We start from the raw sequence: 72,089 nt of genomic DNA on the forward strand, positions 1-72,089 counted from the left end.
CTTAAATGTCACCTCTTCTGACTACCTTAATATTCTCCTTGGTATTCCTTCGTTTTTTTCCTTCAAAACCGGGAGGCTGCTTGTAGTCATTTATTTATTCGTGTGTTTCCTTGTTCAGGTCAACTGCCTCCCCACTGGAATTGAAATCTTTGCAAGCAGAGACAATGGGTTTTGCACTCGCGTGGGGCACGTCCCAGCCTCGAGCACAAATCCTGGATCAAACATCTACCACCTGTGCAGCGGGAGATCGCCCGGCGCGGAAGCTCCTCCCCTTCCGGCCGCGGTGGGCGCCGGCTCGGCCCACCCCTTTCCCCGGCGGCCTCGCTGCCCCGCCCCGCCCCGTGCCTCCGCCGCGCCGGGTGCTGTCAGCAACCTCAGCATCCGGCAGAGGCGTGGTGTATGGTGAGCCACTGCCGCCGCCGGCTGCTGCTCGTCCTGGGCCTTAGCTTCCCGCTGCTGACCCGCCGGCCGCTTCTCTTCTCCCCTTCCCGCCTCATGAAGCCGCTGGTGGTGTTTGTCCTCGGCGGTCCTGGAGCCGGCAAGGGGACCCAGTGCGCCCGCATCGTCGAGGTGAGGCCCGGGCAGCTGGCGGGCTCCCTGGCGCTTGACGGGACGCGGGCCGGCCTGTCCCGCAGCGCCTGGCCGTCGTGTCCCCAGGAGCCCCTGAGCTGCGGACTACGAGTCCCAGCGGCCACCGCTCTGCCCGCGTGGCAGTGGCCGAGGGTCCGCCAGCGCGTGGCATGCCGGGACTAGTAGTCGGTGTCCGCCCGCCTTTGGGGGACCGCTTGGGGTCGCTTTGTTCCTGCGCCCCCTCTTTTCTCACATTTTGGGGACCATATTCGTCTGAGTGGTCTGGGAGAGGGATCCCGGGAGGGCCAGCCTCTGGGGGTCCCCAGCGGGCAAAGATCAGTGTGTCGCTGCTTGTCTGGCAGGTGAAGGCAGCAGGAGCGCGTATTTATTTGGGTTGGAGGCCAGGTGCGCCCACAGCTGCCTGAAGGCGCTCTAAACTTCGAACTCTCAACAACGGGTCCTTACCCTAGAAAGGAACCCCTTGAGGCAGGGTGTTATTTTAGGCATTCTGTGAGGTGCAGGCTTCGGGCAGGGCTTCAGCCCCAGGTCTGAAAAGCCCTGGAGAGGTGTACTCAACCTTTGGCCACAACCTTTGGCTCTGCTGCCAACTCACACTTCGTCCTTGGGCAAGTAGTTCTCTCTTCGTGCCTCAGTTGCTCCTTCTAATGCAATAAGAAGAGGCTCTGCACCCAGATTTACTCAGAATATAAAACACCTCCCAGCTATAAAATCGTGTTACTTTTTTCCTCTTTTGCTTCAAGGTGTGAAAAGGTTACCAGTTCAATTCCGTTAACCATTTTCGGGTTAGAGCGACAGGTGGTTAGCTGCAGTGATACTGCGAGGAGGTTGAGTGGACAATCTGGGGAATTCTGGGGAGAGAAGGAAAAACAGAAGATGTGTAGAAGCAGAAGAGGCGACCAGTGGTGGTGTAAAACCTCCAAAGAATCGCTGTGAAATTCGGTAATCAACAAAAGTTGTTAAAATAATTTCCTCCTCTTCCAGGATATGGCCTATATTAGCTTTGGGCTTTTACTTCTCTCCTTCTATATTCATACCATCACCTCCTGTCCTATATTTTATTCTCTAAAGAGCATCCAGAAAAAGTCTACGTGTTCTAGGTCATTATGTGTTGTACAGCTGTATTTATAATTATTGATCATTTTTAGAGATAAAAATGGAACTAGTCCAACCAAAAAATATTTTTCTCCTTATTTTTATTTTTGTTGGTTCTTTTCCCTTTTTTAAAGACAAGTGACAAGTGGTTGATTTCAAGTTATTGTTTTATATACGAAATGACTTAACATGTGAATAGCATGATAGGGGAAGGAACAAAGACTTTAGAGTCAAACAGATATGCATTCAAACTCTGACTCTGCCATTTACCATTTTTTCTAGGACCAGAGAATTTTTTAGTTTTAGCTTGAGTTCCTTTGTGAAAAGGGAGAAAATAGAAATACAAATAATTTTTGAGAAGCAAATAATTTTTTTCTCCACTTTAAACTTCCTGATCTCGTTATATTGGTTATTTTTAAGTAATATTACTTTTTAAACATTGGTTTATGACTGTTATATTTGAATGCATTTAAATATTTTGTTTCTGAATCGTAATGTGCCTTTAAATGTCCACATCCAAACTAATAATAATACTCATATTACTCCACTGGATTCAAAATAATCTACACATTCTGTAACTAGTATTTATTTTTTACTCTGTTCAGTAACTGCTGATAATATTTTAAATCTGTTAATTATCAATTATAAAATTCCATGATGAGATATGTACTATAATATATTATTTAAGATTTCAGCAACCCTATGAGCTTAAACTGTTTTGAACTTCTTTCACGAAAATGTTTGCTGTTGATTCCAGTTAGTTACCATAAATGTTATTGAGCTGATAGTCAACTAATTCCAAATAGTTTATAATTTAGTAATTGCTATCTCCTGACTAAATAAACAGTAGAATGTCTATGGTCAGAGGTGGTTCCCCCTCCCCCACTTTGTAAGTTTCTTGTATTTTGACTCAATATTTTATTATATAAGCTATCATAAGCTGAATCCCAAAAGATTGTAATTTTCAGAACTAAATTTTTTTTTCCTATAGGGAAAAAATTATATACATCAATGTGAAATTCCCCAACTATCATGCCAAAGCTAATTTAGCTCAGAGGGTGCCTGAAATAGAATTGTTTCTTTGGGAAAATTACGTTGATTTCCAACTCTCCCTGGCAGAAGTACATCTTTGAGTCCTGGCCATAGGACCTGAGGATATTTTGCCCTTTAAAGGTTCTGGGGCATCACAGTTAGGGAATGGGGTATGGTTGGAGGGAAACTGGAACTGTACTTATTTTTTCTCTCTGAAGGCTCATTCTTCTCTGCTAATTGCTGTCATGACCATGAGGAAGAAAAGGCAAATCTGAAAGTGTTCTGAACTGGGAAGGAAATTTTGAAGGAGGTTTTTGGATTGATTTTACCCATTTATTTGTACTGATGTTTACCAGTTTTTGTTTATTTTCTGTTTCTAAATCTGTGTTCTCTCATACAAAATTTGTTTTTGAAAATTAGCCATTTTCTAAATCAGTGCAATACTTTATTAAAGTGCTTAGAGTGGAGTTATTGTGGGATAACTTGCTTCTAAAAAATCATGATGGAAAAAAGATCATGATGGAAATACTGTGTCATTTTGAGTTATTAAAATTAAGGTTTATTTATATTTGTTGTTTTGGCCCTAGAGAAATTATGGCACCGTAACCTAAACTTATCTTTGAAAATAACAATTTTGCATGTGTTAGTTGGAAGAAATATTTAAACCTCCTCTCTTGTATAGGTTGTGAACGTTTTGCTTACATAAATTATGACTAAATCTTAAATCTGTACCAAATTGCATTCTGTAGCACCCAGAAAGCATTTCTTATCATCTTGTCATAACTTCCTTCAGGGCTTGTATGGGTAACTCATACTTTGCATGGCTGTCTGTATTAATCAGTTTCTGTTGCTTATAAAAGAATACCTGAAAAATTTTTTTTTTTGGTGTGTGGCTGGGGATCTGAACCCATGACCTTGGTGTTCTAAGTCTGCGCTCTAACCAGTTGAGCTAACTGGCCTGCCCTGGGTGATTTAGAAAGAAAAAAATTTATTCCTTACAGTTTTGGAGGCTGGGAAGTCCAAAGGCAAGGGAAGATATCTGGTGAGGGCCTTGTTGGTGGGTAGTGACTCTTCACAGCAATGCATGGTGTCACATGGTGAATGGCTTGAGCGAGAAAGTGAAAGTTAAGCTTCTCACTTGCTCTCCTTATAAAGCCTTCAGAATCCACGCCCATTACTCCATGAATGGATCAATCCATTCACAAGAGTACAGTCCTCACAATATAGTCACCTCTTCAATTACCTTTCAGTTGCCACCCTCTTAACACTGTCAGAGTGAGGATTGGGTTTCTAATACATGAAACTTTGGGAGACTCATTTAACCCACAGCCCTGTCCTATTTGTTGTGCTTAGAAAAAGTTTTGGATGATATTTAGTTAAAGCATATAGAAATCAGAAACTCTCCATACAGGCCAGCTGCCCCCCCCCCAAAAAAAAATCAGAAACTTCTTTTTATTTATCTTTTTGTCTCCAGTGTTGCACATTGTGCCTGGCTCATAGTAGGTGCTTAATACATATTTGTTGAATTAATATAGAGGACATTAATTTGTCCTGAAGATACAAAACTTTTAAAAAAATTTGGTCCCCAGGGGGCGCCCAAGTAACAGTTAGCTTGTCCATTTCAGGAACATGAGTGTTTGAAGGAGACCAGTTCTGTCTTCCCCGGATTTCTCATGTACCACTTTTCTTTACTCTCAGTGTATAAATGGTATGGTTGTGAAAATCTCAGCAAATTTCCAAGCTCCTGATTACAAATCCCCCCAAACAGACTGGCATTCAGAAGAAACTAGATAGGAAATCCACTGGACATTAATGTCCAGAGTTTAAGAATAGGCCACTTTCCTTTTAGTGAGATAGTGTGGAGTAATAAGTACTTTTTTTTTTTAATGAAAGTTTAAAATATCTGTAAAAGATGGTTCACAGAATCCTTGACTCTTCTAAAGCACCACTGTTTTATTAAGGGTGCTTGTAATATGAGATTTTTCTGTTAAGCACTTGGAGGAGAGGAGTATATCTTTAGATTATTTACTGCCCTTATTTTTGAAAACTCTCATTTTTTCCCTTTCTATTTTAAGTTAAAAAAGTAATACATGCCATGGGAAGAGTTAAATCTCTTCTAAACCTCAGGTTACCAGTATAACTGCTTGGTATTAACTGCTTTCCCATCTTTTTCTCAATATTCTCACAAACAAAAATGCAAATTTTTTTTTTTTTTACCTTCAAATGGAATTCTATTTTTTACTGAATGTATCATGGATGTCCTTTCAGATTTTTACCTATAGATTTATTTCATTTTTTTTAGTAGCTGTGAAATATTCTGTAATATAGTTGTTAGTTATCAAAGTATGGTTGTACTTGATGGACATTCAGAATAGTTTCTGGGGGTTATTTTGCTGTTGCAAACAGTGCTTCAATAAACTTCTTTATAAATATAACATTGCATATGGATGCTTTTATTTTGTGAGCAAGATTCCCAAAAGTGGATTGCTGGGTCAGAGGTTATGTGCATTTCTAATTTGAATTGATAATTGTCCAATTACTTTTCAAAAACATTGTATTAAGGTTCTCCAGAGAAACAGAACCTTTAGGATACACATAGGTAGATAAGAGGGGATTTATATAGGAACTGGTTCACACAGTTATGGAGGCCGAGAGGTCACACATGCAAGTCACACTTCTATATGCAAGCTGGAGAACTAGGAACACTGGTGGTATAATCCAGTCTGAGTCCGAAGGTCTGAGAACCTGGAGTTCTGATGTCTGAGGGCAGGAGAAGATGGATGTCCCAGCTCCAGAAGAGCAAATTTGCCATTCCTCTGCCTTTTTGTTCTAATAGCCCTCAATGAATTGGATGATGCTTGCCCACAGTGGCAAGGGCTGATTTGTACTCTATTAATTCAAATGCTAATCTCTTCTGGAAACACCCTCATAGACCTACCCAGAAATGTTTTACCAGCTATCTGGGTATCTCATAACCCAGTCAATTGACACCTAAAATTAACCATCACAAACATGCTTATTACATTTCCGTCAGCAGTGTATGATTCTTTACTGGCACTGGATGTTAATCATTTTAATTTTGGCAAGTTTGCTAATCTCCTTTTTGAAGCTTTTCTGAGTAAATTCCTTATTTTTTCTAAGAGGTCCATTAAAGTGAAATGGCATACTTAGCTGTGTGTATTTTTTAAAAAATATTTCCCTGTACTTGTCATTTATTCAGAAAACATTTTTGAAAGCCAGGCACTGTGATAGTTGCTGAGATGAATAAGACACAGACCCTATTGCCAAAAGTTTACAGTTTAGTGGGGAGACAAGGAATTTAATCAGTGATTATTACAGGATAGAGTGATATAAATATATTTATATTTATATTTATATATTTCTAAAATATAAATATATTTCTATATTTATAAGAATATACCAGACATACCAATTAGATAAGGGACATCTGAATTTCAGTCCAGTGAGTCAGGGAATGCTTCTCAGAGTAGGTGATGTGATATGTATGAGCTCAATTTTGAAAGACAGAAAGAAAGAATCATCCAGGAGATGTGGTGGGGGAGTGGAGAACACTTAGAGCAGAGTTATCCTTGCATAGAGTAACTGAGGGTTTGAATTCTGAGAAAAGCCTATGAGAGTAAACTGACATACATGAGCATGACACAAAAAACACTTCCTGAATGCAAACTGTGTGCTGTTCCTGTGGGTGGGAAAAACAGGCTTCTAGAGATTCTCAATTTGGAGTGGAGATAGACAAAGACTTAATAGAATTTCATGATAAAAGATATGAAAGAATTTTGCAAATATTAAGCCTTAACCATAAATTATTTTAAAACTTTATCTTTTGGTTTTGCCTCCCTAACTAGAGTGTAACGTCTTTTTGTGTGTGTGCTGGCTGGTACAGAGATCCAGAGTGTAATGTCTTTAAAGGTGGGCTTTTGCTCGCTCTCATTCTACTGCAAGGTATTTGAAATGCCTACTCATCCTTCAGATCTTAACTTAATTTAAAGATTCCCAAACATTCACAGTTCATGGTGCACTTAGTGTCTCAGTAATTTTTTTCACAGCAATCCTAGTCCAAAAGGAATACTAATAATTGTATTTATTAAGTAGGTCTAAATAATACTTAATAAGTATCTGTTTTCTAACAACTTAGTAGCTGTTTGAAGAAATAACACATACAAATTAAAAGGAAAAAGTAGCAATTTTATTTCATTCTTAAGTAACCACGATTGCAGCACTTACTAATGGAATGTATGTGCCTGTTGGGAACTGCACAGTTTCTCATACATTGGAATCAAATGGACACTTTCACCCTTATTTCCTTTTCCACGTTACTTTTCATGTAACTTATTACTTTTCATGATACTTGTTTTTGTCACAGCAACTTCCCAGCAAAAAATCAGCATCACAAAGATATGGTGTCATTGAAAGGAATGTACTGTGATCTGAAGTTGAATCCTGAACTACCTTGAGCTGGTAGTTCACATGGTATCTAACAGATATCAAGTATTGTTGTGTTTCCCTTGAAAATTTAAACCCAGAGTACTGTATGCTACTCAGTGCTCCAGGGCACCTTGGCATACAGTTTGGGAAACATGGGCTTAAATGTTATTTCCTCAGTGAAACTTGACATTTTTAGACTAGGTCAGGTTTCTCTATCTTTCAGAGCACTTCATAATATTTATCAGTTTGTAATTCTTTTGTCCTTTGTAACATTAATCTGTAATTCATCTTTATTTTTATGATTATTTGATTGTCTACCCTCTTAGGTTGTAAACTCCATAAAGGTAGGAACCCTAGATGTAAAATTTTACTATCATATCTTCAGTGCCTAGCAAAATGTCTGGCATAAGTTGATGCTCAATAAATATTTGTTGAGGCCGGCCCGTGGCTCACTCGGGAGAGTGTGGTGCTGATAACACCAAGCCCACGGGTTCGGATCCTATAGAGGGATGGCCAGTTAGCTCACTGGGTGAGCATGGTGCTGACAACACCAAGCCAAGAGGGTTGAGATCCCCTTACCGGTCATCTTTAAAAAATAAATAAATAAATAAATAAAATAAATATTTGTTGAGTAGGTTTCGAAGCTAGTCAGACATAGGCTCCTGCACCTTGGTGAGTTAAATTTTTGGCTCTTTAGTTTCTTCCACTGAAAACTGAAGATATCAAACTACAGGGGATTGTAAGGGTTAACCAAGAGAACCCATGTAATAAAATGTCTGGCACAGTGCCTAATATGTACTCTATTGGGTACTTCATACATGTTAGCACCTCCCCCTCTTGCCTATTCTATATTTATCCATAAGTAGTCAACGAAGGAAATGTCTTGAGCACAGTAAATACCTATTTTTCAGTAGGCATTCTTAGTCACCAGACTGATGAAAAATTGATTGAAGGGACATGAATAAATATCAAAAGTGTCATACCTATGTATGTCTATTTAAAGAGGCAATGTGTAGAGTTCAGATTCCTGAGCAAACTGCCTGGGATTGAATCTCACCCTACTACCCACTGTGTGTGTGACCTCACTCAGTCAAGTTGTTTAACCTCTCTATATCTTAGTTTCCTCATCTATAAAATAGGAATAATAATAAATAGTATCTACCTCATTGGGCCGTTGTGAGGATTAAATGAGCTAATATATGTAAAGGGCTTAGAGCAGTACCTGGCACATGCTATATCCTAAATATATGTACCTATTCCACAAATAATATGTTGAACTTTCAGAACAAGAGAACAGAATTGTGGTTACTAGAAGTGGGGAAGGGGCAGGGGACAGGGGGATAAGAGAGAAATTGGTTAATCGACACGAAGAATGATTACATATTGTAATGATAAATCAGCTAATTATCCTGATTTAACTATCACATATTGTACACAAGTACTGATAGTCAACTCTGTACCCCACAAATATGTATAATCAATGATATTTCAGTTTTAAAAAGTACCTATTTTTATTATCCTCATTTTGCTTTTTCTGTTCTTTTACCTGTTGCTCTTCCCGCCCTCCCTGCCCCCCACCCTTGATTTGATTCAGATTTTTCCCTCTCCTACTTTGGAAGAAATACAGTCTATGCCTTTTCTTTTAGTAGTTACCCTAGACATTTTAAGCACACATGTTTAACTTAAAGTTGAAAATTAATATCTTTATTCTCCTCCCAGATAATACAGACACCTTAGGACATTAAACTGTATTTTCTATCTTGTTTTCCAGGATTCTAATTCCATACTGCGTATTTTTTTTATCCCCCAAAATGACATGTTAATGTTTTATTACAAAGATGTAATATTTGTTTAGAATAACTCCCATGCGTACATACCATTTCGTTTACTTACCATTTATTTTTGTACCTCAGATCTCCCTTCTGAGATCATTTTCCTCCTTCTTAAAGCATATCCTTAGAAGTTTCTTTAATCAGCATGGGCTTGTGGTTAGGAATTTTTGCTGTTTTTTTTTCTGCACGGTAGGTTCTTTTTTCCTAGTTCAACCACTGAGGGTATCATCCTTTAGGGTCCCTACTTTATGTGGAACGCTTTGATCTGATCTCCAACCCTATTTAGGCCTTGGTCTTTGTCTTTCTCCAGTCTGTGGCCCTTAAATCCCAGGCTCTAGTCATCAGTGATTTAGGGGTGAAGTCCCCAGGGCAGCTGCAACTCTAGCACTCAGTTACTCCTCTTGATTTGTGCTTTCTCGGTTTATCAAAATCTGAGTTGTTCTTTTACTTTTCTGCCAGCTCAGTAATGCATTAAAGAAAATAGATAGATAGATACTTCAAAAAGTTCATGGAAAAATGGAATTAAAAGATAATATGAATCTTTCCATGAACTTTTTGAAGACCTCCCTGTGTGTGTGTATAAGTATATATATATTTACCCCAGTCAGAATAAGATGTCTTTACCTAAGTCTGCCCTAGCTCAAAGCCCCTCTTCAGTATCAGTTCTTTTCCTTGTCCTTATTCCCTTTGAGATATACTTGTTTTACATTTGGGTTAAAGTTTCAGTAACAATAATTGGTTAGTCTAGACACCACGTTCCAATTAAGATGATAATGAGAAAGGAGTGTAGTCCCCGAAGACCTCCCAAGGCCACATAGGAGGACAGTATTTTAATGGTTGGCCTTCTAAATTGAAATTCAGAGCATTTCAGAGAAATCACTCTAATAGTGGGACATTTTGACCAAGTAAGAGAGAGAGGGTGGAAACAGAGGGTAACATCTCATTCTTTGTGTCATGTTGGCCTAGTCATACACTTGTTACCTTTAAGCTAATATTTTTAGCCCTAGTTGCTATATGGAAATGTATTTGCTCTAACATTTCAGTTGCTTTAACCTGACAAATGAAGAGCATTTTTATAGACTAAACATGTGATAAGAGCAGTTAGAACTTAATAGAGAACAGGTGTGACTGACATACTGTTTGCTGACAGTTTTATGCTGCCTGGTGAGTAAAGTTAACAAAACATCACTTTGGTAAAGGAAAAAGCACCAGTTATTGCTTATGATTCTCAGAAACTTTCACTTTGAGGGACTGGGTCCCATGAAACATATGTTTCATGTCTGGTTTCCATCAGTCTTTTCCAGAAGATCCCATAAGTTGGTTCCACTCACCATTAGGATATATCCCATATCAACACACAATTAAATACACCTAACTTGGGGGCTACACAAAAGACTACTTCCCTGACTACTTTATGTTTGGAGCTCCAAAATGTATTAATCATTGATGTTTGTTATTGAAAAGTATTATGTGTTTATAATTTAATCCACAGGATTTACTTTTATAATTAGGTATGGTTTTGGTACATAATAACATGAATTTCCATTTTCTTGGTGTCTACTGGGAATACAGAGACAGCGTAGAAGATGTTTTGATTGTGTAATTGGGAATTGACTTAATGGTTAATTAAGGTTTTCAAATGATGGAAAGTTTTCTTTGCTACTTATTCATTTAATGATTATTGGGCAAGCAAAGTAGAAATGGTAATGTTTCAGAAGTGGAGAAAGGCAAGGATGAAACAAACGAAGCAAGGATGGTCAGAATCGGGCTGAATCAAAGTGGGTCAAATATACCTGGCTCTTTGTGTATGGATAAAGTTCCTGCTTTCTTTTCCATGCCAGGATACAACAAAATGATGAAGCCCATCAACTTTGAGTCTTTTTTTTTCCTTCCTAACTTCCACTAGTAGATTCTATTATCAATGCCCATAGTGGTTTAAAGCAAAAGATTCTGTATCTGCATGTGGATCACCTCTGAGGAATTACCTCAGAGGCCCACTGTAGAATAATAGTGAGTCACTGATAGTCAGGAGACCTGGGTCCACATGCCAATTTGTCAACTGTCAAGTCAGCTTATCTCAATTCCCCCTTTTGTAAATGAGGGATGTCAGTCCATTTTCTGTTCTTTAAAAAAGAATACCTGCAACTGGGTAATTTGTAAAGAAAAAAGGTTTATTTCTTACAGTTCTGGAGGCTGGGAATTCCAGGGTCAAGGGGGCACATCTGTGAGGGCTTTCTTCCTGGTGAGAACTCTGCAGAGTCCAATGTGAAGCAGAGCATCACATGGCAAGGGGGTTGATTGTGCTAGTTTAGTTCTCTTCCTCTTATAAGGTCACCAGTCCCACTCCTGTGATTACCCATTAATGCATCAAGCCATTAATCTATAAATAAATTAATCCATTCCCAATCATCTCTTACGTACAATCACCTCTTTCAGAATTGCCGCATTGGAGATTAAGTTTCAACACGAGTTTTGGAGAAGACAAACATTCAAAGCATAGCAAGGAGTATGGAGTAGATCTTTCCAGCTGGAAAAGAGATCTGAATCTCAAGACTTCAGTGTTCAATAGCAATAGCATGTAACCCAATATGGTCACACCCTAAAGGCAAATTATCTAATTAGTATGATTATGTATGCCTTCTTTGCTGTATGAATGGGAGCACCAAGGAATTGTGTTTAATAAATTTCCTTCTGTATTTCATGTTTACATAGAACTTCAGAGCGCTAATAAGAAACTTGCAAAGTTGAGAAAAGGAATCTTTGAAATGTAACAATTGTGTATATGTGTTTTTTAAAAAAATAAAAAACATTGAAGAAAAATGACAAAATCCAGGTTTTGATTCCTGTAGTGGCCAGTTACCAAAAAAAAAAAAAAAAAAAAAAATTAAGATAGCACAGTATTACAAAGAATATAGGGCTGGCCAGTTAGCTCAGTTTGTTAGAGTACAGCCTTTGTAATACCAAGGTCAAGAATTCAGATCCCCGTACTGGATAGCTGCCAAAAAAAAAAAAAAAAAAAAAAAAAAATTGTAGACTTCAAAGTCAGATGTTGGTTTGATCTCAGTCTACCATTTATAGCTATATTGCTTTTCTGATTCTGTGTCATCCTTTGTAAAGTGATAATAATTTCAACTTCAATGGGTTGTTAAAAAGATTAAATGAGGAAATGCTTATACAATGTTTAGCATAGTACATGGCACTCGTTAAGTGTGTAAATGTTAACTTTCTTATTTTAGAAAAGATCTACAAGAAAGAGAGATCAAAGCATAAGTTGGATGAAAGTTGTTATGGGAGAGCATATTTCCATTGTTTGCTATAGCATAAGGAAATGATTACCCACACTAATCAATTAACATATTTAAAAAATTTGTATGGTATTTTAGAGTGTGTTGGATATGAACTTTCTATTTAGAGAAAGTATTTGGGATTAACTTAGATTTATAAATACTAGAAAGGGTAAATGACCTAATGATCAGATAAGTATCATTAGCTAATACTGTATATGTATCTTAACTATCCTGTTCTTAAAGATGTGTATACTTTTTATTTTGGTTACTCTTTTATTTCAAGTAGTGCACATACATGTCGAAAAATTAGAAAATACTGATAAATAAAAATTACCAGTAATCCTATTATGTAGAGAAAATCACCTTTAATCAATATTTTGGGGCATATTCTTCCAAACATTTTTACTTTTTTTTTGGCTGTCTTGTACAGGGATTGAACCCCAAACCTTGGTGTTATCAGCACCACATAACTGAGATAACCCCACACATTTTTTTTTTGTAGGCTCATCCTCTCTGGAAAACCCACCTTTCAATTATATCACAAACATGTTACTAAATGTATCACATAATTTATATAACTATATCATACTCCATAGATTAGGTACATTATTTAATTAGTTCCCTATTTTTGGAAACTGTGTTTCTAATTTTTCAAAAATTGTATTTAATATTTTATTTTTAGGCAGCTTTATTGAGATATGATTTACATATACAATTCATGCGTTTAGAGTGTACAATTCAATGATCTTTGGTATATTACATTTTTTTTTTTTTTGTCGTTTTTTTTTATCGTGACCGGCACTCAGCCAGTGAGTGCACCGGTCATTCCTATATAGGATCCGAACCCGCGGCGGGAGCGTCGCCGCGCACGCTCCCAGCGCAGCACTCTACCGAGTGCGCCACGGGCTTGGCCCGGTATATTACATTTTAATTGTGGTAAAATATAACATGAAATTTTGCCATTTTAACCATTTTAAGTGTACAGTTCAGTGGCATTAATTGCATTCACAATGTGAATATGCAACCATCATCACTATCTATTACTAAAACATACCAAACAAAGTCTGTTACCATTATGCAATAACTCTCCATTCTCTCCTTCCCCAGCCCTTGGTAACTTCTAATCTACTTTCTGTCTCTATGAATTTGCCTATTCTTAGTACCTCATATAAATTGAATCATACAATATTTGTCTTTTTCTGTCTGGCTTATTTCACTTAGTGTTTTCAAGGTTCATCCATATTAGCATGTATCAGAACTTTATTCCTTGTTATGGCTGCATAATGTATGTAGCACATTTGTTTGTATGCAGCACATTTTGTTTGGCTGCATAATGTATGTAGCACATTTGTATGCAGCCATCTGTTGATGGACATTTGGACTGTTTCCACCTTTTGGGTTTTGTGAATAATGCTACAGTGAGCACTGGCAAGCAAGCATCTGTTTGAGTCCATTTTCAGTTATTTGGGGTGTGTACCTAGGAGTAGAATTGCTGAGTCATATGGTAATACCATGTTTAACTTGTTGAGGAATTGCCAAACTGTTTTCCTTAGCAGCTGTACCATTTTCACATTCCCACCAGCAATGTATGGGTTCCAATTCCTCCATATCCTCACCAATATTTTTTGTTTTGTTGTTGTTATCGTTGTTGTTTTCTTTGTGGTTTTTCTGGCAGCTGGCCAGTAGAGGGATCATAACCCTTGACCTTGGTGTTATAACACTGCACTCTAACCAACTGAGCTATCTGGCCAGCCTTGTTTTTAAAATTACAACCATCCTAGTAGGAGTTAAGTGGTTTGTTTTTGTTTTCAGAATAGCGCATTTTAAAAATTGTCTTTGCTTATTTTTTAATTGGGCTATATGTCTTCTTATTGACTTGTAAGAGTTTATATATTTTAGATACAAATCTCTTTTCTAGATACTGTATATGATTTACAAATATCTTCTCCCATCTGTGGGTTATCTTTCATTTTCTTGGTAGTGTTGTTGGAAGCAAAAATTTTTTAATTTTGATGAGGTCTTACATCTTATACATTAGAACATATAGTATATTTTTTATTGCCTATGGTACAGTGATTAAATGAATTATTAAATGATAAAAATTTATTAAAGATTAAATGGTAAAAACGTATTAAGTTAGTCCAAAACCTAAATAGTGGTATGACTGGTAAGTGTCTTTATTGTGCTTGGGCCTGAGAGTTGGGAGTGGAAAAGAGGAGGGGGTAGTGGTAAATGGAAAGGAAGGTAGGGTGGAGGCTGGGGTTAACAGGTTTTCATTACTTCCTTGACCCAGTCAGGGCATAATTGGGTTCAAGTTAACTAAATCAGATTAGTGGGATGGGAGAAGTTGCCCATTTTACAAAAGGTTTCTAGTTTTCTTCCTATTACGTAGGCATGACAGGAAGAAAATTTTATGGAAAAATTTTCCTTAAGCTTCCCACTTTTTAGGCATTTCTCTTGGTGAAATTAGGCTCTAATCAAGAATCAGGAGCCCTTTATATTTCGCTCTACATTATTGAAAGGGGTAGAGTTATCAGTGGTCAACATTAAATTCCATGTTTAGCTAGGATTTGATTGCTATACCATCAAAAATTGTACATTACTAAATTGACTTTAATTTTAGATTGAGCAAAATGTATGTGTGAAGGTATATTTTATACCAAAAAATTTTAAAAACGTACTACTTTTCAAAACCAAATAATGATTTTTCGAACACTTTTTTCTTAATTGTTAGCACAGCTTGTTGGAATAAAAATGAAGGGGATACTTTGTTGTCTAAGGAGTGAGTGATTCGTTTTCTCTAAAAAGTCAATTGAAAGAGGTTGGTTGGCATGATGTCGTTCTGAAAGTGCTCCAACGGGTTATTCTGGAGACCAGACGTAGTATGGGTATATTGTCTATGCCATAGAAGTGGCATTTCCATAAATTTCTTGTTTATAATTTTGAACTCTAGTGTCTAGAGTAGGGCTACATTTGAAATATGTTTTCTTTTAAATCTTTGCTGTTGTGCCTTTTGGATCTGCTTAACTGAGTATGTCTCTAAATTTCCATCTGTTTCTAGGCTCTAAAACTAGACTGTTTTCTGTCTCCTTCTATAACTCTTGACTTTATGCCCATGCAGTGTTTTTAAGTGTTGCTATATTATACTTTTGTTTCTCCTTTGTTAAGGAATGGATCACTTTCCAGAGAAATTTTTATTCAACCATTTGAATTGATTTTTGGTTTTAGAGCAGTTTACTGATATCTGTCCCCAAAGCTGCTGTCCTCTACAATGATTTAGTTTTTATTTTTAAATAAGTTTTTGATTGTGCAGTTACTGTTTCTCTTTTTTCTTGAAATCAGATGGTATTTTTTGTATTGGGATTCTTATCCTTAACATGAGGCTACTTTGAATTTAATTTTGGTGTACTCTTAGGATTAGATATTAATAAAATATTTAAACTATCATTCTTGCTTTGTGGTATTTGCATTTTAATGATGTATGGACAGAATATGCTTTTTAAAATTAAAACAGAAACTTTATATGTATACATGTATATTATAAAAAATTCAAACAATTTGAAGGTACATAAAGTAGAAAGTGAAAGTTCTCCTTAACTAATCTTATCCTACTCTCCTTATGTAATCATTTATCAATTTTTTTGTGTGCCTTTCTGGTCCTGTTTTGATGTATTTATATGGAGATATAATGCATATGTGTATGAATACACACACATAATTATTGTTTTGTGACTTGCATTGTTTTGCTCAACAATATCTTGGAAAACTTTCCGTATCAGAACATATAGACAGCTTTCCTTCATAATATACACAATAATTTCGTATATTCGTTGGCATTTAGATTTTCTGTAGTTTACAGATGATACTGCTGTGAACATACATGTGCATATGGCTTTGTGCACATGTGCAACAGTAGCATAACTCCTAGAAATGGAATTGCTGGGTCAAATGGTAAGCAAACTTAAATTTTGGTAGACTGGCAAATTGCTCTCTAAAAAGACTGAACAGATTTGCATTTCCACAAAGGATGAGGATACTGGTTTCCACATACCCTTGCCGTTGCCATATATAATAGTCTTTTTCATTTTAACCAATCTGATGGGTGGAAAATGGAATCATGTTTTAATTTGCATTTTCATGATTACTAAGTGAGGTCTAGCCTGTGTTCTTTTTTTTTCTGTGACTTGAGTTATTTATTTATTAGTAGGATCTGTTTATATACAATGTATATTACACCATTACCTTTGTGTAGTAAAAATATTTTCTTCCAGGTTGTTGCTTGTCATTTGACTATATTTATGGTGCCTTTCTTTGTTCAGAAGTTTTTATTATCTATGCGCACAAACATAAATCTTCGCTGTTTTGATTCTTGTTTAGTAATGCCTTTCCTTACCTCAAAGTGGATTTTCTTTTAGTAGTTCTTTGTGTTTTAGAACTTTAATCCACCTGGATTTAGTTTTGTGTATGGTGTGATACAGAGATTTAACTTTATTTTTTCCTAGATGGATAGCCAGTGTGCAAGTATCATTTATTAAATAATTCATCTTTCCCCACTGGTTTTTAGCTGCTGCCTCTATCACTTATTGAATTCCCAATTATACTTGTGTCTGTTTCTGAACTCTACTGGGTTTTATTGTTCTGTTTGTCTATTTTTATACCAGTACTAAATTGTTTTAATTACTATAGTTTTATATTTTATACCACGTGGTAGGATGAGTCCTCATTTGTAGTTGTTAACATTATTTTCAATTTTGGACATTCATTCACATTTACTTTTTCTGATAAACTTGAGAATCAACTCACCAAGTTTCATTTAAGAAAAAAAAATCCCAACCAAATTTTGGTTGAGGTTGCCATAAATTTGTAGATTAACTTGTAGAAAATTTAAATATTTGCAGCAAGAATTTTTCTATCCAGGATTACAGAATGCCTTCTTTTTATGGTAATGACTTTATTTATGTCCTACAGTAAAGTGTTTTTAGTTTCTTCATAAAATTCTTAACACGTTTAGTTTTAGGTTTATTCCTAAATTTAAGTTTTCATTGCTGTTTTGAATAGGCTCTTCTAAAATGTATATTTTCTAATTAGTCACTGTTGGTTGGAAAGGTATCTATGTGTTTGTTTATAAGAAGGTAGTAAGCAAGATAAATAAATTCTTGTTCGTTCTCGTAAACTTTTTAATATGCTCAAATACATCTGTGATGCCAATTTTTTAGAGTCTCTGTGTTTGAGGCTGTGTGCATAGTGCATTGGATTTCCCTGTATCATACTTTCTTAAGTCCTTTTGTGCTGCTCAGAATACCTGAGACTGGGTAATTTATAACAAACAGAAATTTATTTATCACAGTTCTGGAGACTGGAAAGTCCAAGATCAAGCCTCTGGCATCTAGTGAGGGCCTTCTTGCTTTCACCTTCACATGGTGAAAGATGTGAGAGAGATGTGGTGGCAAAAGGGGGCTTGAACTCATCCTTTTATAAGGAACCCACTCCTGCAATAACAGCATTAATGATCCAAACATCTCCCATTATACCCCACCTCCGAACACTGCTGCCTTAGGGATTAGATTTCCAACACATGAACTTTGGGTGACACATTCAAACCATAGCAGTAATATACTTGTTCTGTAGTTATTCTTTGATCCTTTCCTGTATACATTTCATTTAAATGTTGAGTCAGTTTGGTAGATCTGTTCCTTCATTGGTGTGCAATTTGTAGTTTAGCCAATGATTATTTTGGACTTTGCTCTAGGAGTAACCTGTATGAGTTTGTATATCTCGACCCTGACCTATCTGAATGCTCTCATACTTGTAGTAGGTGTTGAGTCTAATAGTATAGTCCACATTTTTAGGAGTATATTCTTTAGGAGATGCTTCTGATTGTAACAGCTAATAGTAGTATTTTGCTATGGCTGATAATGTAGAGTAGTATAGATATTATTTCTGATAGTAAAGAAAAATTTACAAAGAAAAATTTTACAAGTAAAGAAATGGACTTAAGAAAGGTTGAATAGATTTACCGGTGTCACTCTGGGTTGCGATAGAGTTTAGTTATAAAACCTTAAAACACACTGGTTCAGTGTTCTGAGTATGTGACTTCATGCAAGGTTCTTCTGTTCTTGGAATCCTTGCTGAGTTCTGTTTCTCTAAATGCATTTCCCTATTAGTTTTATAATTTTGCTAATGTTCAAGTGTTATATTTGCATATTGTCATTCAGAGTTTGTCTCCTTTGGACATTTTTCTCAAGTGTTGATTCTTAAATCTAAATAAATTCTAGTTCTTAAAGAGCACCTGAGCCATTAAAATGTGATTATTTTGTGATGAAGCTCTTTACAAGTTGCTTCTCAAGCAGTTGCATCTCTCAGGCTGACTTGCTTGCTTTTGATATTCCCTGGGTAAATGATATTCTCATTTTAATGTTATTTACCTTTTAAAATAAGAAACAAGTACAATTTTTTTCTGCTTAATGGTTGTTGAGAAACCTCTCTTTCATAAGGAGAAATAGCAGCACAGCGGCCAGGGCTTCATCTGAGTGGTTTAATGTATGTAAAGACTATGTTACCATTGCTGTCTGCCCTTCTCTGAGTGTTCTCACAGGAATGGAATTAACTGAATTCTAGGCTCTTAGACCGCTGGCAACAATATTTGGGTTGTAGTGATATATTTGAGACTTCTTAAGATATTGCTTCTGGCCAGAAATGAATATGTAGCTTGTAGGCTCTGCAGTGACAATAAGAATTGATTATTTAATTTTCAAGAGTAGATGAGTGTCTCCTAAGAGTAAAAAATAAGAGTAGACCTCTGAGCCTGTCCATTAATGCAGGAAGTTTTCAAATTATTGCCACAGAGCTTCTGGAATTCGTGGAGGTTTCTGGGCCTGATCTTCATCTTTGACCATTTACCGTCCCCTTCTCATATAGGGAATGCAGATTGATTCAGAATGGCTGGGATTAATTAAAAGAAAGAAAAATATTGGAATTAATCAACTACAGAATGAAATTGGAGTGTGAAAATTTCAATTCACAGTTGCTACTATAGAGGATATTTGGTATGTAAATCAGATACCATAATCCTCAATTATCTGATAAGCCTTCTGCAAAATGTTAGAGGGATATTCAGGCCTTACACAGACAGGAAACTATTTGGTGGCTTCTAATTCTCTAAGTTTTACGGGGCCGGCCTGTGGCTCACTCGGGAGAGTGCGGTGCTGATAATTCTCTAAGTTTTATTTATTATTATGCCTTCTTGCCATTGCTTCTAAACAATTAACTTCTTCCGCAAGCAGACAGTGCTGATAAAGGCTTTAAGTAATGCAAATATAAAGAATTGCCTTTATTAATTAGTAGTAGTACTGAAGTCACTTCATATATGCAATTCACTATTGCATCCTTTTTGAATCTAATCTGTTTACCTCCCCTGAATCAGTACATTGCTCAGCACTTTGTAGACACTCAATAAATATTTATGGATTTAAAATAAATTCAAAGTATTGTCTGAATTAAGGTTTTCCTACACGAAGAGCAAAACATTCAGGAAAATGAAATGGTGCTGTAATTGTCTGCAGTTGAATGGATTATATCACTCCTCTTTTCTCCTTTGCAGGATGTAAGCTTTTAAAACATCACTTTTTAATTAGAGAAAGAAACATGCTTCGTGTTAATTTGGAGTCTGTCTGCTAAAGCTTCTTGCTTAAGATTTAGCTTCATTTATAACTTCCATACTTTATAGTTAATATGTGGATTTGCAATGAAATAGTCATGGTCAAATGCAATATACACATTTAGAAATACAATGAAGGCAGACTAAAAATGAGATTGGAAACCCACTATCAATTTAAGTCAGCTTTTCTCCCACTAGATACCATCTTTTTCTTAATGATAACCTTTCTTTAGTGGTGATTATAGGAAAAACACTTTTTTCTACCCCTTAGGACTGGAAGGAACTCTAAAAAGTTGGCCAGTAAGTGTCTGGACACTGTGATCTTATAGTCATAGGAAAGTAAGTTTTGGCAGGTAAGTTCCTGGCAGGACTGGCAGGTATTATTCTTGGAAAGTCCTTTTCAGACATCTTATATATTAATCATGAAAAGTTCTGTTGGAAATGTCACTGAAACAAATGATAGCTTACATAAAATGTTGCTGGCATGTTGTAGGTTCTAAAGGCATTGTTTGCAACAGGTACCAGAGTGGTGAGTCTGGAAGACTCCTCATCGTACCTGCATTGATAATCTCTTCTATGACCCTCCTATGTCATGCACGAGAGGATCAGCAACAGTCATATTAACAGGAGAAGATGCCTGGCATCTGGATCTCTTCCTGCCTTCAAGGACTTGCCATTTATGTGTCATTTGTACTCTGAATATGGTTTTTGTTTTTTTTGTTTTTGGTTGTTTTTGTTGTTGTTCACATAGAACCACATTATTTTAATTGAGAAGGAGGGAAAGTGCGGTTGCTAAGAAGTGAGAGAAATCAATTAAGATGGTTTGAAATTTGATGCCATAAAGTTGTCAACATTTGCCTAGCTGTAGTAGAGTGCCATTCTGTACTTACTGAAGAAAATGGTCTTTTTTTCTCCTTCCAAATCCTAATGTATGATTGATAAAGATTATTAAGTTGTTTCTCAACCTCTAACAGAAGAAAATGAAAGTAAAAAATTTAGACAGTTGTTCTAAATGAATTGATTTATACATTTACCACTAGGAAACTACTATTTTTAGTTGAACAGTAGCTTGTAACTGTAGTTATTGTAGTTTATAGTATTTATAAGCTGCTGTGGTTTTAAATGTTGGTCTTTAGACTGTAGTTAGTGTTTCAATTGTTACAAAATTTCAGAGAATGTGAAAAAATTTTTGTTCAGTCTAGAAAATATCCACTCTTTCCTCAAAATTGGCTTCAGTGACTGTTTGATGACAGCAGACTTCTTTGAAAATATGTTCTTTAAAGTCTAGCTATTATTAAAATGCCATAAAAACTATTATATAAGTGATAGTTGCTTTTTTGTTGTTGCTGAAACTCTGTGGTAAGAGAAAAGCTTCAGCCAATATTTTAAGAAAAATACAATATTAAAAAGTTAATGGTAAATAGAGGGGTTTGAAAATTGGAATGTGGATGAGTAATTGAAAGACACATATAGGTTTGACATGATTATATTCATTTAAAGTCCTTGTTTCCGTGGACTTTGCAGGTAAGGTTATTTTCTCTTTTTGACAAACTGTATGATTATTTAAAAAAAATAATTAGTATATATCTACAACTAGTTTCTCTTTTTAAAAAAGTGATACATTGCCAAAACCCATTTTAATGCAATATAAAGCTTGCAAATTTGAGCCCTCCAGTGTCGGGAAACAAACAGTGTGTATGCTAATTTCTAAATTACTGGCTAAGCTTCTAAATTTGTATGTTGTTCGTACAGCAGAGCATTATAGAGCAATCTGTGTTGTTGGTGTTTCACTGAGCATTTGCCATTGTTTAGTACTGTTTGTCTCTGCATTTATTCAATATTACCATATGCTATAATCACAGACTGGAGCATCCGGCTAGCAGAGACTTCCAAGAAGGAGCCAACGTAAACAGTGGGAAATGAAGCTGCTATGAAATTTTGTGGACAGTAGTTGCAAAATGCCTCTTGAAAATTGTACATAGTGAGTGGGAAAGTAGGTCACACCTCACTTTTTTTGTAAAGCCCTTTCTGCACCCAACTTTCAGAAGTTTGTACGTACTCAGTAATCAAAGTAGGTGTTTATAAATGGTGTGGAAACAACTTTAAAATAATTAAACAATTTTGTATTTATTTCTGTCTTTTGTAAATGATGAGTTTTTAAAAAAATCCTATTACAATAATTAAATACACTTTTGATCATTTCTTTCCATGGAAGGGACTATATGACTAAGAGAGAGACATGGGTGATACTAAGTTTTTTGTTCATTCTCATCAAACTTTATGCCCAATTTTAGTCAGCAAATAAGCTATTTAGAGTTTTGTTTTCCATACTAACTACCTTACTGTTAGCTTACTAGTTAGCAATAAGAACAAGTTTAACCAACAATTTTGGGAAATAGAAAAGGGGTAACGAATGTATGGCTTCTGCAATCCCAAAAAAGAAAACTTATTATAACCTGGGTAATTGAAAAAGTTGGTTTTTGTAAAATGTGAATTTGAAACACTCTACTTTAAAAGGGGGGTGGGGGTGTGGGCTGGCTCAAATCTTAACATTAAAATTAAAAATAACATTAATTAATTAATTAATTAATTAATTAAAAGATGACCGGTAAGGGGATCTTAACCCTTGACTTGGTGTTGTCAGCACCACGCTCAGCCAGTGAGCGAACCGGCCATCCCTGTATGGGATCCGAACCCGGGGCCTTGGTGTTATCAGCACCGCACTCTCCAGAGTGAGCCACGGGCCGGCCCTAAAAATAACATTTAAAGTTATCAAATATTTATTGTATAGATAAGATAAAAACCAATTGAGGTAGTCTTAAGAATCACACACACATATTATAATATAAAAATGCTATATATATAATATAAAAATGCTTCTATATTATTTAAGACAAGTATCTTGATAATGGCAAGGAGGTAACTGATAGCTTTTATCCCTACTGTGTGTCAGGCTCTATGGTAGGCAATTTATATATGTTATCTCATTTAATCATAATCACAAAGTTATGAAATAGGTGTCCTGTTTTATAATATGAGACCTCATTCCCATTTTATAGATGAGATCTCTTGTCACAAGTAGAAAGGTAGGAACTGGACTTGGGTGTGGTAAAGAAGATGCTGGTATTTGTGGAGAGGCAGTGATACTCTAAAATACTGATTATGTGACCACTCTTCAGAGTGGTCAGAAAAACTGATTTTGTAGAGGAGGTAGGACTTGTGCTGGGAAAGAGAAGAAAACAGAAGAATGGGGTTTGTGTAAATGGTGAAGAGTTCATTGTACACATATTGAGTTTAAGAAAGCAGAGACTTTATAGAAGGTGGGTACAGCCAACAGTGGAAAGATTTTTTTTTTTTTGCCTTGAATTGTATAGATTTTTGTTAGATAATTCTTTGAACAATATTAATAACATTTAAACTTTCATCATGTTTGCGAAGGAATATAATGAGATATTAAAGCTTTGAATAGTTACATAAATTTTGGGATTATGACATGGTGTGTGAACATTATAGCTATGAAGAATAAGGATATTTATTAAGCAAACTGGATTATGTGAAATCGCTGTTAATTTTTTTTAATATACAAGGAAAATTCATTTATTGTAGAAAAATTAGAATATAGAAATTAACACAAGGGAAAAAAATGTATAGTCCTATCACTTGGTTGAATGAGTTCTGATTTTTTTTCCTACGTGTTGTCTCTTTCAGAAATATGGTTACACACACCTTTCTGCAGGTGAACTTCTTCGTGATGAAAGGAATAACCCAGATTCACAATATGGTGAACTCATTGAAAAGTACATTAAAGATGGAAAGATTGTTCCAGTTGAGATAACCATCAGTTTATTAAAGAGGGTAAGGAGTGTGAATGCCAACCAATTCAAACCAGCAAGGAAACAAGAAATTACATCCACCTTTCATTTGAGTAATGAAAAAATCAGAATATTGAATTTCTTGCATGTGTAAGGTGATCATGGTATTTGAGAATGGCAAAACTGGAAACTCCGATTTCACCTGGGAAGAAATTACACAGTAGCAAGGATTCTCTACCTTAGTATTAGGATCCGCTATAGCTCAACTTAGCACCCTTGTATGCACACTTGACCCTTCCTTCCCAGCATTCAGACAGTTATTCTCTCTTCCACTTCTATTTCTTCTTCTCCTCTCTCCCCGCTCTTCTTCCCCCTGTTCTTCCTTCTTTTTGTTTTTCTGAAAACCTTCCTTGTTTCTTTCTCTCTCTCTTTTTTAACCCATGTCCCTCTCCTTGTTGCTATTCTCTCAGTCTTGATTTCTGCTTTTCTGGTGTATGCATCACCATCTTCAATGTGAAATATTAAGACTTAATAGCTATCAAACTAAAATATGTCCCATCTGAAAAAGAGACACCTTGCATTTACTTGGTAACTCTTCACTGTAGACTCCTAAGACTATAGTCATTAACAGATATTTCCACATATAAGAAACAGTGAAGGAGAAATGCAATATAGGGAACAACAGAAATAGTTAAAGCCTGATGGAAAAGAGATATATGAGCATCGGGATGGAACCAGAGACACTTGAGGATTAAGAGTGGTTCATACAACCTTCCTTACTCCTTGTCTCAGAGTTTAGAATAACTTCTGTTCCAGAGTAAATAAATCCTTTCCCTATTCTCTGGATCTAATGCCTTTTCTCTGCTTTATAGCTAAGCATTATGAAAGTGTTGTCTACATTCTTATTACTTTTTCACTTTCTACTTTTCAACCCTTTGCAGTCAGGTTCTATTTCCATATCCATTGCAACTGCTCTTGCATGTTACTGACGATCTATCAAATCTAGGAGATACTTTTAGTCATTTTTCTTGTAGCATTTACTTAATCTGTCTGTTTAAAACTCATTCCTCCTTTGTTCTCTGTGACACCATTTCTGTTGCTTCTCTTTCTACTTCAGTGACTACTATTTCTGTCTCCTTTAATAGCTTTTCTTTTGCAAGTTTCCTAAATCATGATGTTTCTCAGGGTTTTATCCATGGTTTTCTTCAGCTGTCATTTTCCATATTTCTTGCTGGATGATTTTAGCCATGTTCAAAGCTTTCACTGTGCTAACGATGCTGAAATCTATAGCTCTAGCACAAATCTGAATTCCAGACCTATATTTCTAACGAATTACTAGGCATCTATCTGAATGTCTCACAGGTGTCTCAAAATCAACATGTCAGAGGCTGAATGCATCATTTAAAATGTGATCTTCCTTTATTTCCTGTCTTGGTTTATGGTGCTACCATCTACCCAGCTGCTCAAGGCAGAAATCTGGCTGCCATCCTATATTCTTTACCTCTTCTTCACTTTCCCAAATTCATTCATCAGTCAGATCTTTCCAATTATCTTTCTTTTAATCCTCTTTTGTTAGTCTCTTTATAGAGACTAATTATCACCTTAGTTCAGATCCTCTTTTTTTCCTTTCCTGGAGCATTACTAGAACCTCCTACTTAGTCTCCTTGCCTTTAATCCGTCCTTGTCTCCCTGTAATTCATTCTTGGGGCAGTCAGTGTAATTTTTTTCTAAAAGGCAATATGAGCATATTACTCTACTGCTTAAAATTCTCGAGTGGTCCTGTTTTGCCTCCAGAATAACTCAAATCTTTAGTGTGCCATAAATAGTTCTTCATTAATCTTGCCTCTGCTTACTTTCCAGTCTTATTTTCTACCACTTTCTACACATATCCTGAGATTCAGTTGTACCAGTTTACTTCAGATTCATTACAGCTGTTATCCTTTCTCATTTATGTGCCTTTATACATCCAGAGTTCACTGTCTGGAGGGCATTGATCCTTGTCTGCCTGCCATATCATTATTCAGGATTCAGCTCCACTGCCATCTCTTTGGTAAAGCTTTCTGGCAGTTTCCCTGGAAGTTTGTGCTTACTTGTTTTATCATGGCATTCTTTGCATACTTCATCATAGAACTTTTTAGCACATCTATGTATACATATTTGTCACTCATTGGACTGTGAGCTCCACAGGGACAAGAGTCATGACCTTGTTCTTCATGTTTCCTGATAGTAGGACCTAAAAAATATATGTTGAATGATTATAATATTGATGTGCTTTTATCAGATATCTTTCACTACCATAATTGGGGTAGGAATGCTATAGCAGAGGCCCAAAATCTTTCTGCAGAAGTTTTGTAAATATTAGAAAAGAAGCTAGATGCTAGAATAAAGCCAAACTTCACGTAAAAGAATCAGGGGGCCTGACAGCCATTGTTCTTCTTGAAGAACCAGGAGAGTTTGAACAAAACCATGGATAGGATAGCAGATATATTTTTTGTTCTGTTTTTTGACTATAACAATATGTTTGCTTTGGATTAGAGGCTCTTCCTAAGGTTTGTTGAAGTCATGCATCTGTGCTTATTCTATGGTGATTGAAAGGGGCAAGGATTTGGAGATTAGAGATCTGCATCTCCCATTCACATATTCCCACATTCTACCTAAATTCAGGCTTTGGAAGAGGATGGTGAAATGTGTTGCTCTTGCCATCTTTCCGAATGTATTGTTTCTTTTGCCACCTATGTTTTGGCGTGGCCAGTGGCATTTAGGTTTAATTAGCTTCAGATTTTAAAAAAGTATTGAATCCCATATTAATAATTAATGCTAATATTTTTATGTTTGTCCAAAGCTTTTTGCTGTTGGACTTGAATTACAGTAGAGTTGAGCACCTGTAGAAGTAGCATACTTTCTACCACAGCAAAATGACTTGGGAAGAGAAGACAAGGACTCCAGTTTGGAGCAAAGATATTGGTTACTGGTTATTTTCCTCTTATTGCTTATTTAAAACTTTGTGAATGTATATGTGAAAGTAATATGTGCTTACTATAGAAAATTTGGAAACCACAGAAAAAAAAATTGTATAAAATGAGGAGGTGGGGTAGGGCACATACCTGTCATCCCACTGGCTTGAGGCAACCATGTTAATACATTGGCTCATTTCCTTCTAGTCTTTTTCTTCTATGTATCTTCCATTCTTTACTTATGGTTTAAAGAATAGTAATAAACAAACACCCATGTATCCACTATTCTGCCTAAGAAATTTCATTTTATTAATGTAGTGTTGAACCTAAATCTTCTTTTTCTTTTAGGAAATGGATCAGACAATGGCCGCCAATGCTCAGAAGAATAAATTCTTAATTGACGGGTTTCCAAGAAATCAAGACAACCTTCAAGGTTGGAACAAGACCATGGATGGAAAGGCAGATGTATCTTTCGTTCTGTTTTTTGACTGTAATAATGAGGTAATGAAATCTTCATCTGCCCATGTGGGCTTTAAGCACTGATTGTCAACTATTAGAGAAAAACAAAGTGATTTTTACTTGTATTTACATTTTTTAAAATGTCTTACATTTTTATTATGTTTACATTTTTATATTGGCAGCTGTGTTTTTTTGAATCGGTAGATTGGATGAAGAGAACAACACTGTCATGCTATTAGGGTATTAAAAGCTATTTGGCATCAGCCTCATGGACCTAAAATTTGCTCTATCTTCAAAATAATAAGAATCAGAATCAGTTTTGTTTTTTAAAAAATAAGAATTGCACTACACAATAATGTTAGGTAATAAAGCTGAACTACTGTTTATCCTGCCTTCAAGTGTTACTTACTGGAAAAGAAACACACATTTCTGGAAAGTTGAGAAAACTTTGTATTTTAAAGAAACATAGGATAGCCTGATTTGTCTTCTAAGAGTGAAATGATCTTGAATAAAGCAGGAAAGGGTTCTTTTTCTTTCTGGCACTTCTAATAACATACCCAGACATACGTTTGAATAGTAAATGTATTTCTCGGAATTATTTAATTAAAAGGTTTGACTCTGTTTGACAGCTGCTATAACATAAGTGTCATTATATTAATGCCAACAGCCTGAAAGAATAAGAATCTGAAGTAGTACAGTGAGGAAATTGGCTATTCTTAGGTTGAATTGCAAATGTGTCTCTGGTGGAGAGATTTGTTGCAGCCTTTGAGTTGATTTAAAATGTAACTCTCTTCTTCCAACTCCCAAAAATATGTTTTCACTTATTCTTCAAAGTTAACTTTAGAATGTTACCACAGCTTTGTAACTCAGGAATGTTTATTCACGATTAACAAGGGATGCTTTATTCAAATGCAGATATGTTGACTCTTAAATATTTGGATATTTATGGAACTATTGAAAAGTAAGCAAAAATGGACCAAAATTTGAGGCATGTAATTCATACCTAATAAGTTAATAATATATCTGAGATGGAACCATATACATACAGATCTTCTTTTTATTGCGGTTTGAAAAAAAAGTACACAGGAAAAACTGAGTCATGAATGAATTCTTATTATGCTCTGTACTTACTTAACCTAGTTTGTATAAATTGAACCACATGTTTAAATTTAAAAGGACTTTGCATGTTGACTAATGAATTAGACACATTGGGTTTAATGCAGGGGTTTTTTTTTTTTTTTTTTTTTTAATCTCTTCAAACTTCATCTTCTTTCCAGCTTAAAAGAATGGCAAATTCATATCTTTCTATTTTTTAAATAACTATTTTTTTTATATCTATTTTTAGATCTGTATTGAACGGTGTCTTGAGAGGGGAAAGAGTAGTGGTAGGAGTGATGACAACAGAGAAAGCTTGGAAAAGAGGTACTTGGTGTTTTATATATAACCACCTCAATCTCAGTGTGGAACTTGAATATCAGATTATATACCTGCCCCGTTTTGGACCAGAAAAAGAAAATGTCATGATTAAATGTGTAAAATGCTTGTTTAAGGAGATGATAAGTGAGTCAGTTAGGTCAGATCTGGTGTCCTCTGAGAAAGGATGGATACCTAGAACCTGGCAACATTTGCTTCTTTTGCAGAATTCAGACCTATCTTCAGTCAACAAAGCCAATTATTGACTTATATGAAGAAATGGGGAAAGTCAAGAAAATAGATGCTTCTAAATCTGTTGATGAAGTGAGTGTTCGTAGCCTACCCTTAAAAAAAAAAAGTCAAGTAGAAATGTGATTATGTCTTTTGGGGGAGAAAAGGAAATACTATGACAGATTAGTTTGCTTTTCAAGACATTGGAGACTAAATGAAAAATTAGGGTTTTGTCCTTTTTTAATAGAGTCTAAAATGGGTTTTACAACTTCAGACTTGTTCTTCATGAGAAGTGGTGATTTATTAATTTCAAATTTCTTTTCCCAAGCACTGGAAAATTGGTATTTTGCAAACTGTGATTAGGATAATGTTCATTTTTTAAAGTCTTTAATGTGAATAGCAAGTCATTCAGCTCAAAAGCCTCAGGCTACTTTCTTTTCTATCACAGAACAAATAGTTCCAAAGACGCAGGGTCTCCACGACTTACCACTTCTATCTTTCCTCACGTATCAGTGATCTCTAAATTGTGGTTTGCAAGCCTGCAGTGCCCGGACAATATTTCTAGTCTCTTACTTGACCTAATCTCCCTTTTTCTGATTCCCTGAATCCTCTTTCTCTTATATTGATAAGATAAAAAAGAAAGATCCAGAAGGAGAAGATTGAGGGAATCTTTTTTTAATCCATTACCACTTCCAATAGAGGTGAGGTGAGAAAACGTCATGCTTTAGAATCAGAACTAAGAAGATAAACCACTTCAATTTACATTTTATCAAATTATTGGTAGACTATCAAGAAGTATATTTTGTCCTGTCTAAAGTAAATTGGATGAATGCAAGGAACTATAATGTGATTTTTTAAATGACCCATTTTGAAAGTTAATATAAAATTGACTCTTTTTAAAAGGGACTTAGCTATGTGGTATTTTAGCAATATATGCTTTTAAAGTTATTATTATCTTTTTTTCCTTTACAGGTTTTTGATGAAGTTGTGAAAATTTTTGACAAAGAAGGCTAACTCTCAACCTGAACACATCTTTGAAATCATGCTTGAATATTGCTTTGTTAGCTGCTATCACAACCCCTTTTTACTGCAGTTTTAATGTTTCATAATTACATCTCAATTAATGGCTGGAAAGTATATAGTAAGACAAATTGAATTTCACAGTAGTAGACAGTGAATTCAGGTTTAACTTCATCTTAGTTATGGTGCTCACAAAACAAAGAAGGGTGTCAGCTAGTTCTTTGTTTTTATTCAAAAATAATATCTCTTTTATAGTTTGTGCCTTCTGTGAGCAAAACTTTTTAGTATGCGTGTATATCCCTTTAGTAATTACAACATGTTAGGATTAGGGATCCCCACTTTCTCTTTTTCTTGCAGGTTTTAAATTTCCAAACTTAAGTGAATTTGTGGACCAAATTACAAAGGAACTTTTTGTGTAGTCAGTTCTTGCACAATGTGTTTGGTAAACAAACTCATAAATGGATTTCTAGCATTGTTTTAGTATTTATAAAATATAAAATAACTGACCATTTCCTATAGGAAGGTAAGGAAATTTAGGCTTTGTTTTACTACAACTTGTACAAAGTTGTATAACAGGGCATAGTCTTTGCTTCCAAGGTTTGCATTGGGGGCACGGGGGTTCAGAGCCTGGCAGAATTGTCAGCTTTTTTCTGGCATAATTTGAGGGTAGGGGATCACATCTAATGACTTGTGTTCCTTATGCTCTATTATATAGTGTTATTCATGATTAAACAGATCTTAACAAAATTCCTAGCTGTGAATCCTTGAAAGGCATGTGCTAGATTTATGCCAAAATCATTTAATGAGCATTTTAGTAACACTTCAAAGTTTTTTTGTTTTGTTTTCTAGACTAAATATGGGGCTAGGATAAATTAGAAGAAGCAATCTAATGGTTAAATATCACATTTGTATTTTATTTTTTTGAATACTTTTTTCATAGTTATTTGTTTAAGAAGATTTAAAAATCATTGCACTTTGGTCAGAAAAATAATAAATATATCTTACAAATGTTTGATTCCCTTCCTGGCTACTTTCATTCAGTAATTTTTTTTTTGCACCATGTTGAAGCACTGAAAGGTACAGAATTTTTAAAAGGCTATAGAGTCCAAAGGAATTTTCTCTTTTTTTTTTGAGTTTTCTTGTATGTGCATTCTTCCTTTAAAAATCTCTGAGAAATCTGTTTTCTCATTTCTTTTCTTTTCCTTATATCTCTAATGCTAGGTGGAATCCAAGGTTCTTAATATGAGATTTCTTAAAATGTTTCTCATTTTCTCTACTTACACTGTTTGGTACACAGGGTTAAATAGGGAAAGTAATTTTGTCTTTGTATGATTAGATGTTATATTTAAAGTCATTGGGAATAATGAGGATAAGTTAATGGATGTTCTTATGAGAGTACTTCAAAAAGTTCATGGAAAGATTCATAGTATCTTTTAATTATATTTTTTCACGAACTTTTTGAAGTACCTTCGTATATTGTAATTGAATATTTATTTCTATGTGTGTTAAGAAATTCACTTATTAATGATAAATTTTTCAACATACTTGCCATTAGAAAACAAATTATCCCTAAGTACTGTGACATATTGGTCACCAAAATTTGTATTGCGATTATCTTGGTTTCTTGGAAGAGATTATAATGAGTTCTATCTAGTGTTTCAGTCCAGCCATTATAGAGGGGCTTTATTGGTGGTTTAATCAAACAGCTATAGTAGGAAGAAAGAGTAAAGACTAAGGTTTTAAGAGTATTCCTACTCACATAAGTGAAGAAAACTGTCAGATGGGAATTAAATATACTGATATTCTGAAAGCAGCCTTAAGGTTTTGAAGAAGACTGTTGAGACTAGGTGCTTTGCTTCCTTTCATTGGATATCTTTCTGTGGCATTTGAGAACAGAAACCAAGAAACATAGTAATTACTAAATTATGAGGCTTTGCTTTTTGTTTGCTTTTAAGTAGAACAACATGTTGACAATATTGAGTTTTGGAGTTGATTGAGATACCTCTGACTTCACTGGTTTTGGTCATTCCATTTGTTACAGATGCAGTCACTAAGAAGTTTTTGAGTTTTAAAATACCTTAATTTGAGCCTTGCTAATTTTTAAAAACTAACATTATTTCCGTTTAGTGATGTTGGATGTGTATGAATTATTTAGCAAATAATCCCAATAAATTTTGTGTTGTGATCTTTGCTATTTGCTGGTTCAGATTCCTGTTCTCTTAAGCATACTGAAAATCAAGAAGTATCTTATTTAACATGTGGGTCCTCACAAGGTAAAAGCAGAGCTCAGGATCCAGGAGAATTTTCTGCTCTATGTATTTATTATGTTTGTGCGTCTTGACTTAAGCAGAAAGCATGACTGTCCTATTCCTTCAAGAAGTAATCTGGACTGAGGCACAACAGCCTATTTGTTTATTCACCAGCAGCATAAATTGCTTGTCTCTTTGAGGGGGAAATTGACAGCAGGCAATGTTTATCAGAATGCAGGTTTTCTGTGCATTTGTAGCTTTGTCCCTGTAATTTAAGTGGTTGCCAGACATTCCAGTGGTCTCTGGCGATAATAGTGGCTGAAAGTATTGGCCAAACTAGGTCAGCATCTTTTTCCTGGAGGTTTGGTCCCTCATCTTCACAAGCCGTAGTGCTTCAAACACATTTTCTACCTTCCAGGAGTTTTCTGTCTAAAACATCCTGATATGGATAGACCTTCTGATGTCTTCTGTTGGTTAACTTCAGTCATTCTTATATACTCTAGTCATGCACCACATAATGACATTTTGGTTGATGATGGACTGCATATAAAACAGTGGTCCCATAAGATTATAATACCATATTTTTACTGTACCTTTTCTATGTTTACATATGTTTAGATACATACTTGTCATTGTGTTACAGCTGCCTACAGTATTCAGCACAGGTTTGCAGCCTTGGTGCCATAGGCTATATCATATGCTCTAGGTGCATAGTAGGCTATACTATCTAAGTTTGTGTAAGTACACTCCATGATGGTTGCATGATGATGAAATTGCCTAGTGACACATTTCTTAGAACTGTTGTTAATCAATGCATGACTGTGTTTCAGTTCTCCCTACCCTTCCTGTGTATTTCATCTAAATTAAGTACTCCTTAATTCTAAGCATTTTTTTTTAAATGAAAGAAAGGAAGCTCACTGCTTGTGTACCAAAGAGAAAGCAAAACAGTGGTCCTAATCACCTGTCCCTTTATTTCCTCATCACTGAGTCCAATGTAAGTACTGATCCAGGTGTGCTTCCTTTGGTTGGGTATGGTTATTACGGTTGTGATGTTAATCATGGAAGCCCTGAAGGTCACCATCTTTCCTGCTCTGGGGAGACCTGAAGGACTAATTTGAAATTCTGGCTACTACCCTATACCAGATGTCAACCATACCAGCTCCAGATTGTCACTCGGGCATTACGGGATCCCTGCCATCCCTGTAGATCAGAGCAGAACCTGCTTCTCTTGGGTCCTTCTTCAAAGAAGCTTTTCTTTCATGGCTTTGTCCTCCTAAGATCCACGTACAAGAGAAGAGAGTTCAGTTATTGTCTTATTTAGGGAGACAAAGGTAATAAATAAGAATATTTCTCTAGGTAAGATTCTTTCAGCCACAGAAAATTATTTTTTATTTATGATACATTTTGAAGTGAATGAATGCAACTCCTGAACATTGGCCTTTGACATCCTAACCAAGCAGAGGTAAAGCATCTGCAAAGGTAGGTTACCAGATTCTTTACCACATCCTAGTCCTCATGTTAGATAATCACAAACATACTTTAAGAATTTATCTTCTACATAGTAGAATCAAGCAGTTAAGCAACATACCACATAAATAGCATATGCATCCTCATTTGGCTGTATAACCACATTTAAAAAGAGAAAGTAAAATATTTAAAAAGCCATGTATGTGAGCTTTGGGAATGATCTTATATTACTCTTTTGAAGGCTTCTTAGAAGAAATATACTCCCAGGAGCTACTTCTATGAAATTAGAAAAAAAATTGATATGTAGACTTAAGATGAGCTTCCAAGAAAAGCCCTGAATTTTATGTTTTCTTGCTAATTTCTAAGGCCTTGAAGCCCTTTGAGGACTCTGAGTTCAACTGGCCCTCCTCTCATAGCCTCCTGGCTCCTAGGGTTTCCAGAGCCATAGAAGAAAGACACTAGGTTTAGCAGCCAGTACTTAAAAACACAAAGCTGTGTGCCTGGCACACCCTAAGTTGTTTATTAGTTTTATTAAGAAGCATTTTCACAAGTGGCTCAAAAGCAGCTGCCAGAACTTGGCCAGTCAAGTATCTGTGATGGTGAGAATATTACATCAAAATGGCCTTGCCAAAATGTTAGACTTGTTTCTTTTTAATTATCAGGTGCACAGCAAACACTATCATTGTCCTATCTTCAGCTGGGATAGTGATCAAGATGGAAACATTATTTACATTATTTGGAGGGAAATAAATTTTAATGGCTAACCTTTAGGTTGGGTCAAAATACCCCCCCACCTTATAACAACCAAGTTAAAATAACTACAAAAATCCCCCTGGTCTCAGAATAACAGAATGTTTGTGCCATATCCAGTATCAAACATGTTTGAGCAGAGACCGTACCTGTATTCCTTTTCTGTTTAGGGCCTTTGTTTAGGTCTGGATAAGTGCTATTTAGGGAAAGAAGGTATTAATGGGACTCAAGGCTGCTGCTACTATGTGCTAATGCAAAATTCTGAAATTCAAGGGATGGTATGGGATGGGGAGAAAAAAACTATTTGTATAGAGAAGGAGGATTTTCTTCAGTCCAGTTCTGCTTCATACATCATGGCTCTTGCAGGAGCTTACTTAACTTACCAATAACCACTCCCACAAAACACCATTTCTTCTTTTTTTGGAGGTGGGTTGGTACAGGAATCCAAACCCTTGACCTTGATATTGTCAACACCACACTCTAACCAACTGAGCTAACTGGCCTAGTATTTCTTTTTTCCCTCCAAGATAGTCACAAAATCCTCCTCCTCATTACAACGGTTGTGCAGGCTCTGGCCTAGGCACTGGGAAACAGGGATGAACAGGACAGTCAACATTTTTGCTCTCCTGGCACTTAAAATCTAGTGAGGGAAATTAACAATAAGCAAAAGTAACTTCAGATGGTGATATGTACAATAAAGAAAATAAGCAAGAGTCATAGGCTAGTGGTGGGGTATTAGAGGTCAGACTACCTTATTATATAGATAAGCAGCAGGGGCTACTAGGAAGATGGGAGGCAGATCTGGTAAGGCCCAGGGGTCCGGATTCCACTTCCAAACCCACAATATCTAGCTGTAAAGACTGTGGGCAGTTGATTTGGACTCTTTGGGCCTCAGTTTAATCATTCATGAAAAAGGAAATCACCATTCCAACCTGCCTTTTGTTGGGAAAACAAAAGGAGATCACAGAGGTTAAAAAAAAAAAAAAATGTCTGCCAGCATTAAAAGCACTATAAAGAAACAATGTTCTGGCAAAAATCTCACCCACCCATCCATAGTTCAGTCTATGTTGATATATTTTCAACCTATTGTATCTCTATTTCAATGTCACTGTGTTAGTACATGGAAAAATCTCTGCTTTATGAAGACTTTTGACAGTTTCTGGTTTATGTGATAGATTTGAAACCACTTAACATAAATTTCTATTTGAAACTTTATAAGATTACAGTGTATCCTCAGCACTTGAACACTGATTATATTTATGGAATTGGGAAAGAACAAAGTGAGATGCTTTCAGCCTGCTTTCTCTGTAAGTTGTACACTGTGGTTCTTGATCAATGGAATCTTTGAATGGGAAAGAGATTTTAGAGGTCTTAGTTGTATATCTCTATTCTCTTAATGACCTGGCACAGAGTGGATTTTTAATAAATTTTTGTATATTGAAAGAAGGAAAGTATCCTCCTTGGATGCCCCAGAACTGCTATGGTACTATGGAACAGGATTTCGTTCAGTGTGCTGAGCATTTATTGAATGTATTTTAACCATATTTAAAACAAAAACCAATGCCTCAGGTCCTACCCCCAGAAATTCGAATTTAATTTTAAAGGCTCTCTAGGTGATTCTAAACAAGTGGTTCTCAAACTTTAAATTATATCAGAAACATTGGGAGGGCTTGTTAAATCCAGATTGCTGGGCCTACCCCAAAGTTTCTGATTCAGTAGATCTGGGGTATGGTCCAAAAATTTGCATTTGTTATAAAGTTCCATGTGATGCTGATATTGATACTTTGAGAACCCCTGTACTAAATAAAATGACCAGAACAGACATTGGAAACTCACAGCCTTGTATCTTTGTGGGCAAGGGACCAAGTGTTTCTGGTCTTTGTATCCACGGCATCTGGCATAGAGTAAGTACCTTGTGGTGGCTGGCTGGTATTAGCGATTGAACCCTGGACCTTGGTATCTAACCAACTGAGCTATCTGGCCACTCTGGTACTTAGTGTGTGATGAATTGAAAGTTGGGGACAATCTTAATGAAAGCTCACAAATTAAATAGTTGCCTAATCTGCCATCTCTGAAGCTCATGAATTAAGGGGGGAGAAGTACTGTGAAAGGATCACAAATGTTTTCCTCCTAAGAGAGTTGTCAAAATGGATACCAACTTGATGTAGTGGGCTTCCTTTCATCTTACTTAGCAGCTGCCACTGTCCTAAAGGGTGAGGAGAGCCCAGGGGATCACAGTCACTGTCTCCAGCCCTCTGAAGGGAGATGAAGTAGAAGTGTTCACTGTGGGCTTGAGGGCAGAGCTAGGGCAGTAGAAGCAATGTAAGGAAGAGCTTTTAATGTTAGAGCTGCCCAACAGCAGATTGGGCTGCTTGAGGACATGATGAGTTCCCCGTTGCCAGATGTGTGCAAGCAGACCCTGGATGCCTATTTGACAGGATGTTTTAGAGTCTTCCAGCCTGAGATTCTATGATCAGAGACCATCCTGTTCAAGTTGTAGCTATCTAAGTCTGAATTCCATCTGGAACCCCAGCTATAGTCTCTGGGCCCTCTTGAAGCTCAGGACAGATGAGTTTCCTGTCCATAGAAGCAGGGGGGAAAGGCTAAAGGGCATCATGAAGGTCTGTGCCTTACCATAAGAACCCAATCCTAAGGCATTTCCCCAAGCCTCTGTTTCTGCCTCCAGGTGTCTCCCCACCCCCACCCCTCAGTGCCTGGATAGGTGCTCATCAAAGTTTGTTGGTGGTAATGCTGCTGCTGGTCAGGAAGTGCCTGGGTTTGTATTGGAGGAAAGGAACAGCATATTCCAGGAGAGAGAGATAGCACTAGCAAAAAGGTGGCAGTAAGAGATGGGGGAGACCCACCTAGCTGGAGGAGGTGAGTGTCCATGTACCAAATAATGGGAGAGAGGAGTATGCAAAGATAAAGTGGGGAAATGTAATGGAAAATCTTCAATAACAGGTAAAAAAAACATGGATTTTATCCTGTGTCTATTTAGCTGAGTCCAGACTAGACAGCTGGTTAACTGCTAGGCTGGTGAGTCAGTTTGACAAAGTCTTCAAATTTAGAGCGCTGCTCTCCTATTTTTCTCCTTTTCCTCCTCCTTTTCTCCTCTTCACTGTAAGCTGTCCCTTGAGTTCTATTCTGAAACCCATAATGGTTTTTCCATCTCACTAGGGACAGTTTGCAAACCCTCTCTGGCTTGGCCTGTGTTGGGGCTAGGCCCATGGCAAGCTGGGGAGAGGAGGTGGCTCCCAGCAATAAGCAACCCACAGAATTGTGTCTGTTATTTAAGAAAAGTTTCTGGGTTTTCGGCTAATTGCAAAAATACATAATGGATGCTTTTTGCATCTGCTAGTTATTCTGGAATAGGCCTGCATCCAAGAGCAAACTTAAACAAACAATAAGATTATGGAGCTTAACTATTTCAATGTGTAACAGAAAAGAAAGCCAAGCCCCCAAAAGTTACATTAACACACATGCACTCAGACATAAGCACAAAAGCGGTCATACCAACAAATACACATACATACAAACATATAGATGCACATTTTGGCAGTAGTGCACACAAATGCATGCTCGCATACTAGCACCTAATATATACATGTACACACAACTTGCACATATGTGCCCAATCACTAGCACCAATATACATACTCAGACACATGCACAAATGCACACGCATACACTCATATACATGTATACATATACATGTATTACACTTACATATTTGGACAACACAAGTGCACAGAAACACAGTCCCAGTCGCAGATGCATTCACACAAATCATTTTTACTGCAATGAGTGATCCTCCTGGATGAGTGAGTGCGTCCTCCCAGTGCAAAGATTAGTGAAGCACTCAGTCAGCTGGGCACTGACTTGTGTCTGGTTGGTATCAGGTGCAGTTATCAGTGTGGCCACCAAGGGGCGACCATGATCCACCCTGCAGTCACCTATCAGGAATTCTGTTAGCTAGTCAATTGTTTCTGTACAGGCCTACACCTTCCTGTTCTGGATCCCTGCACAGAACCGGGAGGCTCCTTGCTCCCAGCCCCAACCTTCCAGGATCCACTGTACTCATTCTTGTCTTTTCCCTGTCCACACCACTGAAACAGCAAGTCCCCATCCCTGGTAGCAGAACTCATGCTTCAGATCTCCCTGCTCTCCTGTAACTATGCTCCTTGGATAATTGGATCTGTTAGGGATAGATCATGATGTAACTTCTACCTAAAATTTCTTCCCCAGGAGCGGCTGTCAAAATCCCACCTATTTTTCAGTCTATTTCAGCATTTCTCAATGCAGGGCTGCCAAAATCAACAATACATGTTAAAATAATTGAATGAATGAGTTAATGCCCAGCCCAAATACCTGACTCTGCCTTCCCCACTAACCCTACCTGGTGAGGTCTCTCACCCTCTAGCACCTGCCTCCTGGATACTTTTCATCTTTTTTTCTTCGTGGCTGGCGGGTATGGGGATCCAAACCCTTGACCTTGGAGTTACAAGGCTGTGTTCTAACCAGTTGAGCCCTCCTGACTATTTTTGTGCTTCAATAAAACAAATGCCAGCTTCGCAACACAAGCTAGGGGCAGAAAGACTCAAGATGTCATGAAGTTGGTCCCTTTCAGCATCCCTGACAGGTAGCTACCCCAGTAACAGAGAACTCACCCCTCCCTAAGCAGCCTTCCCCACTGGGTAGCTCAGACTTCTAGGAAGTTCCTCTGTGTTCCTCTCTCACAAACATTCTCAGAACTCCTTTGTCATGACAGGTGCTGTGGCAAGCTCTGAAAAGACAAGATTTCTGCCCTCTAATAAGTTAACAGTCTGCTGAGGGACTGCGACAGTACAGCATGAAGCATGTGGTAGTAGAACAAGTGCAAAGTGCAGGGGAGGGTGTGATGGATTTCCCAGAGGAGTGGGCGGGGAGTGAGGGGATCATTTACAGAGGCAGGGAGAGAGCAAGAAGGGTCATTGCAGCTGCTATTTAGTGAGTGTTCACTGAGCTCATTTTTCCTCTATGGTAATCCTCATAAAGGGAAAGTCTTAACTCAGGTCTGCCTGTCTGCAGTCTAGAGCTTAACCATGAGTCCAAAATGCCTCTCACGACATAGACAAAATAAGAGTCTGGGGGCAGACCAGGAGGGGAAGGGCATGCTAGGTATATAATTTTCTGTCACTGTGTAACAAATCACCATAAACTTGGTGACTTAAAACAACACCCATTTATTACCTCACAGTTCTGTAGGTCAGAAGTCAGTGTGGGTTTGACTGGGTTTTCTGCTCACAGTGTCACAAGCCTGAAATCAAGATGTCAGCTGGTCCGGGCCCTGGGAAAGAATCATGTCCAAGCTCATTCACACTGTTGGCAAAATTGAGTTCCTAGTGGTTACAGAACTGAGGTCCCCATTTCCTTGCTGACTCTTGGCCATGGGGTGCTCTTGGCACTAGAGGCTGTCTCAGATCCTGTCCACATGCCCCCTCCATTTTCAGGACAGCAAAGGCAGATAGAATCTTCCTCTTACCTCAAGTCTCTGACTTCTCTGTCACTAGCTAGACAAAACTCCTTTGAAGGTCTCATGTGATTATAATTAGGCCCACCTGGGTAATCTCCCTATCTTACGTCAACGTCAACGGGTTAGTAACCTTTAGTGCATCTGCAAAATCTTTGGCCATGTAATATATTCATAGAGGAGGAACTTATTCAAGGGGGAGGGTTATTGGGGTCATCATAGACCTCTGCCCGCCCCAATGATCCTTACCCTTGTATACTTCCCTTGCCTTTGAGTATGGGTTGAACCTGTGGTTATGCACACTATATGGCAAATGGCAGGTTAACTGAGTGGGCCCAGTCAAGTCACATGAGCCTATTAAAAGTGAGTTTTCTGTGGCTAGTAGGAGAGAAGAAAGTCAGAGAGATTCAAGGCATGAGAAGTATTTGACCTGCTGTTTGCTTGCTTGAAGATGGAGGGGGGCATGTGCAAGGAAGGGGAATGGCTTCTAGAAACTGAGAGGGGCCCCAGAAGACAGTCAGCAAAGAAAGGAGGATCTCAGTTCCACAACTGAAAGTAATGTTCTGCCAACAGTGTGAATGAACCTGGAAGTAGATTCTTTCCCAGAACCTCCAGATAAAAGCTCAGCCCAGCCAACATCTTGATGCTGGCCTTGAGATTCTGTGAGCAGAGAACCCAGTAGTTTTAACCCACCCAGATATATGGCCTATAAGACTGTGAGATAATAAATGATGGTGTTTTAAGCTGCTAAGTTTGTGGTAATTTGTTACACAGCATAAGAAAACTAATACGCCAGGCAAAGAGCAGAGCACTGACCAGACCAGGGCCATCTCCGATGACCCACTTTATTAGTCCGTTTCTGTTACTTATAATAAAATACCTGGAACTGGGTAATTTATAAAAAAATGAAATTTATTGCTTATGGTTTCAGAGGCTGGGAAGTCCAAAGTCCAGGGAACACATCTAGTGAGGGTCTTCTTTGGTAGTGGCTTAACAGCAATGCAAGGATCTCACATGGCAGAAAATGGCAGAGCAGAGAGAGAGAGAGAGAGAGACCCACATGCTCTCCTTTTAAAGTCCTCAGAACTGCACCCCTGACCACCATTATTAATCCATTCACTACAGCATGGTCCTGCAATCTAATCACCCCTTCGAGTCTCCATCTTTCAATTACCGTAATAGGATTTCCCACCCTCTTTACAGTCACAGTGGGTACTAAGTTTTAGGGGGACACCAATCCATAGCACCCACCTCTGTCATTCTCCTCCTTTACTCCTCTATTTAAAAAGTAGTTTCATCTGAATATTATTCGGCCTTAAAAAATGCTGACTTTGACACATGCTACCATAGGGATGAACCTCGAAGATATTCTGCTAAGTGAAATAAACTAGTAACAAAAAGAAAAATATGTGTGATCCCAAATATGTGAGTAGTGAAATTTGTAGAGACAGAAAGTAGAATGGTGGTTGCCAGGGGGGCAGGGAGAATGGGAGTATTGTTTAGTGGGTATGGACTTTCAGTTTGGGAAGATGAAAAAAGTTCTGGAGATGGATGGCGGTGATTGTTGTACGACAGTGTGAATGTACTTAATGCCACTGCACTGCACAATTAAAAATGGTTAAAATGATGAATTTTATGAATACTTTACCACAATCAAAACAACTTAAAAAATTGTTTCACCGAAGTAATGCACAACATGTTTAAAAGCGAAAGCCTCCTTCTGCCCCAGACCTTCTGTGAAGTGGAAGATTTGCGACTCAGCAGTTTCTTCTAGGACTTGCCTCCATATATTTTTATAATATGTTTCTCCTGCTCTTTTTTTTTTAAGCTTAGCAACATATATGGTAAAAGTTTCAAACAGTGAAAATTTTGTCTCCAACCAACCCCCAGTTTCCCTGTCCACGAACCTTCCACAAAAAAAGCAACCCCAGGTACTGGTTTCCAGTGTATTTTCCCCCAAATACTCAATGCATATATAAGCATATTCTATACATAAATAAACATATATAAATAGCTCCCTTTGTCCTTGCTTTTTGCACAATGACAACACCTTAGGCACTCTCTTTTAGCCTTTCCTTTTTTGCATATCATATTGTGATTATTTCTTACCTGCATTTATAGCACTGCCTTGTTCTTTTTACTGGCCGTAAAGTGTCCCCCTTGAGTGTTTTTTACTATTAGTCAATCTCCTACTGATAAACGTATAGGTTGTTTTCAGTTTTTTGCTACTGTAAACAATGCTACAACAAATAACCTGGTTCAGGGGCCTGTGTACTCAGGAATAAGCACACTATTTCTATTCCTTATTAATTTTAGCTTCTTGACTTCTCAACATATTAGATAAGCTCACTTTGATCATCTCCCTTGTCTCTCCCATCCTCCTAATAGAGTTATACAACGATTTTTAATTGCTATATTGGTGACCTTTTAAGTTTTAAGTAATATACTAACAATTTATTCCTTATTCCTTAACCTAAGGATTTTATTTCTGACTCTTGCTTTGTGAGATAAGAATTTAGGTACCCTTCCTTGCTTTTCCTTTCCCATCTTTTCCCCAGTTTTTGTCATTGGTAGTTTTACTTTTGCATTGTCAAGGTTTATAATGTTCAGCTTCTCTCCTTCAACTACAATGAGGTTTTCTATGCTTTGTTTACAGATGCATCCTAAAGCCTAGAAACTAATAATCTATATTTTTCATGTAATTGTGTTAGCATCATTGACTACAGAGCTGCTGGTTACTAGATTGCATTTCCTTGCATACACTATTTTTCTTTTCCTCAAGTTTTGAACTGCTTTTATCTTTCTCTCATGTTTATCCAGTCTCTCTTTCACCCAGTCTCCTTCCCCCAGAAACTTCCTTTCAAGGCCCTCTATTCTCCTACTTCAGTCTGGTCTGCTAATGTCCAAGCCTGCTGGACATCTATCATTCTGACATCTTTTCATAGCTTTCTGCGTGAAGTCCACTCTTTTCTAAAACTCTTATTTTCCCCTTTCATCATTTATTTCCTTGTCTTCCTGGAGCATATCCTCCAAGTAACCACTTAAGGAAGGGTGCATGGGACATAAATGTTCAGACTCCTTATATGTCTTTATTATTTCCTTACAATTGATTGTTCAGCCAATAGAGAATTACAGATAGAACATTAGGTTCTCTCAGCATTTTGAAGCGTTTCTCCATTGTCTTCCAGTACCCAGTGTTGCTGCTGAGAATTCTGAAGTAATTCTGATTCTCACTCCTTTATGACCTTTCTTCTTTATTCTCATTTTTCTCCCCTCCGAAAGCTTTTAGATCTCTTTATCCCTGTGTTCAAAAATGTCAGGATGTTGTTCACCTGAGTGTGGATCATTTTTTCATTCATTTCTTGGGCACTTTGCTGTTTTAATTTGGAAACTTTATAAACTTTGTTTATGGGAAATTTTTAAATGTAACTTTTAAATAATTCTCCACTTTTCTCTGCTTTTGCTGGAATTCACATTTGTTGTATTATTTACTTCCTGGATTGATTCTTTAGATGTCTCATATTTTCTCTCATATTTTCTACCTCCTTATTGTTTTATTTTATTCTCTGAGAAATTTCTTTTACTTTAAAACATTCTCTGAAATTTAAAAGCATATATGTATTATAAGTTTTCAAGAGTTCTCTCTTGTTTTCTGATTGTTTCTTTTTTCTTCATACCATCCAGTTTTTACCTGATGGATACAATACCTCCTTGAATCTCTGTGAGGGTATTAATAGAATGTAAGATTTTTAAAGTTCTTTTTGTTCCTTGCATTACTTCTATTTCCTCCAAGGTCATTTTATTTGTTTGTCTTACTCAGTTTGGAGGCTTTCCTCAAATGTGTGGTAATCTCTGATTGTCCGTTCATATTCAAGGATGAAGAACTAAAAGGCTCATTGGCTCGCTGGTATGCCTTAGCTTGACTGCTCAGTCAGTCCATCACTAGAGCAGAGGACTTTCTCCCTCCACTCCCACCTCAATGTCAGAACATGAATGGTTTCCAGGGACATTAGATTTCTCCAGAAGCTCCCTGATCTCCCTCCTAGAGAGTAGATGCCAGCTTTCTTGGTGACCTGTGCACAGGAGTAGGGAGAAACTGTCCAATGTACAGACTTTCAATTAATCCTCTGTTTTTTTTTTTAAAAGATGACCGGTAAGGGGATCTTAACCCTTGACTTGGTGTTGTCAGCACCACGCTCTCCCAAGAGAGCCACGGGCCGGCCCCTTAATCCCCAGTTTTAAGCTTTGTGTCTTGCTGGTTCTGCAGAGGCAGACTGCCTCCGCCCTTGGCTGCGTCTTCCTCTCTGCACACTCTATACTAAGGCTTTCTCTGCCCTGCTGCATCAATTTCCACTCCATTTGCTTTCTATGGTCCTGAAATTTTTTGTAATATCTTATCTACTGAGGTTACCTCACCCATTATCTTTATTTTGTGGGCTTATGTCCTTTTTATTCTTAACAGTTATTTTAGCAGGACTTCAAGAGAAAGGGGGATACAATGAGCAGTCAATTTATCACCCTAGTGACATGTCAGCCTAAGCTCTTTCTTCCGTCCCTGTCATTACCACACTCGCCCAATTGTGAGGTCCTCAAAGTGTCTCAGGGCTCCTACACTCACTCCCTCCTCCCCTAACCCCAGGCACCTCTTCCTCACTTTCTCCTCTCCTCAGGAAAGAAATGTAGACTCCTTTATCCTGAGGGTGCATGTCAGGTGAGAGCTTCTGGGAACACAGTCCTTATTGTTCAAACCTAACAAATGAAGTGTGAATGGTGGGATTTCAGTTCTAGAGCTTGGTTTGGGGAAGACAGGACTCAGGAATGAGTTCTTATGTGTCTCGAGTCCTTAAAATGATACCACGTTACTCACTGGTGATAATAAAACAGGACTTCCTGCAAAAGACTGAGACACGCCAGCTGTGGCTGGAGAGATGCTGCTGCTACTCAGCACTACACTCTGTTTCCAGGCCTGGACATGCAACCTGTGGTTGCTGAGGGGCTGTTGCTGCCCCTGGCCTAGGTGGCTGCAAGCCTGATTGCCCTGGAGGTGGCTCTGCATCCCCAGCCTGCATGGGACAGACCCAGGGGGCTGGGTGATATCCTCAATACAGGGACACCAGACTTCCCTGAGTCCTGGAGAGTTCCACCTAGGGGACTTCCTGCAGACAGAATCTGACCAACCATCCTGGTTTGCCCCAGCATGAAGGATTTTCTAGGACAGGAGATTTTCAGTACTAAACCTGGGAAGTTCTAGGCACATGGGGATGAGTTAGTCACCCTACCTGCAGAGGACTGCTCCCCTGCCCCTCTCTCCAAACCTCAGGCTGATTTTCATAGAGGAAGGTTTGGGGTCTCTCTGCTTTATGCTAATTTCCCAGGGTCCCAATTAGAACCCTCTCACCAGCCCCCAAATTACAGGCTCACTCCTACCTCTTCCCTGTCTCTGAGCTGTAAAGGACAACCCAGCTTTTCTTGGGGCAGAAACACTTCTATAGCCTCCTAGCTTTGCTTGTGCCCCCAGAGATGAAAGCTGGGCACATCCAGATGCAGCTGTGTTCCTCACAAAGAGCTTTCCTGATACTTCTCCTCAATGGTCCTAGCAATGGACTCAGGAAAAACACAGAACAAGCTGGGTTCCTCTTCCTCATGTCACTTAGTAATGTGATAAAATAATGATGATAAATAGCATTTATAGATCATTTAGTATGTGTTAGGCCTCATGCTAAGCTCTTACTATGTATCATCTCTTTTAATCCTCATAACAACATTATAGGCAGATACTATTATTTCCATTTTGCAAATGAGGAAACAGAAGCTTAGAAAGACTAATTTGCTCAGGGCTACACTTGAAATAGAACTTGCAGAAATAGAACTCAAACCTAGGAATATCTGATACCAAAATCTAGGATTTTGAGACGGTCTTAAAATTTCCAGTTTAAGTCCTACCTCTTCCAAGAAGCCTTCTTTGATCATGTTTGGCTCTTGTTCCAAACTTCCACAGAAAACCCAACTCACAATGGCTTAAACCTTTAGGACACGTTTTTTTACTTAACAGGAAGTCCAGAGGGCGCTGTCTTAGGGCTGGTGCAGTAGCTTAGCGATAACAAGGACCACGAATCTTTCCATCTTACCATATCATTATACTAACGGTGTAGGTATTGCAGATTACATTTTCCAAAGATGAAGGCAACAATATCTCCCATTCCAATTGCTTTTCAGCAATGTGACCTTGCCATTTCCTCAAGAGGTGGAGTCTAGTTCTCTTCTCCTTGAATCTGGGCTGGTCTTAGTGACTAGCTTAACAAATAGAATGTGGTAGAAAGGACATTTTGAACTTTCAAGGTTAGGTCATAAGCCTTGCATCTGTCTGGGCCTCTTAAAGTTCATAGTCTTAAAACACTTGCTCTTGGAAATCAGCCACCATGCTGTGAGACACCCAAGCCACATAGAAGGCCATGTACAGGTGCCGTGGTCAAGAGGTCCACATGAACTTCCAGGGGATATACAGCATCAACTGCCAGCTATTTGAATGAACCATCTTGGATATCTAGCCCATTCTAGCCTTTAAATAACTACTACCCCAGACTCTGTCAGACTGTAGCCACATGAGAGACCTTGAGTGAGACCCATCCAGTTGAGCCCAGTCAACCCACAGAATGATAAAAGATAATAATAAATTGTTTTAAGATATCACATTTTGGGTGTGATTTGTCAAGCCTCAACAGATGATTGGAGCCACTGGCTTTCTTCTTCTGGCATTTTGCTTCAAGTTACAAGTAGCTGCTTTAGCTCCAAGCATCATTTCAAACAACCACATCTAAAAGCAGAAGTGAGAGAGTGTGTACAAAGCAAAGAGTTTCTCCTTGAGTTATTTTAAGAGGGAGGAAAATCTTATCCAGAAGTCCCCCAGCATTATTTCCAAATATCTCATGGGACAGAACTGAGTCATGTAGCCAGCCTCTCCTGACCACTAGAAAGGCTGGGTAGAGCCTCTTTAGTGGGAGATGGGCAAAGGAAAGGGAAGCTGGGAATGACTGTTGGGTGGGCAACCAACAGTGTCTGCTGTATTTGTTGATGTGGTGGTTCTAGGAAAAAGAAGGGTCAGGTAAGAAAATTACCAAATGCTATAGAAGGAGCCTTTGCTATTCCTTCCAGAAGCAAAGCTGCCTCCATGGCAACAAGTTTATTGAAAGCTCCTTTAGATAGAAAGCATGGTGTGATGATGGGAGTCCTGCTCTAGGAGGCAGAACCCGGCTCTACTGTGGTGTAATATTGGTGAGTCAGCTCCCAATTCTGTGCCTTGCTTTCCTCATCTGTACAACAAAAGGATTCCTTCCAACTCCTTTGGGCTAGGAGAAGCCAGAGCAGAAGGGAAGTGCTAGACGCCCAAGTCAAGTTCAGCAGAGCCTGCTGTAGCCACAGATGTGGGGATTTGCCAAACAAACCCTGATCACTTAATGAGAAATGAAAATGGTGCCTGGTTCCTCTACTTAATTGCCCCTTTGAAAATAACACACGGCAGATGTATAGTAATCACCATAATCACCTCATAAAAACCCAGAGGTTTGAAGATCAACATGCCTCATTTCTGGGAGGTATTAGAGGCAAAAATTAAGGCAAGGAATTCCTGGCCTGCTTTGGCTTAGGTTCCCTGGAATCCAGGACTCCGCCCACAGAGCGCCTGCCACCCTGGATAGCCTCCTGACCCCAGCCAAATATTGCACTAAATGCTCCACAGCCAATATTTCCTCACAGGCAGGCTCCCTCAATCTCTGCTGTCACTGGTACTGCTTGAGTGTAGACCAAATGCACCGAGAAGGCCAAACATCCCTGAAGATCAGATGGAGGTCCTTTAGCAGGGAGGATGCAGGAACTTCTCTGAGCTCACTTGCAACACCCGAGATAAAGGACAGGAGGGGATGTTGGGGGAACATAGGCTGTCCCTAACTATGGAAAGCTATAGCTTGTAGGTTTTCCTGAGGCCATCCAGTCCTGATTGGCACATCTCCCACAACAAGGAGTTTCAGTCTCCCAGGTCATTCACACTGACAGCAAGAAGATTCACACTGCTCAGCAGAAATGCGTTCCCTTTCACTTCCTTATAACTGGACTCAGATCAGTGACCATCAAGGTTAGGACTATCCTCTGGGTTTGCCTCTCTTGCTTCTTCCCTCCATAGCAATTTCTTCCTTTCACTCTGCTATACTCCATTCATTCATTTAAAACTATTCATTAAATCCCTAATGTGCATCAGAGACTGTCAATTCTTATCATAGTAGGCAGTATGATACTTTAAAAACCTAAATCAGATCTCTGTCACTCTCTAGTGGCTCCCCAAATCAGAGTAAAGGCAAAACCCTTACAGTGCCTTACCCTTTGCTCACTCTGCTCCAGCCACACTGGCCTCCTTGCTGTTCCTGGAAAACATCAGGGACTGTCCTGCCTCCACACCTTTGTATGGGCTGTTCCCATTGCCTGGAATGCTCTTCCCTCATGTACCCACATGGCTCCTTCCCTGACCTCCTTCAAGGTCCTTCCTGACCCCCCAATATAAAATTGGACCCCTACCCTCTCTATTATCCTCCCCTACTTTATTTCTGTCCATCGTACTTATGACCTTCCAAAAAAATACACAATAAGATTTGCTTATTTATCTGGCATAATGTCTGTCTCTCTCCACAAGAAGGTAAGCTCCAAAGGGCAGGGATTTTTACCTATTTTTGTTTTGTTTTTCTCTGTTGTATCCCAAACACCTAGCACAGTGCCTCTCATATAGTGGCTACTCAATAAGATATTTGTTGAGTGACTGAACCAATGGGGATAAGTGAACAAACCAATAGAGAGAGGGCAATGAAAAAGATAAAATCTCCACCCTCATGGAACTTATAGTCTGATGGTAGAAGCAGACATTGGACAGACAGTCACCCACAGGACTAAGCAACTGCTCCTATGATAAATGCTGGGTGCGAAAGTAGTAGGGGTAATGAGAGTGCTCTGTGACTAGGGACACAGGTGTGAGTTGCTCTGGAGAGCTGTTTGTGAGAGAACTGGAGTTTAGGGTGATGAGGTTTGGAGCCATGAAGTTTTGGGAGGAAGAGGTGCTGGAGAAGCTCACGTTGCCATCTCTAGACTCTTTAAAGGCAATGGGACTCCATGCAGGGGGTAGCCATTTGCAAACTGGGTTTGAGTCCCCACTCTGCACTTCCAAGCATGCACCCTGGGACAAGCCACCTAGTGCCGAAGCACTTGCTTCCTTATATATAAGATGAAGAAGGAATAACTAGCTCCTAGGCTTGTTGTGAGGAACAAGTGAAATATCTGCCAGAGCTGGAGTCTGTAGGTACTCAATAAGTGCCAGTTCATTTCCTGCTCCTTTGTCAAACCTTTTAGCATCCACTTTCCTTTCACTCAGCCATTCCAATCTCCTGGCCCTGTGTGAGCGTGGGGAGCTGTATGAGGAAGGGAAGAATCTAATCACTCTGAATGTAAAATTACAGGTTAACAGAGGGTAACAGGATTTTTAGGGGGCATGATTTGACAGGTTAGACTGATCTCCACTGTGCCCAGCATGGGCGGCTTTGGAGCTACTGACTAAATCTCCCATCAGCCTCTAAGCCTGATGCTTCTTGGCCCATAGGACCATGTGACTAGAACAAAGAATTGGGGCAGGGGGTGGCTGCCCATGGCCTTACTCTGGGATGAGCTCTCCTTGACTTACAACTAGACAGAGCCCCCTGCATGTACCCACACACTCACACACACACATGCACATACATACATGCATAGCCATACACAACTCCCAAGTCTACCCTCCTTCCCTCCATGGGGAGGATGGACTCCTGGCCCCTCAAATCTCTCTCTCTACTTATTGGTAAGTGGAGGTGGGAGGTTGATAAGGAGGCAGCAAACATGTTACTCCTTCCCACAGTTAGTGTGACAGTGGATACGCTCAGGCATTTAGCACATTTCCACCTACCAGGCACCAGCCCCAGCATTGGGCGGTGGAGAATCAGATCTGAGACCAGGCCTCAGGGCTCATGTTCTAGTGGGGAAAACAGGTACTTGTGCAGATTATTATAATATAAACTACACGGTAGTGGGTCCAAGTGGGAACTCACAGAAGAGAGCCTGGATTTCCCTTTGGGGTAGGTAGAAGGTGATAGAAAAGGCTTTAGGGAAAAAGTGGCCCTTAAGCTGGGCTGAGATAGGATGGAAGGGCAGACAGAACTGCACGAACAAGGGCACAGAGGTAGGACTGTATGGGGCAGAGGCAGGATATGGCAAACTACTTGCTGTCAGGCTAGAGCTTAGGATGGGGACCTAATTGCGTTCACTGTAATGGTTTGGTTTGTAACCAGCTCTGAGAAACCCTTCCAGGAGTTAATGCCTCCCTATACCCACCTGACAACTTGGATGGCTTTGGATGAGCACCTAGGGGACCAGAAGACCTCCATCTTTCTTGTTTATTGCTTCACCTCCTTGCTTGTCCATACATTCAGCTCCTTCAAATCAGCCTCCCTTCCATCACCTCAAGCATTGCCTGAGAAGCCCTCCCACCTCTTTTCTCTTTGCTTTCATCCATTTCATCCTCTTAGGGCAGAAGAGTCCTGCAGGGAAGCCTTCCCAACCACTTCAGCCCACACTGGCCTCCTTGTCTGATCAACTAAAGTGGTGCTGAAGTACCCATTGGACTTCATGCAATAGCCCCCATTTTAGTAGAGGCACTTTGCTACATGCTGTATTAGGATGTTATTTTCATAAGAAGTCTGCTACGGCCAATTTAAACAAAGAAAAGGGAGGTGATTACATGGGAATTAGGAGTCTAAAGGAACCTAGTGCAGAAAAGGACCTGACCTAAGTCCTCAGGAACCCAGCAGATGTGGGTTTCTGCCTTCTTCCATGTTCTTTTCTTTTCCCAGACTGGCCTTCTCTGCCCCTCAGATCACATGTGGGAGAACATGGCTGCTCACAGCACATTATAGGTCCAGCCATGTGAAAAGAATTGCCAAATTCCCAAGAGAGGTGATGATTGGGTCAACTGAACCAGGTGTCCAATGGGGTCACAGAGCACGAACGTGGCTTCCAGGCTATACCTCTGAGAGTCACCTCCCACAGTCATGTGGATTGGTGGGTGGGCTGTTTTGAGAGAAGGGAAATCATCATGAGCAGAGCAGATTCCCCAAAGATGCTGATTACACACCTATAATCTAATGTGACTAAAGGCTCATATGACTTCCAGTTTCAGACTACCCCTACTGACCTACTCTGTGACTTCAGGCAAGTCCCCTACCTCTTGGGGTTGCCGTTTCTTCATTTGTACACAGAGGAGGGTGGGACAAAGTGTACTGTTGAGGCCCATAACTCTCGAGGACTTCAGGTCAATTACTCACCCTCTTTGAACCTCAGTTTTCTTATCTGTAAAATGGGAGTAATGATATCCACCTCACAGAGTTATTACAAGACAATGGGTATACAAATATCTAACATGGCTTTAGTACAGAGTTGCCCAAGAAATGTTAGTGACTCTGGTAGATTTGAATTGGGGTGGCTGCCCAGTTCGGCATGGTTGCCCCCAACACCTGTGGCTACGATGCCCCCTGTGTTTGCGAGAATTGGCCTCTTCTTGTTGGGAGCTTCCATCCTCCACAGCGATTTGTCAAGGGGTGACAAATTAGACCACTTAAAGTCCTTTTCTGGAGATTTTTTTCTGACTGCAGCTCTTTTGTCTCCATTTGCAGAACTATAAGGATGGGAGCGTGGAGCTGCCAGTAGCAGGTCCCCAACCTCGTGGAGAAAGTGGTCTGTGAAAGTGAAGCTGACGTGAAGAGGACTTTTGAGTTCTTGGTTCCAGACATCCCTAAGTCCAGTGTTATCCCTGCCCTGATTTATGAGCCACAAATCCCTCTACCTTGTTTTTCTTAAGTTAGTTTTGAGTTGGCATTCTGTCACTTGCAACCAACGATTCCTGATAATACCTTCTCCCTTCCCTCTCTAAGCCTGTTTCCTCATGGGTAAAATCATGGGGCCCCATCCTTTCTCCTTTCATCTCTGATGCGCTATTACTACATTCATCAATTTATTCATTCAGTCAATTAGTCAGTCAGTTGGCATTCGCTATGCATTTATTCTGTCCCTGACCCTATGTCAGATACTGGGAATCTTGCTAAAGGAATGATTCACACCCCCAGTTCTCAAGACTCACACAGTCAGATTGGGGTGGGAGCTAAGCAAGCATTCAGTACTGTGTGTGATAATGGCCGTGGCAGAGTGAAGCACAGGAGCTGTGGGGAAGTCGGAGAAGGAGGCTTATCCTCATTTGGAAGGCTTCCTGGAGGAGGAGGCAGGCGCAGAGAGAAGAAGCAGGGTATTCCAGGCAGAACAACCTACCTTTGCAAGGTCCTAAAAGAGAATGAGAGGAGGTAGCAGCCTGGGGCGGGAGGGGGAGACACTAGACATGAGGCTGCAGATTCATCTCTACTCTTCTTGAACTTATTTCTATTTTTCACCCCTGAAACTTCTAGAGGAAAAGAACCCTCCATTTTTAAAGCTCACAAATCCCCTGGGTGGAGTCTTTGAATGGCGGTGAAAAGGAGTGACTCGATCACAGTAAAGCTCTGGAGTAAATGATTCTTTCCTATCAGGCAGCCCCACTGGTCCTCAGTCCCATCCGGGGGAAGCTACACTCACAGTCACATCCAGTGGCTGGTCCTAGAGCTGTTGGGTGAGTCTAAAAATAGGAAGACGGGTGAGCCTAGCCAGCCAGATGGCAGAAGGGTAGCCCGGGCAGGCCTGGGAGGAGCGTAAACATCCCCCCTCCCTTATAGGAAACATACTCATTACATTCTGAGCAACAGACGTTCACAATGCACCCTGGAGAAAATATGCAGTTATTCCCCCAGACATGCCAAAGCCCTACTAATGACTGCACGCCTGTTCCAAAGGCACAGACTGTTCCAGATGCTGCTTCCTGTCTCCAGGAGAGCCAGAGGCTCTTCTTCTTGCCCAAGGTCTTAGACTCTTTCTTGAGTTCTAGTCCTTTGGAAGATGTATGGTCTGCTGGGGGTCTTAGGGTGAGTGATTGGTTTCTCTGGGCCTCAGAGGGGCAATTTAGGGGACTCTTGCCTTAAGAGACTGTTGTAGAGACTATGCATGTTGGCCTGGGAGTGGTGAGAGAAGAGGTGCCAGGCAGGGAGCCAGGAGCCAGGGCTCTCAGTGACCTGGGGGTGAGGGCGGTGGGCTCTAAATTCAGGTGTTTTTAGTTTCTGCTTCTATCATATGGTAATGAGCCTATAGAAAAGCAGTAATTTGCAAACTCAAAGCCCCAAACATACTCAGGGATCGCTACTCCTGGACGTGCAGTGGAGTTGGAACCGTCTTCTAGCTGGGTGACTCTGGGCAGCTCCCTCTACCTCTGTGAGCCTCTGTTCTTTCATCTTCAGATTGGGGATAATTTTTTAAATTAGCATTTTTTTCTAGTTAAATAATTCATGCATACTTATTATTTATTTTTTGAAAATTTAATGAAACCATTTTTGAATAGGTTATATACTCACATGATTCCAAGTTCAAAAGATGCAAATAGTACAGAGTTAAAGTCTCTCTCTCACTCCTGTTCTGTAACCACACAAGTTCTCTTCCCTGAAGTAGCCATTGTTATTAGCTTCTGGTATGTTAAATATCTATACATTTTTAAAAATTTTGTTGAAGTATTAACATATATACAGTGCAGTGCATATGTCACAAGAGCACAATTCGGTGACTAATGTTCATAGTTATAATTCCTTTTAAAATAAAAGAGAGAAATTAAAAACAAAAACAAAAACCCAAGTTCATCACCTGGAGATAAAAGTGTGGATATTTTGATGTATTTTCTTCCTGTTCTTTTCCCATGTATGTATATATACATAAACATTGGAACCATGTTGTACAACTTTTATACCCTGTTTTGTATATTTAACATATCATGAACATTTCCTCATGTCATTAAAAACTCCTTAAAAATAGTTTTTTTAATGTTTACCTAATGTTTCAAGGAATGGATCCAAACTTACTGCAGGATTTTAAGTTCAGTTTTTCCTCTGTGATAAATAACACAGGGATGACCATCCTTGAATATGCATCATTAAGAAAGATGGATTACAAGAAGAAGAATTACTGAACCAAACTGTATGTCTCCTTTAGAACTCAGGATAAAATAGGGAGGGTCAGGCCTGACCTACAGAGCCACTGAAAGGATCAGAGATGTTATGTGAGGCTTTGGCCGAGTGCTGGGCACAGACACACAGCTCTGTGAATGTGAGCCTAAGGGGTTCCAAAGAGAGGACAAGTAACTGTCTACCACCCCCCAGAAGCCCTACCTCTAGTCCTTCCCTTCCTGGAGCCCAAGCCAAATGAAAAAGTCTGTCTCATCTGGTCATTAATATTTTATTTATTTATTGTTTTTGTTTGGTGGCTGGCCAGTACAGGGATTGGACAAACCCTGGATCTTGGTGTTATCAGCACCACGCTCTCACCACCTGAGCTAACTAGCCAGCTCTGATCTTTACTACTTTAATCACTGGAACCTTGCCAAGTGGTGGGCTGGTAAATGTTTCATAACTGGATCTTTGGCTGGTGGGGGGCACCCTGATTTGTAGTGTTTGCCAATTTCCATGATGTAAATACTGCCTCTGTGGCCAATTTCAAACCACCAACATGATGTCACCAAAAGCAAAGGTGGGATGAGGTGCACCATCTCATAAGCTCACTGAAGCTGGCTCTAGCACACCAGTTCTTGTCTTTCTACCTACCCAAGTCTCCCTCTTCTCCCTCTTCTTTACCCTTCCCCATTCATTCCCCACCAGGGGGCTCTTCCAAGGTGATACAGATTTAATATTTTGTGGGAGATGAATGTTGTTAAAGAAAAAGAACATCCTCTCCCAATACTCTAAAGGAGAAACTGAGGCTTGTAATGTTCAAGATGATTGCCCCAGGTCACCCAACCAAATGATCTTTCACTGGGTATTATTATCCAATCCCTGCTTGGGACATTTCTCATATGGGATCCAGTGATTTCTACTGTGGAAATACACAGTCTTTTCTGGCCACTCTTCTTCTCTTCTCCCTCTTCAGTGACCTCTGTCCTGGATCCACAAAGGATGAGCTCCAAGCTTTGCCCTCAGGAGCTGAGAGCCAAGTGGGGAAGCCAGACATATGTGAGCAGCTTGTACAAGGCAGCAGTGAGTTCTGTACAGAAGTCACCTTGTTCGGTCAACTCCAGTCTGGTCTTGCAGCTTCATTTCTTCTCTCTTTGCAGCAGACATTGTTGAGGGCTCCTCCTCCTCCCTCCTAATGGAAGCTATTTTTCTCAGTATTTACTCTCTTCCACATAGCATCCTGCTTCATGGGAAAGTGACCCATCTCCAGTTCTAGGGGTAGGTAGGTTCTAATTAGTCCGAGGCAAACATGGAATTCATTCTTCCTTGTCAGTGACTTGTCTAGGAATAGGGAAATGATCCAATTCTGGTGAATGAGAGCTGAGAGGACACTGGGGGCTGGGGGTGGGGTGGAGATTTCCTCTTCTAAGAAATAGGCATAGAAAGAGATAACCTCCCTTTTTCTGGACACTTGGAAGGCAAGCGCTGTAGTTTTGGGTGCCGAAATTATCTTGTGCAGCCTGACAATGAAGCCAACTCATGAGGGACAGCAGAGCCAAGAGAATCACAGAGTAGTGGAGCCAGAGTCCTAACTGCATCCCACGTCCGACCATCTTGTTAGGGAGAAAATATATTTTCCTACAGCTTAAATTGGTTTGAGTTTTCTGTTACTTGATGCCAAAAACATCCTAAATTTATAAGCTCTTCCAGTCCATCATCCACATTGCAAATTCAGGGACTGCTATGCAATAGGGATCTTATACTACTTTCTGATTCAAGTCCTTCAAGGCTAAAAGGCTTCTTTTAGCAGTTAGGGTAAAGTCTTGGTTCAGTATCTCTCTCCCTGAATAACCATACACCCTCCGCCAATGTCAGCCCCTGAGGGTAGGACACTTGGTCTTCATCTTTGGCTCCCTGGTGCCTAGCATAGTCTGCCACAAATCAGGTGCTGCATAAATGCTAATGGATAAATGAAGAGAAGGAGCTGAGGGGTCAGAGTCCTAGGCTCCGGTTTTGGTTTTGCACTGATTTGCTTTGGGACTTAAGGCAACCCTCTCCTCTTTTTGGACCTCAATGTCCAAAACTGTAAAGAAGGCATATTGGACTCTAGCAGTAGTTTAAGAATGGGGATTAAAAGAACACCTCCCTGAGATATCACATATGACAGTGGTTGTACTTTTGGTATCCATTGATGGATTATAAATCACGACAAAAATATAAATGACTGCAAAGCTTTTAAATGTGATTGTATTTATCAATAGCAGCAGCATCTACATCCATTTGAAAAACATTCATACTTGTGTGTAAGACACATTGTGCACCCAGTTTACAGGCAGCACTGGGTGCCACATGGCTTACAGATGCCTTTAACTAAGGGGTCCATAGGTTGGGAATCATTGGCCTAGAAAATCTCAGAATCCTTTAGGCACTAGGGGCTTATGTGTCTAACATGGGCCATAGGGGGTGTGCAACTTGCATTGGATCATACAGCAAATGAGTGGTGGATTCAAACACACTCTTCTCTAGTCTGGGTTCCCTTGGCTCAGCCAGCCTGGCTGACAGCAACACTCCCCTTTGGTTTCCCTGGAAATGAGAAACAGGGAGGCCTTCGAGCACTGAGACTGCCTAGGGTGCGGGGGTGGGGTGGGGGGGTGAGGTAGATGTCAGAACGCTGACAGCTCGAAATGACAGGGAACATTCTTCAGATGCTGTGTGTGTGTGGTTTAGAAGCGGCTGGAATTACACCCTCAGGGCTGAGCCAACATTGTCTGAGGCTGAGCTGAGCCTGGACCCTGCTGAGGCAAGGACCATGTGGGGGGTCTCGGCCCAGGGCCACAGAGCTGAGCAGAGAGGCAGTGAGGGCAGGAGGCAGATTCCTAGCTAGAAATCAGGCACAGGGACCTTTTGCTTTTCCAGACATGTGTGGTTATTTGTTCATTCATTTATTCATTCATTCATTCAGCAAGGTAGTCAGCCAGGCACTCAACCAATGCTCACTGAGCTGTGCAGCTCTGCAGCCATCATAGGGTCTGTGGATGAACGGGGCACAGCCCTGACTCTGGAGCGGTGTCTGTTGTGCTGAGGGAGGCAGACATGAGCATGTGCTAAAGTCTCTCTGCATAAGGTCAGCCCATAGGTGTCAGCAGGACTTTTGCCTGGGGAAGGAGAAAGGAAGGAGAAATTGGGAAATGTTTTTAGAAAATACAATGGTTACCTTCTGTGAGTGGTTCTCAAGGAACTAGTAGGAATGTACCAGGCAGGTCAGGGAAGAGAGGGCCCTCCTGGCAGAGGGGCCAGTGGGAGAAGTGATTAGTTCCCTCTCTGCCTTTGGATGGGTTTTTGTTTGTTTGATTTTTTGTTATTTGACAATGTGGAGGTGAAGTTTTTCAGAGGGAAAGATGGGACTTGTTGCTAATAAAGGTCCTGGAGATCAAGAAGCTGGTTGGAAAAATTAATGAGACTATATTTGTATCTACAGCTGGCAAATTGGGTTGTTCTGATTTTGATTACCAAAGGCTCTGAGGGGGAGGGGACCCGGCACTTGGGCTGAAAGTAGCTCCATTTGGCTTAGTATGAAATGTTTTGGGGAAGCAGGGCACAGGGAGATTGGTGAGAAGTGAGGCAGCAGGGGTCCACAGGTCAGTTGTGCAGCCCACCAGCCAAGCTCATGATTTTGTGTGACTCCTGACAGCGAGGCGGAGCCACTGGAGGCGTCTAAGCAGGGGCCACAGATGAGCTAGATCACTCTAGCTGCTGAGTAGAGAAGGAATCAGAGAGGGAGGCAGAGAAACCAGCCAGGAGGCTACTGTAGAGTGGAAGAACTGATACTGTCCTGAACAAGGACTGAGATAGAGGAACAAGGGAGGGGATGTGAGAGAAATTTCTGAGAACTGACAGTACTGACAGTTCTCAGTGACTGGAGGTGGTCAGAGAGGGAGAGAAAGGACTAGAGGATGATGGCTGGTTTCTGGATTGTATGACAAAGTTGATGTTCGAGCCACCATCTGAGATGACAGCTGGAGGTTCTCTCTCTGACAAGGTCTGTAGTGAATGAGAATGAAGTGTCTGATGCTCCCCCAGAGCCACAGCCTTGGTTCACACCTCATTACCGTCAGCCTCGCATCTGGTCTCTTAGCCTCTCCCTGCTCCCCTCTCTCGCCCATCTCCTGGTGGACGCGTGATCTAAATGAGAGATCTGATCATGTCACTCCCCTACTAGAAAATGCTCAAAGGCTCCCTGTTGTTGATCTCAGCTCCTTAGCCTGGCACATAAAGTCATCTGCAAATCTGACCCTGTCTACCTTCCTTGACACTCTACACTAGCCACAGCAAATAATAATAGTAACAACAACAATAAAAACAGCAGCTAACAGTTGTACAGCATTGACATGTGCCAGGCAGTGTTCTAAGGACTTTACACATACTAGCTCATGTAGTTCTCAAAAAAACACTGAAAGTCTTGTACTTCCTGGAATGAACCATATTCTCTTGCCTTCAGAACTTTGCACCTGCTGTTTTCTTGACCTTGTATCCAGCAGTCCTTCCAGCCATTTGATACATGTTTACTGGTCATCACCTTATGCCAGGTACTATACTAAGTGCCAGGGATCCAAAGATGAATGAGACATGGCATGTGCTATCAATGCATATAAAGGCTAGTGGGGAAGACAGACACATGCAGGGACAATGAAAACACAGTAAGGTAAATGCAGTGACGGAGACGTTATGGCGCACAGAGAATGAGTCCTCAATCCGTCCTGGGGCCTTCTCCACCTGGCCATCTGGAGCTTTACTGCTTCCAAGAAACCTTCCGAATTTCACCAGGCTGGTTTTACCTTCCCGATTTCACCAGGTCCCTCTTCTGTGCTCCTACAGTCCCTACTCTGCATGCATCGTGCACTGACCACCTTATATGGGTAGTGTTGTGTGGCTGCCTCCCCTGAGCGCAGTGAAGGCAGAGAACAGTCTGATTCATCACTGGGATTTAGCACCCAGAGCAGCCTGGACACGATCCTTAGGGTTTTCTGAATGAAAGAGGGTCCTTAAAGAATGCAGAATGGCAAAGAGGGCCACCCTCCTCTGGGTTATTCCCTGATGCTCTAACCAGAGTCAGGCCTGTACTTGCTCCCTTTCCTGAGCATGGCTCAGTCCCCTCTGGAGTTGGACCCTGTGAGTAAGACTAGGGATGCTGCTTTCATCCCTGGGAGCACCCAGGTCAGAAAAGTCCTCTTCAGAGTGGGGTCCCAAGATGTCCCCCAGCCAGGTTGGAACTGCTTGCCTCAGGCTCTTGAGGAATGAGCAGTATCTTAGGCAGCTCTAGTTTTGGGGATAAGAGGGAGGAAGCGCTGCAGCAAGCAGCCCTCAGGACCCCTGTGTGGTGGGAGATGGTGTTTGGGCTGTCTCTGGGATTTCCTTCCATTCCTGAACCTCCACCCCCACCCACACCCCCCACAGCCTCTGGACTAGAGGATCCACGGATGCTGTGATGGAGGGCTTTAGAAATAAATAACTCTGGGATGGTCTTGAACTATCTCAAAGGTGTTTGAGGAATATTCTAGGAGGCCTTAAGGGCCCTTGCACTCCCATTGGGTTAACATAGCTCTTTCCCTCCAGAGCTCTGGAGGGGCTGAGAATCTTGGGGCAAGGACCTGAGATGATTTTCAGGTTTAGTCCTCCCTCCTAGGCAGGGTAGTTGTGAAGTGCTGGGTGTTACTCTCTGCTCCTTGCTGCAAAGTCTGTCTTGGCTAGCAGTGCCTTTGCAGAGCTGGAGCTAAGGGCAGGGAGTCTTGGGGGCTAGTGCTAACAGCTTTGGACAAGGGTGGGAATTTCCACTCCTATCTAGAGAGCCATCAATGCTGTGTGCCCTGACCTGGGCCTTTGGCCTCCAAAGGGCAGTGGGAAGGCCGGCCCCAGGGCCAATCCCTGGCCATTAATCCCTCCTGCCAGCCCGAATATCCACCCAGTGTGGTCAGACAAAGGACTGCCCAGCCCAGCCACTGTGTTCCTCCCGCCCCAGGGGCTCCACTCAGACGCTGGGCCGCCTGGAATCCAGGCCCATGAGAAAGGGGCTGCCTTCACTGGCCATCTTATGCCCGGATGCTCAGCCGCATCACGTCCGGCCCAGGGCCTGTGAAAAGAGGGCCCAGCCACGCTGAAAACACGGATTAGCCCTTGGGCCGCCCCCTGACACTGGCCTGCTTGGCTCCGGGAAGCAGGCCCAATGGAGGGGGCCAGACAGGCACAAAGAACTGGAAAAGTCTGGGTTCTCACCCCTTTGGCTCAGCTCCCCGCCCCCACTTTCCCCAGGATTAGCACAGTCAGTCGCACATTCAGTATCATTTATTGAACATATGCTATGTCCCAGGCTGTGCACAGGGGCTGGAAAATCCAAAGTACAAGAAAACTGCAGTTGGCCATGGGAGATAGTAAAAGCCATTTTTCTGCCAACTCCCTCACTCCCTGGAGGTGTGAGACAAAGGCTGTGGTAGGGGACTTTGGAGGAGCTGAGAGCCTGTCAGCTCTGGTTCTGTGCCTGAGTTTAGCTGCAGGATTATGCTGTGCCTGGTTGCAAATATGCAGGCTCTAAAATCACTTCTGTGGCCCTGCCTCTCTCCTTCTCCTCCTGGTTTAATACTGGAAATGGCAGTTGATAGGGGAAAAAGCAACTCATACCAAGTGCCAGTATGGGCCAGGCACTTTCATACATGATCTCATTTGAGTCTCATAACAACACTGAGAGGGCACATGATTGCTTCTATTTGGCAGGTGAGGAAACTGAAGCTCAAATGAGAAATAACCCCAGGTCACTCTGCTCTTGGAATTAGATTTTCTGCTGCTGCAGTGGCTTGTCTTGCTTTCTTTGGTGAGCTGTGTGTTATAATTGCACTGTCTTGTGTTCAGTATGGCTTGCGCTTAGGTAGTAGAATGCAAGATGGAGAGGGTGGAGAGGGTACTGAGGCAGGACCTTTTCGAATACAAACCGGCTGATTCTTCATTGTTGTGGAGTAGGGGGTTGTCTCTAGATCTCCAAGTGTCATCTTCTTCCTCTCTTCTTCCACAGCCACCCTGCCACCTCTCTCATAGCGTCTAATTGCCCATCTCTCCACCAGATTGTTTCTTCATCTCTGTCTTGTCCTGAGCACTACAAAGGGCAGGCCCAGAAGTGAATGATGAATGGTGGATGATGCAGGCTGAACTGAGGCCAGGAGAAATGAAGGAGGGTTAGATTTGGGATTCATGTGGAATTGCTAAGACCTGGCAATTGCCTGGAGTGGGGAGTGAGAGGGGGAGGGAGGAGCCCAATATGCTGATGTCCACACTTCTGATCTGGGTGGTGGTGGGGAGGAGAGGGGAGGGGCCCATTTGCTGAGATCTGGAATGCTGGAAGGGGAGCAGGTTGGAGTCAGAGGGTTACTGGGTTGAGGAAGAGAGGTATTTCATTTAGGACATCTGGATTTGAGAAGCCTTGTGATATCCATGTGGTGATGTCCAGTGGGCACCTGCACATGCTGACCAGGAGGTCAGGAGAGAGGCTAGAAATCAACTATGGCAGCTGAAGTTGTTGCAGCTGGAAGAACTCTAGAGTAAATTATTTCTAAAGTCTCAGCTTTAAAAGATGGTGTTCTTAGAAGAATGGTGGCACCAGGGCTCTGAACTCCAGGTTTATTTCCAGCTCTGCCACTTACTACTAGCTGTGTGAAGTTAGGTAAACCACTTAACCTCTAAGACCCTTAGTTTCCTCATTTTCAAAATGGGGTGCTCAAACTTAAGTGAAATAATGAGGGTAGTTCAAAAAGTTCAAGGAAAGATCATATCTTTTAATTCTACTTTTACATGAACTTTTTTTTTTTTTTTTGTCTTTTTCGTGACCGGCACTCAGCCAGTGAGTGCACCGGCCATTCCTATATAGGATCCGAACCCGCGGCTGGAGCCTGGAGCGTCGTCGCTGCGCTCCCAGCGCTGCACTCTCCCGAGTGCGCCACGGGCTTGGCCCTTCCATGAACTTTTTGAAGTACCTGCATATATAAAGTGTTTACCAAATATAAAATGCTCAGCAATGGTGCGTGTGATATGATTAGCTGAGATTGGAGCTGAGAGAGGGGCCCTTGAGCTCCAGGCTTTGATTATGGATTTTGAAGCCCTAGGCCACAGGCCTGCTAGAAGCAGCTTTGGTCATCTGTATATCAGGGCTGAGACTAGGGTGGGGCAAGTGAGGTATCTAGAGCCCCCAATTTAAGGAGGCCCTGGTTCTCAAGTGCTGACCCTGAACTTGCAAGACGAGGAGAGTTCCCCTTAAATTGAGCACCTCAGGCACCTCACTTACCTCACTGTACTCCCAGCTCTGCTCCATGTCCAAGTTCCTTGATCTTGCCTGTCCCCAAGACTAGGCACTTTAAGACAGGGCTCCTTCACCCCTTGGTTCCCTCCTAGCCAGGGCTGGATCTCTCCTGTCACTTTGGAGAAGAGGTTTCCTGAAATAGGCTCAGGGTTGCATCCCTCTGGATGGTGGCTGTGGGTGGTATTTCCCAGACCGGGTTGTTGTTGTTTGTTTGTTTGTTTGTCTTAAGAAAAGATAACCGGCAAGGGGATCTTAACCCTTGACTTGGTGTTGTCAGCACCACGCTCTCCCAAGTGAGCGAACCGGCCATCCCTATATGGGATCCAAACTCATGGCCTTGGTGTTATCAGCACCACACTCTCCCCAGTGAGCCAGGAGCTGGCCCCCCAGACTGGGTTTTTGATCAGCACTGCCAAGATGCCCACTCCCAACCCCAGTGAGATGTGTGTGTGGTGTTTCTGGGTCAGAAAGCAGCTCTCTCAGACCTCCAGTCTGTGGCAGACTGTGTTTTGTGCATCTCCCTGTGTGAGTGGTGTGTGTGTGTGTGAAGCAGAGCAGTTTTCTAGAACAGGAGGGGTGTGGAGGGAGGCAGCCAGAAGGGTAACTCCAGGTTGTGGATTTTCTGGGGGCTCTTGATTTAAAGCAGTTGGACCACTTTTCGCAATTTTGCTTTTTCAAAGAATGCTCAGGAGGCCTGGAGGGAAGGTGGAACAAAGGTGTGGAGGGAAGTAGCAGAGAGAGGAGACCCTGATCCTCCCTTGAGCTCTGGCTCTGCCCTCCCCACCCCCTACTCCCTTCTCCATTACCTCAGCCCAGGTGCCCTAACGTTGGAGGCCGAGCCTGACACCTCCCTGACCCACCACAGGACGCTGAGGGCTGGCAGGGCGATCCTCATCTCTGCTCCAGCTGGGGATGGAAGGACCAGGAGGAGGTTGGAAGGGACCCAACTACTGGGAGGAGCAAGATGGGGAGGGGGCCGGGAGAGTGCGCTGAATGGGTCAATTTGTGATTGGGACTGACCCAAAGGGGAGGGGGTTGAAGGAAGGGTGGGAAGAAAGGGGTGCTGATCAAAAATGGTGGGATGGGGCCAGAGCCTGACCCAATGGAGATGGGGAAGGGATGAGGCTGGGTCTGGGAAAAACTGACCCAAAGGGACGAGACCAAGGGAGGGCAGACTGCGGAGGTGGGGTGGGGTGGGAGTGCTGTGAGCACGGTAAGGGGGCTGGGAAGGCACATCAGAGGGGAGGCGCCGGCCAGCAGGCAAGGTCCGAGCCCTCGGCCCTAGTGGGGAGGTGGGGGGTGAGGGCTGTGTCCATAAAAGGCGGTTCAGCGTCCCCTGCTCTCCCCGAGCCGCGCGGGCAGGGGCTGCCACGTCCGGATGACTGGGCGCAGCGACATGGACTCGCCCGCCGCTTTCTCGGGCTTCCCGTCCCTGCCCTCGGTCGTGTCGTCGGGGCCGCCGCCGTCGCCGCTCGCCGGAGCCGAGCCGGGGCGGGAGCCCGAGGAGGCGGCGGCGGGCCGCGGGGAGGCGGAGCCCGCGCCCGCGCCGGGCCCGGGACGGCGACGGCGGCGACCCCTGCAGCGCGGGAAGCCGCCCTACTCGTACATCGCGCTCATCGCCATGGCGCTGGCGCACGCCCCGGGCCGCCGCCTCACGCTGGCGGCCATCTACCGCTTCATCACCGAGCGCTTCGCCTTCTACCGCGACAGCCCGCGCAAATGGCAGAACAGCATCCGCCACAACCTCACGCTCAACGACTGCTTCGTCAAGGTGCCCCGCGAGCCGGGCAACCCGGGCAAGGGCAACTACTGGACGCTCGACCCCGCGGCCGCCGACATGTTCGACAACGGCAGCTTCCTGCGGCGCCGCAAGCGCTTCAAGCGCGCCGAGCTGCCCGCGCACCCGGCCGCGCCGCCGGGGCCGCCGCTCCCCTTCCCCTACGCGCCCTACGCGGCCGCGCCCGGCCCCGGGCTGCTCGCGCCGCCGCCCCCCGCCGCCCCGGGCCCCGCGCCGCCCGCGCGCCTCTTCGGCGTCGACGGGCTGGTGGGCCTGCAGCCCGAGCTGGCGGGGCTGGGCGCCCCCGAGCCGCCCTGCTGCGCCGCGCCCGACGCCGCTGCCGCCTTCCCGGCCTGCGCGGCCGCCGCCTCCCCGCCGCTTTACTCGCAGGTCCCGGACCGCCTGGTCCTGCCCCCGACGCGCCCCGGTCCCGGCCCGTTGCCCGCCGAGCCCCTTTTGGCCTTGGCCGGGCCGGCCGCCGCGCTCGGCCCGCTCAGCCCGGGGGAGGCCTACCTGAGGCAGCCGGGCTTCGCGCCGGGGCTGGAGCGCTACCTGTGAGCCTCTCCCCCATGGCAGGCGCACCCGCGGGCCTCTCGCCCCTGGGACTGGAGCGCTGCCCCCACGCCGGCTTGGAGCACACCTCTGAGACCCTCACCTTTGCCTCCCGAACTGAGCACACCTCCCATCCCTGGGGAGACTCCCACCATCTCTCGGCCGGACAGAAGCGTCCCTTCCGATTTGTGAGCCTCTCATTTCTCTCCTTCCACTTGTGAGCCCCCAACTTAGCACCCCTCACAGCGCTATCTGTGGGTGCCATGCCCCGGAGCTGGACCTCCACCAATGAGCCCTCGCCCCAGTGAGTTCCAAGCCTTCGGAAGGCGGACCTACGTGCGATCCGAAGCGGCCTCCTCAACGGACTCTACTTTGTCAACCTCCTCTCACGTTTTTCCGACACGTTAGAGGTCAGACTCCTGGGCTCATTACTTCCTTATTACCTTCCCTTCGTTCCCCCACAAGTTTGCACCCCACCCCCGCTTACCTGTCTGTCCTCACTTTCTTACTGGGAGAAAACTCCCCTTCCACATAGACATACTCCTGGCTGCCCTATTCCAGGACCTAAGGACAGTTCCTGGAGATTTCTGACAAGCAGGACCAGAGGCTCCTGACTGAAAGGGGAATTAGTGGGCCTTTATGTCTGCCCTATTACCTGGAAAACTTAAGACTTACTGGATTATTATTATTTTTTAACTAAAGCAGGTTTAATTAAAAAGAAAGAAAGAAACGTTTCTCTGGGCTTGGTCTACTGGCTGGTGACTTGGGGGAGTGATGTGGGGAGACAGTGGGTGAGTTTGGATCATGGGTTTTTACACGGGGTGAATGCTCTTGTTAGTCATTAAGTAAATTCATGAAGTGGGATTAGGAAGTGATTTAGCCATAGCTGTGCACATAGTAGGTACAGACAAATGCCATCATCTGCATCCCAGAGCCTGGCAGAGATGAGATGGGGTGTGCATATGTGTGCACAAGCTTGTGTGAGTGTCTTTGGTCAGTGGGGCTGCCTGCTATTTGGGATAATTCCCGGCTCCCATGGTTAAAGGGGCATTGGCCATTGATTCACTTCTCCAACAAGTACTCACTTAATGTGCCAAGCATTCTGCTAGGAACTGGGGATACATCAATGAGCAAATGGGCAAAATCTCTGCTTCATGGAGTTTATGGACCAGTGGGGAAGAGACATCCATAAGTGCTCTAGAGCCTTGCATTGTAAGTGCAGTCCATGGGCCTACAACATCACCTGGGAGCTTGTTAGAAATGCAGGATCTCAGGCCCCACTTCAGATCCATTGAATCATCAGATTCAGCATTTTAATAAGATTCTCTGCTGATTAGTATGCATAGTATTCTAGAAGAAAGGCACCAGGCCCAGGCTGAGGGCTGTTTAAAAGGCTAAAGCTCCCTACTAGGAGTGAGACCAGCCACAGAACCACACCTTCCCCTCTGAACTTTTGGAGCTGGACACTGCACCACAGGCTATGCCCCCTATCTTACCTCCCCTGCTGGATTGTGAGATGAGGCAGCAGAGACCTGACCTGATTCATGATTGTCCCCAGCACCAAGGACAGGGCAGCTCTGAGCAGAGACTCAGAGGTTGAGGTGTGAGGGACAGAGTTGGCCTTTGACCCTGTCCTGCTCTCTGGAGCTGACTCAAATGATAAGCATCAGGCTTTTCCAAACTCCTCTGCCCCAGGGCTTCCAGTCTAGTTGAGCCTGAATTAGGGGAAGGGGATCAGTGTGTCTTGAACCCAGGGTGAATGTGATTTGCATGTTGGACGTGCCAATGTGCCTCTCTTGGATACCAGAATTTGAAGCTCTGGGGTGGTGATGGAAGGTGAGGGAGGACAGTGGGCAGCTCACAGAGGAGAAAGGTGCAGGAAATCTGAGAAGGCTGCGAGGTTCTTTTTAGAGTTAGGGCAGTAGATATGCAGTGTGGTAGGAAATGTCTTGGACAACTCCCCTCCCTCAGCTATTAACCCCTTTGAGCAAGGGTCAGATCTAATTTGCCTGACACATACCAGCCCTTCAGTTAACATTTGTTGACCAACTGAACAAATGAATCCCTTGTGTGTAATACTGTGCCCAACTTACTGAATGGGCAGTACTTTGGCATATTCTTATTCATTCTCACTTGCAATCCTCACAGTGACCTGTGAAAAAGGTGAAAGAGATGGAGGCTATTTCCCCATTCATCAGATGACAAAACTGCCCCTCCCTGGGCCCAGCAGGTAGCAGAAGATCCAGCCCTCGGTTCTCTAACAATTTGATCAAAATGCAACCTTTTTTTGCTCCAAATGCTGTTACAGCCCCTCCTAATATAAATTTCTTCCTAATCCAAAAAATTTCCAGGAAAAGAAAGGACTTTTCTTACTCCCCTGAAGCCAGGAAGTGCTTCTTCAGCTCTGAATTCCATTCTTGCCCCTGCCTTGCAAGTCTTGGTCCCCAGGATCTTGGAATATTCAGTGGACAAAGTGGGAAATCTCTATAGAGGAATACTAGGAAGGTCACAGCTGAACCGGAAAATCACAAAGATTTTATTTTAAAAATGCCTCTTTAATTTCCCTATATTCAACAGCATCGAGGGCTTACTGTGTGCCAGGCCCTGTGCTGGATGCTACAGACAAAACAGGTACAAATAAGAGACTTTCTTTTTCTTTTGTGACCGGTAAGGGGATTGTAACCCTTGGCTTGGTGTTGCCCGCATCGAGCTCAGCCAGCGAGCGCACCGGCCATCCCTACATAGGATCCGAACCCGCGGCCTCAGCGCTCCCAGTGCCGCACTCTCCCAAGTGAGCCAGGGTTCAGCCTAATAAGAGACTTTCTTTTTTTTTTTTTTGTCTTTTTCGTGACCGGCACTCAGCAAGTGAGTGCACCGGCCAGTCCTATATAGGATCTGAACCTGCGGCGGGAGCGTCGCCGCTCTCCCAGCGCAGCACTCTACCGAGTGCGCCACGGGCTCGGCCCATAAGAGACTTTCTTACTGGAAGAGAGATCCCTTTCCATACAGACACACCTGGCTGCCCTACTGCAGGTGCTGAAGACAGTCTGGAAAGCTCTAGGTTATAGAGTGCCTTAAGAATTTTGACACTTTGGTAGATGTTAAAAAAAAAAAACAACCAAACAAACGAAACAACAACAAAACCTAATCCAACGCTGTCTTTGAAAAACACCAAGCACTTTTCTTAATCTAGAAGTGAGATTTCAATATTATTCCCCTCCCTCCTCTCCCCCATTTTTGGGAGAAAATAATCTGCATGGAAGCTTCAGAAATGTTAAGCAAATACTTCCCCCTTCATTCTTGTAGAAACCTAGAAATCATCTTTAATCTGAAGACACATTTTTAATACTTACAATTTATTTTTATTAAATTGAGACAAGCACATAATCTTACAAGTCTAAAAGCAATCAAGGGCTTATAATGGTGTTTCTCTCCATTCACAGGACCCCTGCTTTGTTCCCTACAAGAATCCACTTTCAATTCATATTTGTTTATTTGGGGATATACTTCCATATTTCCATGCTTATACTCCTCTCTCTTGAAAGAGCAATGATTAACTTCCTATTATGATAGATAATAATTTATCTCTAAAATCTCCATCTCCTCCCATTCCCACCCAAATTAGCAACTTTTGGTTAAGTCAGTTTTTAGCATACATTATTATTACTATATAAATATTGTTCTCTGATAAGCTACTAGTGTGCTATGATTACAATTCTTTTTTGGGTGTAACTTCTGGCTTTTCCTGGAGTTAATAATATCTTAGTTTTTTCATTTGCTCAGCTTCCTTTGTATTATGGCTAAATCTTCATTTACCTTCCAATAGTACTGCGGAACAATTTTTCTTGAGGTCAAACTTATCAGGAAGTCTATCATTTCTTTTGATTGTTGTGTTTTTTCCTTTCTGGGGGCATCTCTCCTAGAATTCCCCATCCTCCAGCTCCAGTTTGAACTGACAACTCTCCATGTCTGCTGCACAGATGTGGACCTGGAATTTCCCTTCACTGTTCTCCTGGGAATTCCCTCCATCTCTGTCCTGTGTTGGATCTTCTGCTTCCTAGATTCCATATCTTCCTTTCTCTTGGTTTATTCCCTTGTTTCAGTTTAGGCAAATTTTTTGTAAACTTTGCACATCTGAAATTAGGATGATTGTTTTAGCATGAGATGCTAAAAATCCACTTTGACAATAAAATAGCTGAGTCAAAGCTGTGTTTTTGTAGACTTTAATGGGTGGTGGGGGAAATCAGAGAACGGGAGATGTTTTTTGAGCTTAGTATGCACTACCTCCGGGGAAGCTGGGAAGGTGGCTCAATGTTGCAGAAATTTTGGCATCAGGATGAAGGCAGGGAAATGGTTGAGAGTTCCTTATAGAAGACAGCCGAGAGAAGTTCTGGGAGGGGGCTGCTTCCTGACTTAGGAGGACTTGGAACATAGGAAGGGTGGCTTTGGGCCCAGGATGGTGCTGAACTGGTTTGAGGGCCTCCTAGATCTAGCTCAAGAAAGAAGCTAACATTATCTTCGCACATGGAAAATTGGGTACATAGGAAAACGACACCTTTGGCAGGGACACTGGCAAGCATGACAATGGAGAGGCTCCTTCAGGCAACTTTCAGAGCTCTGGGGCTTACCTAGGAAGGCAGGTAATTACCTGGGAAAGAGAAATGAGCAACACGGACAGCCCTCTGCTGCAGTGATTTTGCAAGATACAGGGGGTTAATGTGTGTACTTTTAAAGTAAAAATATTTTGTGGACTTCCATTATTTAGTTGGTTTTTTTCTGTGGCTGGCTAGTATGGGGAACTGAATCCTTGACCTTAGTGTTATTAGGCTGTGCTTTAACCAACTGAACTAAACAGCCAGCCCTTGGTTTTGTATTATAATGTCACTTAGTATGTGCAGGTATAAATTCCTAAGGCTTGTATTTCTTATGTAACTGTTAAACAATTTTTTTTTTTGTAAATTAAATTCAAACAATACAATAAAATAAAAATTCAAGTTAATAACATTAGCCAAATGAAAAAGAAGATAGTGTTTTCTGAAACTAAATTACTTGCACCATGAATGTGGTCCTGACTTCTCCATAGCAGATCCTTTGGGTTTGGTGAGCCCTGAGCCATGTGATGACTCATTTCATCCACCTTTTTAAAAAAAAAATTAACTGCAAACATTCCTTCATGTAGCAGGCCATGCCACCAACTGGTCCAAATGTGGCATTTATTTATAAAATCTATGTTGCTTTTTTGCCTCATCTCAGGATTAAAGTAGCACTACTTGATAATGAATGCAAATGAAGACTTTAAATATCAGATCTCTGTGATAAGAAGGTCATCTAGGTGACCCAGAATATGCTTATATGAATGTGTTTGTGATTATTATTGAAATTAAAAACAACATTCAAAACTTTTCATTAGTTCCTACATGTATAAGAATATATTCTTGGACCATACTTCAAACTAATCAACTAAAAATATAAAAACACTTAAATAAACAAATAATTCTTTGTTTAGAAGAAAGCTGACATTACAGACTATTTATGAATTAATAAAGATGAGAACAGTACATATCAAAACCCATAGGATGTAGCCAATCTTGTGCTCAGAGGAAATTTCATAGCCCTATATATACCATGGAGATGGTGTTAGAGGGGGCCTGGGGTGGGGGAGGGAGTCCAGTTAAAAGGCTACTGCAGTATCCAGGCAGGAAAGGATAGTGGCTTGGTGGAGGTGGAGGTGGAGGTGGAGAAAAGTATCATATACAAGGCTACAGAAAGACTCAATCATTGGCTAAAATCCTCCTAAAGCACAGAGGCTACAAACTTTCCTATTTAATTATAGCCTTATGCTGACTCTGAAAGCCTGGGTGTGGTCATTTGGCTGGCAGACACCTCTGATCTGGCTTGACTGATTTAAGGAGTAACTAACCTCAATAGACCTATTAGCACAAAGAAACAGAAAACACTATGGGAGATGGTTCCTCCACTGCTTCCATCAGAGGGCATTTAGGCTAGCCGGCTTTACCCGTGAATTCTGTAAAACCTTCAAGAAATCTATTTTTCTAGTTAATATAAAATGTTCCAGAACACAGAAAAAATAGAAGCCATCCCAATTCTATTTATTTAATTATGTTGTCAAAACCTGATAAAGAAGGGATAGGTGCACAAAATATAGCCTAATCTCACATATGAAAGGAGATGTGAAGTTCCTCAGCAAAATATCAGCAAAGTGAATCCACTAGTGTATTACAAAAAATACACAATCAAGTGCAGTTCATTCCTGGAAGGTGGCACCATTACAATTATTAGCTCCCCTTTATAGGAGCTATAGATTATTTTTATAGATGATGAAATTGGGGCTCATAAAGGTTAGGTGACGTAGTCAGGTCAAGCAGCAAAGTGACTGATTTAGGACTTGACTGCAGGTCTCTCTGACTCTGAAGACATTTTCCTTCCTCTGAGGAAGAGGCAATTACATAGAAAGCCCCAGGCACCAATAAAATCCCTCAGTTCACCCCAGTATCCTGCTCCCCCACACCCACAGTCCTGATCTTGAAAGGTGCCTTTCCAAGACAAGTGACGGGTCTTCTGTTTCCTCTTCTCTTGTCCTGGGTTCCCACTTCCTCCCAGCTCCTGGCTGCCCTCTCCCTCCCCTTTCCCTGTACTCCAGTCTTCCTTCCTCTCTCCCATCAATTTTGTGGAGACAAAAGCGCCACCTATTGGTCACCTTGTATGCACCTGATTTGAGCAGGAAGTCTTGGGTATGAAGCCAGTATCCACAAGATACTATTTTGGGCTGGCGGGGGGCCTCTGGTGGCTGACAGGCACTCACTCGTTCCATGCAGTGAGGAACCCAATTGCTTGGTGTGGAAGAAGTAAACTGGATACAGTTTCCACCTCCTCTGGGAAGCCCTCCCAGATCTTCCATCCTCTTCCCCCTTCCTCTTGGCAGCAGCCCCACTACAGAAGGGCTTAGAATTGGGGTTGGGTGAGCGGTCCTAGGTGCAGAGAATTGAACTACTCTGTAAGAGGGAAATAGAGGAAAGAGTGCTGGGCTGGGGGCAGAAAACCTGAGGTCTAGCTCCAGGTCAAACACTTAGGCTAGTCCTTTCCTTTCTCTGTCCTTCAAAGTAATTCCTGACTCTCCCTAACTGCCTTGATTGTGTCAGGCCCTGTTCTCCTCCCCAGCTGAGGACTCAGATGAATCAGATGCTGTGCTCTGCTCAGGGAAGTCAAATGCTGGTGGATGACAATATAGTGTGCAGAGTGCTTTACAAGATGAGGGAGCTGTAAGGTCACCTTGGTCACTCAACAATTTGAGCCTCTATCCTGACCTCAGCCTCAGTCTCCTCTGAAAACAGGGAGTATGTGCCCTATCCTCTCTGCCTGGGTGGGGACAGCCTTTGTAACTGCTAAAGCATTGTGATGGTGGTTGAGGATCTTCTATCCTGCCTGACTGGGGGCTTCAGAGACAGGGCTTATATCTTCTATGCTCCAC

At 41.3% G+C, this 72,089-nt stretch overlaps 2 protein-coding genes across 2 annotated transcripts; both read left to right on the forward strand.

Moving 5' to 3' along the window:
• The first annotated feature begins 344 nt into the window (after positions 1-344).
• On the forward strand, positions 345-30,725 carry CMPK1 (cytidine/uridine monophosphate kinase 1). The gene is made up of 6 exons (XM_063106278.1): positions 345-570; positions 23,646-23,792; positions 27,052-27,204; positions 28,508-28,584; positions 28,803-28,899; positions 29,779-30,725. The coding sequence occupies exons 1-6, from the start codon at positions 400-402 to the stop codon at positions 29,818-29,820; spliced, it is 687 nt and encodes a 228-aa protein (XP_062962348.1). The 5' UTR covers positions 345-399; the 3' UTR covers positions 29,821-30,725.
• Positions 30,726-63,649: 32,924 nt separating this feature from the next.
• FOXE3 (forkhead box E3) lies at positions 63,650-64,606 on the forward strand. Its single transcript, XM_063103998.1, has one exon. The coding sequence runs from the start codon at positions 63,650-63,652 to the stop codon at positions 64,604-64,606; it is 957 nt and encodes a 318-aa protein (XP_062960068.1).
• Positions 64,607-72,089: the final 7,483 nt, after the last annotated feature.

This window comes from Cynocephalus volans, chromosome 8, assembly GCF_027409185.1.
Source record: "Cynocephalus volans isolate mCynVol1 chromosome 8, mCynVol1.pri, whole genome shotgun sequence".
In the NCBI taxonomy this organism is placed as follows: domain Eukaryota; kingdom Metazoa; phylum Chordata; class Mammalia; order Dermoptera; family Cynocephalidae; genus Cynocephalus; species Cynocephalus volans.

What these genes read in the sequence shown, in the direction of transcription:
- CMPK1 (XM_063106278.1), top strand. Translation starts at nt 400, where the DNA reads ATGGTGAGCCACTGCCGCCGCCGGCTGCTGCTCGTCCTGGGCCTTAGC. An exon ending in CCATCAGTTTATTAAAGAGG is followed by an intron (nt 23,793 to 27,051) that starts GTAAGGAGTGTG and finishes TTTTTCTTTTAG; the next exon opens with GAAATGGATCAGACAATGGC. An exon ending in TTTTTGACTGTAATAATGAG is followed by an intron (nt 27,205 to 28,507) that starts GTAATGAAATCT and finishes ATCTATTTTTAG; the next exon opens with ATCTGTATTGAACGGTGTCT.
- FOXE3 (XM_063103998.1), top strand. Translation starts at nt 63,650, where the DNA reads ATGACTGGGCGCAGCGACATGGACTCGCCCGCCGCTTTCTCGGGCTTC.